The 72089-nt window shown below is 37.5% G+C and overlaps 1 protein-coding gene and 1 pseudogene across 1 annotated transcript; both read left to right on the top strand.

Annotated features, from left to right (window-relative positions):
- The first annotated feature begins 15665 nt into the window (after window positions 1-15665).
- LOC142433534 (developmental pluripotency-associated protein 4 pseudogene) lies at window positions 15666-42603 on the top strand (annotated as a pseudogene).
- An 8896-nt stretch (window positions 42604-51499) lies between these two features.
- Window positions 51500-52420, top strand: LOC142433533 (NADH-cytochrome b5 reductase 2-like). The gene has a single exon (XM_075538401.1). It carries the CDS (start codon window positions 51500-51502, stop codon window positions 52418-52420), a length of 921 nt encoding a protein of 306 aa, XP_075394516.1.
- The last annotated feature ends 19669 nt before the right edge of the window (window positions 52421-72089 follow it).

The raw sequence follows: 72089 nt of genomic DNA, 5'->3' as shown, positions 1-72089 counted from the left end.
TTGATGTAAGGTGATTAAGGAACATAGTCTTTGAGGTTCCACCAATCTCTGTCTGATAAATCAGCCTGCTTTCTTTTAAGATATTGTCTCTATAAATGTCTCCAAATGATTGGGTGGGAGTATGCAAATAAGATATTATTGATGAGTTTTAGTTACTACCCTCCTGGCTATAAGAATGAGCCATATTGGTGTGGCGAGAGAAATTCTACAACCATTGAAAGTGCAGCACGTTTGAGATTTCTGACTAAAGTGGTAGAAACTGATATTAGAGGAACCAAAGGCCAAGGCAAGGATAAAGAAGAGATCAGCAGCACTCAGTCTATATGAGATGGCCAGGTGGAGAACTGGGTTGGCTTCCTGACACACAGAGACAAAACCCAAGTGACCACTGGGATAAGGATGGGAGAAGGACTTGGCTATTAGCTGAAGATAGGTGGACCAATGACTTGCTGCTTTGGTAACTTATTTACTTTCCTAATAAGCCCCATAATTGTGAGTATTGTCCATGAGTTCTCTGTTGCTATTGCAATAAATTATCAAACTATTGAATTAAAGAAGTAGAATACGGTGGAAGGAACTGTGGGTGTCAGAACAAGGTAAAGACAGGTGGAGAGTGGAGGGATGCATGAATTTGGCCTCGTGGCAATAAGGAAGGCAGAGGAGGTCAGATATGGCTCCTTCTGAAATTAATATATTGGACTAATTGTTTCCATGTTTTTTTGTTGTTTCATCACTCTTCTTTTCTCCAAAGACAGAGAGACTTACAGTTGCACCTAGAATAGCTGCTCACAAGCTTTTAACACCCCAGTTACTACTCACAAAGTAGGTTGTAGAACACAACATTTGTAAACTTTATTATGCCAATTTATCACAATGTCTTCCAAGACTGACTCTGCGTTTCAAGGTCCAATGACTAATTCCCTCAAAGTGTGTGGCTATATCTGAGAATTTACAGAACTTTATCCAAATGTGGACTACTACATTCATCAAGGTATTTGTAGCAAAGATAAATGCACTTGTCAAATATGCTCTGTGTATTCCCAATCTGCACCACCCCCCCACTCACACCTGTGCAGACTGTATGTCTATCTACACACCTACTCATAGATCACAGTTATTACAGGGTTGTGTATAAAACAGTATTTACCACTATTGCCTTTAATGTTTCAAATTTCCCGGTCTCCATCATTTTTCCTCAACCTCTACCTTATTGCATATTGATTTCTTTATCCAAGTTAACACTAGTCTACCCTCTATCTAGTGACTTCCTCTTCTTTGAGACCTACCATATTGTAGCTATCAAAGAAAGTTTCTTTTAGGGGAAATACCTTTTTCTTGAATTTTTACAATCGTGTTCTTCAACAATATTTGTGCCTTTTGAATTCCAAATTTTACTCAGTAAAATGTCCTCTATGTACATACATATTATGAGTCATTTTACAGATTCATCTTTACCCTTTAATGTTGCATACTAATCCATTGTTTGTATATACCAACATTTATTTATTTGTTCTTCCACTAATTGGCATATATATTGTTTCCATGTTTTGATCATGTGAATAGTGGCGTGATGAGTATGGGTATACATATATCTATTCTTGCCATGAGTCTTATTAAGATACTATCTTAATTTGGCTGTCAAAATAGAGAGAATATTGTGTTCTGTGGTGATTTTTAGCTAAAAATTCCCCTTTTTTCCTCTTCGAGTTTTATACATATTACTCCATTGCTCTGGCCTGCATGTATTCTTCTAAAAGATATCATAGTCTTATTGGTTCTTAATTATAAATAAATCCCCCTTTTCCCAAGCTGTGGTCAGTCTACTTTCATTGTTCTTAGTTTTGTCAGTTTTTATTGTGTTATGACATGGTGATTTTCCTTTGGTGTTTATCCAGTTTGGGGATTATGTCCCCACCTTTCTAATTGCCAACCAAATGACTCCTTTGTGCAGACAACTATCTCAATTGAATACTGCTGCTGAAAGTTCAAAATGACTGCATTGCACGACAGCAGTTGAAAATTCACCCATTTGTCTTCCCTATGACCCCTTTTGTAATCTCTTTTTTCTTGATGCACTTGATGCACTTCTGTTTCCTTTTTGCTAAGACATATGGTTTCAGGATTATCATCTGTGTCTGTTTGCTGTGATCTCTCATGTCTGTAATTGTGGAAAGTCTGTGTAGCACATCTACCTAGAATGAAAAATTGCTGTCTCTGGTTTGATTTTTCTAGTTTTCTTGCCTTTCCAGACAATTTAGAAGATTTTTTAAAATTTCTATACAAAAATATGAGATTTTGATATTATATTTGTAGATGAATTTTTAAGGTTGCTATTTCAACAATATTAAATCATCCTAAACATGAATATAGGATGCCCTTGCATTTAATTTTATCTTCCTTAAATCCTTCATATGTGTAGTGTAGTGTTAGTGTATAAGTCTACTCTTTCATGCTAAATTTATTCCTAAATATTTCATTATTTTATGCTATTTTAATGGTTTTGATGTGTATTTTGAGGCCCATTTATATATCATTATCTTCTCTAGCCATTTCCTGACCCATACATGTATTTTGATATAAATATATAACATAATTATTTCCTGTCAAAGATCTTTTAATAATTTTACGTCTAAAAATAATTTTTAATGTCCATATCCCTAGACTCTTAGCAAAGTCACAAACTTTTACTTAGAATAAATGTTAGCAATTGGTTAAAGAACACAAAGCATATTGTAAAAAGGAATTAATTTCATCATGAGTGAGAAATAATATTTTCATGTGTTTTTTCTTCTTTAATTACTTGAAAATCAAGCTCTTGGTCTATTTCCGTTTCTTTCAATAAAGGCTATCAATTTTTCTTATTTCTTTATAATTGTTCTTTCCTGAATCTAATATAGTAAGTAATTGCAGTATATATTGCAAATACACTGTTAATTCTTAAGGAAAACTATTTCCACACATATCACAGGGAATTTCTAAGATATAATGAATATGACTAAATATAACCTGTTTAAGTAGTAGGTATGGTCTTTGAAATATATGTACTTACATAATTAGAAGAAGAATAGCATCTTGTGGTGAAAGTAAAAGCCAAGCTAATTCTTTCAGTGTTCAGTAGTTAATTCTGATGAAAATAATTTCTAAGTGATTATGATCATATCAAACAATATTTTAAAACACCCTAATTGTTTCATATTGATTTATCCCATTAATCTCTTCTATTTTTCCTGTTATGTTTAAGTCAGAAATTAATTTTATTTGTCCTACAGTGTAGATACAGAACATTTTTTAATACTCATAGGAAAACAAACTAATTAAAATATGAAAAAGAAATTATTTATTCAGCTTTGATGAAAAAACTTCTAAAGTTTTTGCTCCTCCTCCCCTGCTTAAGCTGAATATTTCTCCATATTTGTCAAAGATTTGGGATAGTTTTTTCTAACTTTGATCATCATGTTGTTGTCTGTGAATTTATTTGAACATGTCATTTGATTTTCTTAAAAATTATGAATGGTCATAGTGACAATCTGCTTAATTATTGGATACAATGGTGAAAATTTATGCTATTCATCTGAATAAACAAATTTAAGTGTCAATGATAAAATGAGTTTATGTTTTGGCTGCTTTAAACTATTATATCCATATTTATCATAAAAGAAAGAAAAATAAATGAAAAGTAGTGTTATGTTTTGGATTAAAGGCCTCCATATTCGAGATGCATAATTATCTTATCATTGTTTTCAAGGTACTATTTTTGGAAGCTAATAGGATTGACTAAATGCTACTCTCCCACATATTGCACAAAAAAGGTTCAGTGATTTGATCTATAAAATTTGTTCTGTTTTTAAGCAAAACTTTTGAAAATGATGCATATTATTGTTTGAATCCAAATTAATGCACCTAAATTAGAAGTAAACTATGTTTCTACTTCTCTTTAACATAAATTATCAATATTTCTGAACATAAAATTTCTTTTTAAAAAGCCCCTGTAATTCCAAGTGCCTATCATACTGAGGTTCATTATAGCAGTGCTCACACCTTTCAGTACTAGGATTTTCCAATTTTAAGAAATTGTCTCTAAAAAACCCAAAATACTGCAATTACAGGGAAAAGTTGCGATATATCAAAAGTTATGTTTTATTTTACACATTACTGCGCATGAAATATATTTTCCTTTGTATATTAAACCTATTGTGAGCCATTGACAAAATACTAAGATTTTTCAGTGGGGAATAACATAAAATGAATTTTTACATTTATTAGATTACTTTCTAGCCCATGTAATCATTCATTCTTAAGACTGATTTGTATAGCATAAACTTACTAATGACTGCCTGCATTAGGACAGTGTCCAAATTATGTAGCTTCAATAGTGTTTTATTTCTTTATGTTATTAACCATTTTAGTCTTTAAAAAAATAAGTTACATAACTGAGTGGTGAATGCTTGTTTTTTTTTAAACACTTTATAAATGGACTGAAACATAGCAAAAAGATCTACAGGGAAGATACAGCATTAGGGTTTTAATTTAGCCAAGTTGCAAATTATAGCACATAATGTGTTACACAAATTATACATAATTTGGTTAATTACTAAATTAGTCACAATTTACAAACTTTGTTTATATATATATTCATGAGCTGATGCAGACCCAGAAAATAAGTTAATATAAAAATGAGTTAATATAAAAACTGATTCAAAATGTGGTTGACCTTGGCTAAACAAATACCTTCTGTAAATTTATGAACAACTTATACTATGATACATAATACACCATAGTCAAATATATATTTGGAAAATTTTTATGTTTTGATATTTGAAAAAGTGGTTAAATAGTCTAATATATGAATAGCCATACAAATTAATTCAGATAATTTGGAAGTGCTTTGGAGTAATAATCTCTTCAATGTCATACTTTGATACTTAGCACTGGGATGTCAACCTCAATTTTTCTATACGCATCCTGTGATTCTGTCAACCATTGAATTCTGTCAACATATCCTACTCTCTGTCTAGTTCTAGACCCACAACATTAAAAGAAATAAAGGAAATTTCTTTCTTTAGGTACTATATATTCTAGTGGAGAACACATACGTGCAAATAAATCCATAAGATAAGAAACTTCATATGTTGAGGGCTTTGTGGAAAATAGAACACAATATGGATTAGATGGACTGTTGGGGAATGTGAAACACTGCATTAGTTCGTGACATTTCAGTTAAAATATTTCTGAAGAGTTGCATTTGAGTTTACCACTGACCGATGCAAAGAAATCAGTTATGTAAAGCTTTGAGGGAATAGTGTTGCAAGCTGCAAGATTAGAAAGTGTAAAATTCTATAAGTACTTAAAGAAACACCTTGAGTGTGGAAGTTTGTTTGTTTTTTTTGTTTTGTTTTATTTTCAACTAAAGCAAGAAAATAGACAAGGCAGAAGGCATAGCCAGAGGACAAGTCCTGTGTGCAGGGCATGGTACGGATCATAACCCATTGGGCAGTGTTAAGAAGGGGCAGTGATATGATCTAATTAAACTTTAACAAAGATAAGTCTGGCTTTCATGTCGTGAACATCCTTAGTAGTGAAAGTGCAGATATAGGAAAGCAATTTCAATCAATAAGCTAAAAGATTTTGTGAGGGAAATATTTTAGAGGGAAAATATAATTCTGTTTTAGATATTAAGCTTGTGATGCCTATTAGATAAAAGTGGTATAAAATCCATAGTACAAGAAGTTGTCAGGAGAAAACATGAAGCAAAAGAAATATATTTTATAATTCAAGAAGAAAATTTAAGTAGAACAAAGGGCAGGGACCTGATTCACGTGCAAGGCTTTTGCTAGCTTCTCTTTGAAATATCTTATTCTGTGAGGAGATGTAGGAAAATGGAGAATAGTTGGAGGAATATCTAGAATAAAGTTATTAGTGGTTATATTATCAATATCATTAGTAGTAATGTTATGCATTAATATATGTGCTTATATAATTGATGCAGTAGAGAGAAATGTTGATTCTAAGAAACAGGAGTGAGTGAAGGAACATACTTTTTGAGAAGATAATGGGGTTTGGAATGCAGAAAAAAGTGAAGGGGCTAGTTTAGATAGGAGAAGGGAATCATAATCTATCATGTTAGAAGAGAATATAGAGTGTGTGAGATAGGGAAAATTAGTCAAATTGATGATATTAAGCTTAAAGTCTTTCTAATCTGATTGTATCCATTTTTCTATGAAGGACATATCAAGGTCATTACACTTAGATGTCCTTTTCTGAGAGGAAATTCAAGACACAAAATAATTAAATTGATTACTTTGAAAGATACAAATTTATTATTTATGGAAACATGGTAGTTTTTGGTCAATGTTTATTATCCACTTTAAAAGGAAAGTTATACATTTTACAGTGATGCCAATTAACATAACATTGTGATTTTTTAATGCAATGTCTTTTGATGTACGCATGGAACAGAAAGTTACAATGGTCTACAGTTTACTCATGCTACTTATTTAGAGCATAAGCATAATTTTGAGTAGTTCGGGTGGCATAGAAGGAAAGATCATTGGCTTTTAGAAAATCAAGAATTGGAGAAGAACATTAATATAAAAGAGTGCACTCCAACAAATTTGAAAACCTATATCAAATGGAGAAATTTCTAGAAACTTGCTACCTATAAAAATTAAACCTCAGCAATCCCATAACAAAGGAAGAAATAGGTAAAAAATACAACTAACAAAATTCCAGGGCCAGATAACTTCATGAAAGAATCCTACCAAGCATTCAAAGAAAACTTGACAACAATTTTACACAAATTATTCCACATTATAGAAAAAGTCAATAAACTTCCAAACTCATTTTATGAAGCAAGCATAGCCCTTATACCAAAACCAGTCAAAGATTCTACCAAGAAAAAAAAAACTATAGAACACTAATGCTCATGAATACAGATGCAAAAACTGTCAAGAAAATTATGCCCAGCATTTATCAAACAATTATACATCATGATCCAATGATGTTCATGCCAGGTTTGCAAGGATGGTTCCACATTAAAAAAATCAATATAATCAACCATTTAATCAAACCAAAAATAACCATATGTTCACATCAATCTGCACAGAAGTAATTAACAGGATCCAACGCTCATCCCTGATAAAACCTCCCACAAAGTAGGAATAGAAGTGGAATTTCTCAACACAATAATAAAACTATATATGAAAAACCCAAGGGAGTCCAGCAAGGTGTTGATCAGATAAGCAGTCTGCAGATCAGTGAGTGGGGAAATTTGAGGGCTGAGAAAGTGTTCTGAGGCTATTGGTTAAATCCTGTGACAGCTCAGAGCACTTCCCTGAACCAGAAGCTGAATTTCACCTTATCTCCTGCACCCACTTCAGAGTCCCAAGGACCCGGACCTACTGCAGGAACTGATTTTGCTCACACCATCTGGGCTGCTATGATCCCCTCTGCGGCTATCACCACTGGCCAACACGCCCTCATCACCAGTTCCCAAGCTTGCTAGTTGCTTAACAGAGGTTTTTGCAGCTGCACTTTGATACCCCAAATGGTGCGGGGCCTGTCTGCTTCCAAGTGATAGAGTTCTTCCCCGTGAGCTGAGTTCTCCTTTCTACCTTTTTCTTGTTATTCTCAGTGCTCCCCGACCGTCTGTGTTCAGAGTGATGAACTGCTCACTAAGCTGACAGATGTGGCTTTCACTTTTCCCTGCCTGCCCACCTGTCCACAGTGCCTCTTTCCAGAAATAGATCATCACCACCCCCACAATGGACAACAACCCAGTCACCTGCCTACACCTTAGCTGCCACACCCCAAGCTCACCAACCATCTAGCAGAAGCTCTTGCGGCTGTGGTATAATACCCCAAATGGTCCAGTTCTCCTCCGCATTTTGTGTTCAGAGTGGCAGAAATGCACACTAAGCTGACAGATGCTGCTGGGGCCTTTCCTCTCTCACCCTCAGTGTTTTTAGCCAGGAATAGACTATCCTAACCCCACCCCCACCCCTTACCCACCAAGCTACACACTCCCTTGCCTAGACCAGGACTTTCCCTCATGCTGTCCCCTGCACGGCTGTCAACAGGTCCTTACTAGAGTCTGGCACAGGCTGACCTCAGAGCCTGATGACCAAGAGGCCATCCAACCTGCCCTCCAACCAACAGATTCTCAATAAAGTAGAGTGAAATGGAAACCCCAGGAGGCAGAAGGTGAATAGCAACCCCCAGGGAAGTTGGCTACAGACAGCCTACAGAAGCATTCCTACCAACCTTTCCAGAGAGAGAGCCCATGTGGACGCCATTACAAGATGGCGCTGGACCGCGCCCTTATCTTCAGGGTTAGTGATAACAAGTTATGCCACGCATGCGCTCAGTCTGGACTTTGACGCAGGAGAGCTTTGTGCCTATCTGAGAGAGCCCCGTCACCCCGAAGCATATATAAGCCAGGGTTTTTAGCCTGCCCGGGGTCTTCCATAGCTGACCTCGGATCTAGAGGCAGCTCTCAATAAACTCCGCTTATCACGCTATCAGAAGGATCCTGGTCAATTTGTCTCGTCGTGTGTCGCGTTCATCCTCTTATCTTCCGCCGTGGGAGGGTCGCGCGTGACAGCTGGTGCCGAAAACCCGGGATTTCGAGTCCTTAACAAGGCGACGAGACGGTTGAGTGGAGACCCCCGAAAGGGAGGATTCAGAACTGATCAGCGCTGCGGAGAGGGTGAGTTCTGCAAGGCCACTGCTGTGTGAATGTTTATCCGTTACGGCTGCGGCGGCCTTGGCTGAGTGTGGGAGAGAGTGCTGCTTCTGCTTTCGGTTTAGACCGAGAAGAAAATCCTGTGCTTAAGTCCCGTGTAGATAAACGGGCGACATGGGAAATGTTCCAATAAAACAGATGGTTAAAACTTTGCAGCAAATCTTGCTAGCTCGTAAACTGAAGATATCAGAAGGCACGCTTAGCAAATTTGTGAGGGAAATAGACCAGATTGCACCATGGTTTCTAACAACGGGCTCTCTGACTGTCCCATGTTGGGACAAGTTGGGAAGAGACATTGATCGAGCAAAAGAAGAGGGACAGATAAGACCGGGCACGAGACCGGTCTGGAAACTAGTTAGAAGTTGCTTAGTGGACGAAGCTTGTGCAGAAGTGATACGTCAGGGGCAGCGTGAGTGGATTGACTTTCAAGACAGCATGTCAGAAGCAGGACAGGAACACACCCGAGGAAACAGGACGTCCGAAAAGGACGATCCGGGAATAGATCGATCTAAAAGGAAAAAACACAGGAGCTCAAAATTGGAGACAAATACGGAGTCAGATGAAACCTCCGTGACCGGCTCGGAATCAGAGACCGGAGAGGAAACGGAGACAAAACAGCCAAAAACAGGAGGGACCACAAGAGAGAGGGGGGCTGCCGCGCGGGCACGGCAGGAAGCCCCTACTGAGATTAAGCTTAAAGACAAATCCAAAGTGCCAGGAAGTATTTATCCCTGGAAGGAATTAGGGGCTTTGGGCCTTACCGAAAGTGATGAGGAGGAATTGGAGGAGGCGGCGGCTGCATATGACAGAGGGAGGTACGATGAGTTTGCTGCTATTAAGTCTATACCTCCGGCACCTCAGATACCTCCCCCCTATAGCTCAGGGGGACAAAATTATTCTCTTTTGACGCCGAAGAGCCAACGGATGCTTAGTCAGATGTTCCCGGTTTTTGAAAATGCCAACCAACAGCGATATCATGAACCTTTAGATTATAAAATTGTCAAGGAATTGGCCGAGGCAGTAAGATCTTACGGAGTCAATGCTAATTACACACAATCTTTAATAGATCGTGTCTGTGCGCATTGTATGACTCCTACTGACTGGTGTTCAGTCACCAAGGCGGTCCTAACCACAGGACAGTACCTAGAGTGGAAGTCTATGTGGATGGAAAACAGCATGACCCAAGCAAGACAAAATGCAGCCAGGGGCATGCCTCAGCAGGCTTGGACATATGAGATGCTAACAGGAAATGGTCAATGGGTAAACAATCAGACAGGTTACCCTATAGATGTATACCAACAAATTAATTTAGCCGCCGGAAAGGCCTGGAAAGCGCTGCCCAATAGGGGAGAAGTAAGAGGGAACCTTACAAAAATAATACAAGGCCCTACGGAGCCATTTTCAGATTTTGTGGCTAGAATGCTAGAAGCAGCAGGAAAAATTGTGGGGAGTGGTAAGAAACTGGCCTATACCCCATCCAGTAAATAGACAAGCCCCAGTTCTCCCAGTATTTTTTGCTCAAAAATGTGATAGATTGGGAGTCCCTTGTAGTCCTGCTGTGAGTAAAGTATCAAAATTTTATAATGTCACAAATTTTACTTTAGTTAATAGCTTATGTTTCCATATCGTAAAAAATTCTTCCAGTAATCAGTGCATAAATTTGAGAAAGATAAATGTTACAACATGGCTTGATCCTGAAGTTACCCCAGGGTCGACTGTCAAGGTAGAGGTCGATCAAGAAGGCGAGATGATTTTTAGTGGCTCGCCCCCAGCCCCGCAACTAGGCGAATGGTCGACACCAGCAACTCCGCCGGTGACGCGTGTCGAGACATATGTCTGGCAAGAAGAATTGCTAGCACCAGTAGAGACGGGCGAAGAACATGAGGAAAGAACTCGATGCAATGGTACTCTGGAAAGAGTGAGGGTATTCCCTCCCTGTCGTCCTAGAGAAAGATTTCCACCAGAGTTTGAAATCTGTGACCCAGGGGTACAGGATAAATTGTATTTATCTAAACTAAACCTCAATTTTTCCCCAAAATTATATAACAGCACCCAGAATGTGAGCAAGAATACATGGCCGTGGCATCAGTGGATTCTAAATAACAAATTAAATGCTGCCACTATTATGTCCCCTTTTGCTGGCTTGTTGGGAAGCGTCATACGTCTCAAAAGAGCTAATGTAGTTATTGTGGGAAATATGGCAAACGTTAGTGAAGGCTTGAGTTATAGCCATAATTATATTTATGATTATAATCCAGTTTGCGTAAAAAGTCCTTTTTTATTTTTAGTTTTTAATGATACATGTATTATAAATGATGTTGTTAGTTGCAATAGTAGTAAATGTAGATGTAAAATTAGAGAGTGTTGGTCTGGAAACCGAACGCATAATGCTATGGTCATTCGCATTCCCACCTTAGTTCCTATACCTGTGGAAGCGGATCCGAATCAATTCCCCATTACTACTCTATTGAGACATAAAAGAGATTTTGGCGTAACAGCTGCAATTGTTACAGCAATAGCGATATCAGCAACAGCGGCCGTAACTGCGGGTATCGCTATGGCCAATCAAGTGCAGACAGCTAAAGTTATAAATGAAGTTGTGGAAAAAACCGCGGATGCACTAATGGAAGCCCGCAATGCCCAAGCTCATTTAGCGGCGGGAATAATTCTGTTGAATCAAAAAACGGATTTATTGCAACAAGAAATTGAGCAACTTACCAGCTTGGTACAACTGAGCTGTGTATTATCAACACCTGCGGTTTGTGTCACCCCTATTGTATATAATGAATCAAGCAGCATTATTAAAAACATTTCAGATTTTTTGACAGGCCAATGGAGTGAAGAGCTGGAAGCGATACAGGACCAGATGTTGTTGAAGATTTTGAAATTGAATGGCACACGTACTAAGCCTATCACGCTTGGAGATTACACCTCTTGGTTGTCCTCTGCTTTTTCCTATTTCAAGGAGTGGGTGGGAACATTTTTTATTTTTGGGCTTAATCTGCTTCGGTGGCATAATTCTTCTCTGGATGATTTGCAAGCTCAAGCGCAATCAGGCTAGCGAAAAGCGTGTGATATTACAAGCCCTCATGGCTCTTGAAAAGGGCGAGCAGCCAGAGATTTGGCTTTCCCTCCTCAAGCGCTAGACCATGCGCAAGCTGAGTCCGCAGCCAAAGACGGGAAAGACCAGTGGGACATGGTACCAACCTAAGACAGGAGCCTGCCGCTAGAGGGCAGGAGTTCCGATGACGGGTAAGGACCAGGTGGCATGCTAGGTCACCTAAGACAGGCGGGATTCCAAAATCTTATTATATAAAAAGGGAGGAGATGTGGACGCCATTACAAGATGGCGCTGGACCGCGCCCTTATCTTCAGGGTTAGTGATAACAAGTTATGCCACGCATGCGCTCACTCTGGACTTTGACGCAGGAGAGCTTTGTGCCTATCTGAGAGAGCCCCGTCACCCCGAAGCATATATAAGCCAGGGTTTTTAGCCTGCCCGGGGTCTTCCATAGCTGACCTCGGATCTAGAGGCAGCTCTCAATAAACTCCGCTTATCACGCTATCAGAAGGATCCTGGTCAATTTGTCTCGTCGTGTGTCGCGTTCATCCTCTTATCTTCCGCCGTGGGAGGGTCGCGCGTGACAAGCCCAGGGCTCTCTTACTCCTGGGAAAATAGCACTGAGTTCCTCCAAAATGACACATAAACAACAATCTACCTCAACAGTCTCAACAAGAAAAAGAAGAAACAAAATCCAATGTCACTGGATGACCTGGACCTAATGTCATTCATAGCAGGAGCAGACATTGACCTGCTACAGAAGGAAACCTTCAGAATGCTGCTTAGAGTCATAAAGGATATTAGGGAAGCAATACACAGAAAGGATGAATTGCTAGAGGAGATAAAGGGCATACACCAAAGGGAAATACAATAATGAAGGGGCGAAATAACAAAAGCAAGTAGCAAATTCACACACTTCACCAACAGACTCAAAGAAGCACATTTGACCTAGAGGATAATCAGGCAGACTTCCAAAAAAAAGGTAAGACAATTCTCAAACAGGATAATAAGAAAAGCTGAAGAAAACTTGAGAGCCATGTCTGATGCTATAAAGATGAAAAGCATTAGAATAATTGGAAAATCAGAAATAGACACAACTAAGAAGACAATGGAAAAAATAGCGAGGAAATTCTTAGAGAAAAACTTCCTCAACTTAATGGATGAAAACTAGCCAACCATTCAGAAGGGTAAAAAACACAAGCTAGACTGAATCAAAAGAAGAATTTGCCACGGCATATAATAATTAAACTATACAACTTTGAGAAAATTATAAACAGCAGTTAGGGGAATAAAAGCAGTCACCTATCAGGCAACCAAATAAGACTATGCTCAGCCTGTCAGCGGACACTAGGAAGAAGAGGAGAGAGAGGAGTAACATATTTTGAAAATTGAAAGAAAATAACGCAAATCCAAGACTAGTCTTTCCAGCCAAATTATCTATCAAGATAGATGGAGAAGAAAGAGTCTACCCAAACAATGAAAAACTCAAAGAATATGTTTAAAGAAAACCAGACCTACAAAAAATACTTGCTGACCCAGTATGGCAGAAGAATGATACTCACCTAGCACAAATAAGAGACTGCAAAATAGAACAACTCCACCCAGAGTTCAGCAAATCAAAAACAGCACTCAAGATAGCATTGATTCCATGGTGAAAAGAAAGCTAGGATAAATCACAAACACACATGCACAATTCACTGATAAGAAAGGGAGGTAAGAATACACCCAACACAAAAGGTACAAGATGACATCAGAGTCCACAGATGGATGTAATAACCCTGAATATCAATGAACTGAACCCAGCCATTAAAAAACAGACTATCAGGCTGGTGTAGAAAACAATCTGCCGACCTGCTGCCTACAAGACACATCTCAATATTACAGGCAAAAATAGGCAGAGAATCGTACCTTGGACAAAAACATACCAAGCAAATGCCAACTCAAAATAAGCAGGGATTGCAATCCTAATCTCAGGCAAAATTGATATCAAGGTGCATGTCCTAAAAAGAGATAAAGAGGAGCACAATATAATGCTCAAGAAATGAGTAGAAAAAGAATCAGTGAGTATAATAAATATATACGCACCCAAGAGACCCATGAAATTCGGCAATCAAATGCTCCAAAAGATGAAAAGAGGAAATCACAGGTTTAACAATTATAGTAGGTGACTTTAATACACTACTCTCTGAGGAAGATAGATCACAGGGAATAAAGCTTAACAAGGAGCCCACAGATCTAAACTCTACACTTAGATGACTTGATGTGATATTTTCAGAACTCTCCACCCAAATTTTTAAAAAAAATGACATTCTTCTCAAGTCTACATGGCACCTACTCGAAGATGGACTATATACTGGGACAAAAGTCAAGTCTGTGTAAATCAAGCACATAGAGATCTCTCAGATCACTATGCCATAAGGCTGGAAATCAACAAAAAGACTATTAAGGAAACAAGGGAAAACAATTGAAGGATGAATAACTCTCTATTTCAAAAGGAGTGAGTTCTGCCCCTGATCAGAGGTGAATTAGGAATTTTTAGAAACAAAAGAGAATGAGAATATGAAGTACCCAAACCATTGGGACACAGTAAAGCCAGGTATAAGAGGAAGTTTGATAACAATTTATGCACACAGGAAAAGGGAAGAGAGACTGATTAATATGCTGGCACAAAACTTACAGCAATTAGAGCCACGTCAAAAGGACAACCCTACTACTATCAAAATAAAAGAAGTAATAGAAATCAGGGCTGAGATACATGAGCGGGAAAACAAGAAATCAATGGAAAAATAAATTCAACTAAAAGTTGGTTCTTAAAGGATTAACAGAATCGATACCCCAACCGCTGGCAAACCTAACCAAAGAAAGGAAAGAACAAAGTTCAACAGCCAGGATGTCCAACGAAATAGGGAACATTACAACAGACCTTAACAGAATGAAACGTATAATTACACAGCACTACGAGGGCCTGTGCTCCTATGAGTTCAACAACGTGGAAGACATGGATAACACTTGGAGAAACAATCCCTCCCTAGACTATCCCAAAATGGACGTCAAGAATAGCAACAGACCCTTAGCAATGGAAGAAATAGACAAGGTTATCAAAGGATTGACAACAAAATAATCCCACAGGAGAATTCTACCAAGCATTCAAGAGAGAACTGGCACCAATCCTACACAAACTCTTCCAGAACATAGAAAAAGACAGCAAAGTCCTGAATTCTTTCTATGAAGCTTGAATAACTCTGATACCTAAAGCAGGAAAGGATCCCACACGAATTGAGAACTAGAGACCAATATCCCTAATGAACATCGATGCAAAAATCATTATCAAAATACTGGCCAATAGATTTTGAAAAATACATAAAACAAATAATTTACCATGACCAAGTGGGATTCATTCTAGGGATTCGGGTATGGTTCAACATGTGAAAGACCATTGGTACTATTCACCGTGTTGACATGAAAACTTACAATAACAACATAATATTATCGAGAGATGCTGGAAAAGAATTCGACAACATCCAACACCAATTCCTGTTTAAGACACCCAAGAAGATAAGAATGGAAGGAAAATTCCTCATTATAACACAAGGTATATATGAAAAACAAACAGCCAACATGATAGTAAATGGAGAAAAAAAATCCCACAGATAAAGGAGACCGGACAAGGATGACCCTTGTCCCCACTGTTATTTAATATTGTACTGGAGGTCCTAGAAAACAGCATAAGGCAAAGGAAAGACATCAGAAGTATTTTTCTGGGGAAGGAAGAGGTAAAACTATCATTATTCCCAGATGATATGATTTTACATATGGAAAATCCCAAAACATCTCCAAGGGGAATGCTGGAAGTAATAGAGGATTATGACAGTGGTAGGATACAAGATTAACAAAGAGAAGTCTACCGGACTGCTAGACACATCGGACAAGACCACGGAAGAGGGGATCGAAAAGGTAATACGCTTCACGATAGTCAAGCACAACTTGAAATATCTGGGGATTTGCTGACCAAAAAAACAAATTATGTGTAAGAGGAAAACTACGGAACATTATTACAAGAAGCCAAGAGCAACCTCCACAAATGGAAGAATATCTCTGCTTTTGGATTTGAAGACTCAGCATATAAAAGATGTTAGGTCTGCCCAACGCACTATATAAGTTTAATGCTATCATCTTTCCTCAAAGAATTGGAAAACTGATTACCAACTTCATATGGGGAGGAAAGAAGTCCAGAATTATCAGAAAACTCCTCAAGAAGAAGGACAAGGTTGGAAGGCTTGCTTTACCTGACTTTAGCAACTATTATACAGCCACTGTGGTCAAAACGACATACTACAGATAAAATGACAGCTGCTCAGACCAATGGAAACAAACTGAAAACCCAGAAATAAAATAATCAGCATGCAGACAACTGATCTTTGATAAGGGCCCCAAAATATCAAATGGGAAACAAATGCTGTTAGAAAAACTGGGTATCTACCGGCAGAAAAGTAAAGCAACACCCTTAGCTCACTTCATACACAAGAGTAAACTCAAGGTGGATTACTGACCTTGCAGTAAAATGTCAAACTACTAGGGCCATTAATGAGGGAATTGTAAAAACCTTAGAACTTTGGAGCAGGGAATACATAGTCTATTGGAAATAGGGAAGGACACAAACAGAGAGGACCAGAAATGTAGGTGAAGGGAGATTTTCTGCCATGTAAAACCAAAAAAGTAGGTGAAGGGAGACATGGGACAGAGCAAGATATGACAAGCTAATAATTCATGAGGGAGGGGGGAGCGGGGAAGGAGGGGAAAACATGAAGACCTGATTCCAGGGGCTTAAGTGGAGAGCAAATATTTTGAGAATGAGGAGGGCAATGAATTTTCAAATGTGCTTTACACAATTTATGTATGTATGGACTATGATAAGGGTTGTATCAGCCCCTAATAAAAAATTAAATTTAAATTTAAAAAAAGATGGCGTCAAAAAAACCATGAGACAATAAACTTGTGGGGTTTTTGTTAAAACCACCACCATGAACAACAACAAAAAAGACTAATCTTGTTGCTGTTGCTATTAACTCTTTAATCTTCCTATATTAGTGGCAAAAAATGAGCCCCAATTTTTCTACCTGGGGGAACCGGCCAGTTATATGGTAAGCTGACTGATTTAATGAACCTTTATCAGCTTTCCATTATGAAGAGGGAAGAAATTTGTCATCATAAGGCTATGTACATAATCTGGACACAGATTTGTTTTACAGGCCTAAGCCTCCATATTTATTTAATTTTATTTTTAACTTTAAAAAAATTGTTAACTGATATTTTAATGTTTCTTTGGAAGATCAGTACATAAAATGTATGACAAGTTGTACATAATTGCTGTTTTTTGGGGTCAAATTGGTTGTATTTCTGATGTTTGGGGTTGAAAGGGGATGTGATGGTGGGCAGTGTGACCATTTTGGTGCCATGGTTGAGCATGTCCTCAGAAATTGACTAAGCTCGGTATCCACAGCCAAGGGAAGACAAGAGCTCTGCTCTGGCACTCCAGCCTGCTCCAGATTTCTGGTCTGTTCTTCATCTCTGTCCTACTCATTGATCTCTGGCCTACTCATAAAAACCATATTTAAATAAATAGAATATCTTAGCTATCATTGTGGTAACTTAAATAATAGCTTCTATAAGAAAGAATACAATTTCCCGAGAAGAATCCAATGAGAACCACCTTCATAAGTATAAAAAAAGAAGGGAAAGAAGATACATTAAATATTTATTTCCTCCATTCACTCCTTGCTAACAGTAAGTGTATAGGTACTACATTAATCTAACCAAGGCCATAGCATCTACGGGACAGCCCTCTCCTACAGCTAGTGGTTCAACTATTCTAGAGTCCTTATAACCACAACTTGGCTCTGCCAGTTTAGTTCTACAGTGCTATAAACTTGATGCTGTCTACAATCCCTGAGGATTTCACTATGACTTGCTGCTTTCCTTGAATTTCCTACACCTGTACATAGTTTTTCCATTAACCTTCTTCAAGTATGATACATTTTCTTGCTTACGAAGAATGTTTATAGTTCCTCATATTTACACAACTAAAAACTTACCTTATAAGTATTAAATAGGCAAATTGCACTTTTTCTTTATTGAGATATAGCATTCTGAAGTCTTACTAATACTCAGTACCTGGCAATTTTCCACAGTGGAGAGATTATGTGTGCAGAAGCAGAAAATCCAAAGCTGCTACTTATAAGAGTGTCTAACATGCAGGCCATACCTCAAATGCTAGTTAAACTTGGCCGGCATATTCTCAAGGTGCCTCCTGCATACTTACTCTGCTTACTCCTCATGGGTCACGCTTATTATCTAAACATTATTTCCCAATCCGTAGCTCCTTCACCACAGGAATAAAAAAGCAAAAGTAAATAGGGTTGACACCTGAGAATATCAAAGAAGGATGGAAGTTCTTTATTTTCTGGATTTTCAAATTTATCTAAATCACTATCATCCTCCAATGCATATAAGTTTATCCTGTGATAACTTTAGGTAATGATGCCAGTCTAACATTTGTAGTAAAATTTACTTAGCATTGCTTGAGTAATTGTGTTAATCCTATCTTTCATTATGATCTAAAATTTTTACGCAACTTTACAGTTTTAAAATTTCTCTCTTGTATGTAATTTAGAGAATAGTTCCCAAGGTGATATGAGAATTAATTAATCATCATATAAAATATTGTTTGGAAAGGAGGTTCTCCTAGGAACAGTATGAATCACTGATTCCCAAAGCACTAAGATGACAGAAGAGTTAATGTTATTTAAAATTATTTTCCTGAGGGTTATATAAAAACTGTCCATTACACACTAGGCCCTTAAGTATATGAATAATTTGAATGAGTTTGAATACTGACATATATACCATTATACCCATCATTCATGAGAATTTAATTTAGGATGTTGCTTTCTGTCCATTTTGTCATAGATAAATCCCTAGTCAAAATACATTTCTTATCTTAAAGATACATTTGATGTAACAATTATAATAAAGATCAGAAGTAGCCTGGGAAAATATTTTGCATTAGTATGAATTTTATTGACTAACTGTACTTCACAGCTTATCAACAACTTGCTTAACAAAATTGTTTCTTTGTTTGCAATTTAGAAGTAATCATATCACAGAAATAATATTGTACATAGTGATTAAGAGCCAAGAACAAATAAAATCTCATATTTAATCAAAAGGAAAGCTGAATTTTGGTAAATTTCTATGAAAATAAAGTAGAGAAACAAATAAATCATGGTGATTCATGAGTTAATTTTTAACATTTGATTTGACAACATAAATATCAATTATAAACTTTTTATTTTGTTTAAGTAATTGTATATAAAAGAGAACAAAACAACACCCAGGACTCCTCTCTTCATTGCATCACCCACCAGTCATACCAACTGAGGGGATCAAAACCACAAGTCAGAAAAAAGAAAAATGTAAAAGAGTAATTAATGAAAAGGGGAGGAATTTGAAGTGATTTGGGTTCTTAGGTACTAAGAGAGGGGGAAGGTGTACATATGTGAAAAGAAGCAATGAAGGTATATCTGAGATTAAGTTTATATATATCATTTTATTGTAATGTGTTTTATTTAATCATTTTATTGTACTTCATTTTTTGTAAAGCATCTTACTAATTCTGCCGATCTATTGAATACTGATAAAACCTGAATTAGATACAAAGAAAAAATCTGATTTTTTAAAAAACAGACTTTTTAAAACTCAAAATTTGTGTATGTTATATAATATACATCATAATTTGTTGAAAATTGCAATGAGATGTACTTTGGATCCCTTCAATGTAATGCTACCATGGTTGGTTAATAAAAATTTTAAAACAAAGTGTTAAACAAGACAAAATACACATGGAAACACATACACATCTAAGAAAGGGAGACTTATGAAACCCAGGGAGCCATCTAAAGGGAGACCAATGGAAATGGCAATTGAGATATATGTGAATGTAGGAAAAAAGGAATCCACGAAAGAGCACAATGGTCTTCCAAAAACACCAAACTATAATATGCTGTAAACTGAGACACATGACAATATCAATTCTTTAAATATAAGGCATTGGTTTATTTGTTTTTAAGAAAGAAAAACAAAACTAAACTGAAAAACATACATGGGAATCTAAAAGACTCGGAGACAAGTGAATTATAAAGGAGAAGCTCTGAAACTAAACACCTTTTCCAATAAATTTCTCGTTGTTGTTAAGTGCCTTCAAGTCAGTTATGATTCATAGCAACCCTACGTACAATAAAACAAAACCTTGCCTAGTCTGGTGCCATATTCACAAATGTTAAATTTGAATCCATTGTTGCAGGCACTGTGCCAATCCATCATATTGAATGATTAACTCTTTTTCAGCTGGTATGTATTCAAAATCAAATTTTGACTTTTGTGGACTTGTTTTCATTTTTTCAACTTCAAGCTGAACTTATATATGAGCAATGAATGGTCTGTTCATAGTCGGCCCCTGGCCATATTTACCTGCTGATGGAGTTTCTTTATTGCCTCTTCCAATAGATGTAGTCAATTTGACTTCTGTATATTCTACCTGGAGATATCCATGTGTGTAGTCACTATTAGTGTGGTCTAATAAAAGTATTTGTGATGAAGAAGTTTATTTTGTGACAATATCTTAGGACTTAATGAACTGAAATTGACTGGTATTGGACATTTGGAATCAAGCAAACATATGGCTTACTATACTGGGAATGATAAATTCAAGAGGATGGCATAGCATTTACTATAAAAAGGACATTTCCAGATTTATCTTAAAGAAAAATATCTGGGATAGGATAACATCTATCTACATACAAAGAAATCCAATAAAAACTATTATTCAAATGTATACACCAACCTAAAATTGAAGAATTCTGCCAATATCATCTGCCCTCAGCTTTCCCAAGGGACAGCCTCTCCTATGCTCCATTCCCTCCTTCCTGAACTGCCCTGGGAGACTTCATCACTGCCTGAATGGCATGAAACCTGCCCTCTCTTCCCCAAGTTTTTATATATGACATATTTTCTTTCTAGATAGCCTGGGCCCTGAGCCTTGTCCACCCTTCAAGACCTTTTTGGCTCCCAAAGGAAATGCTCCATAACCTCTCTGGCACATTGGACTCCTTTGATTCTACACTGGACTGGCAATCCAAATAAAAGGATTCCTGGATGGTCCAAGCACCTGACTAGGCAGATATACTCCACACCTTGGCATACCTTGCTTGAAACTGCTCAACTGGTGCTCACCCTGTGCACGTTCAGCCCACATCCAAAGTCCACCTCAGTGCTTTCTCCTTTCTTAAGGAAGCACACCATAGTAGCCACAACATTTCTGGCAAAGCTTGTTTTTATTGTTCTTCTTAGGGAACATTGAGTCAATCCTAACCCACAATGACCCTATACACAACAGAATGAAATACACACGGTCCTGTGCCATCCATAAATTTGTTCCAATGTCTGAGCCCATTGCTACATCCATAATTTCAACTCCTTTTTTAAGGTCTCTCCTCTTTTTCTCTGCCCCTCGACTTTGCCAAGTATATGTCCTTCTCCAGGGACTGATCTCTCCTGACAATATGTCTAAAGTTTGTAAGGCAAAGTATTGCTATTCTTGCCTTTAATGAGCACTCTGGTCATACTTTTTTCAAGAATGGTTTGTCCTGATAGCAGTCAATAATACTTTCAATATTCTTCTCACACCACAATTCAAATTCATCAATTCTTCTTCAGTCTTCCTTATTCAATTTCCGCCTAATACATACATATGAGGCAATGGAAAAACACCATGGTTTGGGTTAAGCACAGTTTAGATCCCCCCCAAAATACAAAAGCATTTACTTCACCCCTTGTGTCTACAATAAAATATTGGACAATTGTATAATTTCTTTTTAATTAGTCTACACTTTCTTTCATTTTTATTTTATTGTATTTGCTCATTTTACTTAAATATATAAGAATGAACTTTATGTATTTTTCTCTGGCCGCTATTTCTTCCTTCAATTCTTTTTGTCTTTCCTCTTTCTCCTAATCTCTATCCTTTCCTTCTCTACTTGTTATGAAGTTTCTATTATTCTTCTCCCAAACCATTTCATAGAACTACCTACACCCACAGAGACCAAATGACTTGTCATCTCAACAGCTACTTCAAGTAGTGGAGTAAGCAGTAAAATATCAGTATACACACACACATGAAAAAGAGAGCAAAGAAAAAACAGATACAAGTGAACTATATGCAGACCTTAAAGAAAATCACTGTAATTGAACAGACTATGAAATGATCTGAAATATAATTCAGAAACAACATGACTGGGTAAATTCAGCTGTTAGAGAAAGAGTCTGAGAGAATAGAGAGAAGAATAGAAAAACTAGAAATCTTACATACAAAATCCAAATACAAACCCTTAAAATTAATACTAAGAACAGAATTATACAAAACTATAAAATACCAGTGTAAAATTAGGACTTTTCCTTTATATACACTATATACACAGAAAAGTAATACAAAATACACAGAACACATGGGACTATGATTCTTCTTGCCTTATCACAAACATGCTGGTAAATACCTTTGCATTTTCTTCTCTATCCTCCATGAGCAAACACAAACATGTGCTTCACAGAGAAGTGGTGCATTAGGCTGCGTTGACCAGATGAGCAAATCCAAGGACACTCATCTATGAGTAAGAAAGAGCTTTATATCAAGAGGTCAATATTTATCCAGAAAAAAATCCCAGGCAATTCAAGCTCAAGTCCAAATGTCAAATTTTAGTCCATAAGTCCAATACTACACCATAAGGCCCTCCTCAGACTCATGAAGCCACATGTAATGTAGCTGAAAACAGAAACATCTCCTGTATGCAAAGTCCCCAGGCTCTGGCAGCTCTCCAAGCGACTAGACAGAAGGAGATGAAGACAGAGAGAGGGGGAGAGGTTAGGAAGAGGTCACATCTACAAGAAGGCAACATCAGGCTGTAACCTGATTGAGAGGCCAGATTCCACCCACACATTACAAGTTGACATAAAATTATGTAACTATCACAGGCATTTTGGCAATACCATTTTCTTTCTTTTTTTAACATTTTATTAGGGGCTCATACAACTCTTATCACAATCCATACATATACATACATCAATTGTATAAAGCATATCCCTACATTCTTTGCCTTAATCATTCTCAAAGCATTTGCTCTCCACTTCAGCCCTCTGCATCAGGTCATCTTTTTTTCCCCTCCCTCCTCGCTCCCCCCTCCCTCATGAGCCCTTGATAATTTATAGATTGTTATTTTGTCATATCTTGTTCTATCCGGAGTCTCCCTTCACCCCCTTCTCTGCCATCCATCTCCCAGGAAGGTCACATGTGGATCCTTGTAATCAGTTCCCCCTTTCCAACCCACTCACCCTCCACTCTCCCAGCATCGCCCCTCACACCCTTGGTCCCGAAGGTATCATTCACCCTGGATTCCCTGTGCCTCCAGCCCTCATATGTACCAGTGTACAGCCTCTGCCCTATCCAGCCCTGCAAGGTAGAATTCGGATCATGGTAGTTGGGGGGAGGAAGCATCCAGGATCTGGGGGAAAGCTGTGTTCTTCACTGGTACTACATCGCACCCTGACTGACCCATCTTCTCTCCTAAACCCCTCTGTGAAGGAATCTCCAGTGGCCGACAAATTGGCTTTGGGTCTCCACTCTGCACTCCCCCCTTCATTCACTATGGTATATGTATATGTATGTGTGTGTATGTATATATATATATATATATATATATATTTGCATGATGCCTAATACCTGGTTCCTTTGGTACCTCGTGATCGCACTGGCTGGTGTGCTTCATGCATGTGGGCTTTGTTGCTTCTGAGCTAGATGGCCGCTTGTTCACCTTCAAGCCTTTAAGACCCCAGACACTATCTCTTTTGATAGCCAGGCACCATCAGCTTTCTTCGCCACATTTGCTTATGCACCCATTTGTCTTCGGCGATCATATCATAGAGATGTGCAGCAAATGATATGATTTTTTGTTCGTTGATGCCTGATAACTGATCCCTTCGGGACCACGTGATCATACAGGCTGGTGTGTTCTTCCATGTGGGCTTTGTTGCTTTTGAGCTACATGGCCACTTGTTTATCTTCAAGCCTTTAAGACCCCAGACACTATCTCTTTTGATAGCCCGGGTACCATCGTCTTTCTTCACGACATTTACTTGTTCACCCGCTTTGGTTTCAGCAGTTGTGTCGGAGGGTGAGCATCGTAGAGTGCCAATTTAATAAAAGAAAGTATTCATGCATTGAGGGAGGGCAATACCATTTTCAAAAGACAAAAGTTCATATGAATTTTAACAAAAGGGTATCTCTAAAATATGTTACTATCTCTTCTTTTAACATATTTGTAAACTTATAAACATCTAGAAAGACTAGATGTTTAAATAAGGACTTGTTTGTCCACTACATACAGAGTAGTGTGAATAAACTGCGCACACATAACAGAGTTTATATCCAAGAGTGTCTTCTCAATTGATTTTCAGAGGTCGTCACTGTACACCAAAAGTCGATTTAGTAAACTAAAACAGTTTGGACATTTTATGCTCAGCTTTAGAGAGATGACTTGTGGATTACAGATGCATATATTTGCCAACTGGATTGATGGAGATGAGGTGGAGGGATTCTAGATCATAATATTTATTTAAAGGACATTTTCAGATTCTCGTCCTTGTTACAGATGTGCAGTTGATTCAATACTGCTGTGTGTATAGTGGACAGACCTAAGTCGTTATTGGAAAGACCTAAAAATAGTCCTCCTAGATGTTTAGAAGCACACAATCTGTTAAGACAGGATGTAAAGTAAAACAATTTACATACTTTTTTTGGTTGTAATTCATAGGAATTGTTGCATTTAGGGCATGTAATTGTTTGTTTTGATGTCTGGGAGGCAATACACTGGGTAGTAGGGGCAGGGGTGGAGAGGTGGGAAAGGAGATGTAGAGGGAAGTTCTCTATGCCAAGATTTTGAACAATTCATATTGTCTACACATGGTTTTGTATGTGTATTTAGTTAATATTGCTGTGTATTAAAGGATAAATAAATCCTAACACACAAAATATGTTCAAAATAGAGGTAATAAAACAATCTCTTAGAAGAACGATCTTCGGTGGGGTGCTCTTTTAGTCCTCTTAGAGCTGGTTATTTTCTACTCAATCATTGCAGGTGGTGGAAAGAGATGAGGAAGGGCAGAGGGAAAGAATGTTGGCTAGTGTCTGCACATCTAGGAAACCGTGGAAAACGTATATAATCATAAATGTGCTTATTCAGGAGAATGTTTATTACTTTACAGCATCTAAGCTTTTTAGATGCCTTGAGATGAAATGTATGATAAAAAAGTAGTCCCAGTGAGTTAACCAATCTGTAAACATATTTGGACATAGAATTTTTAAACCACTTTTGAGCAGTATACACCAAGATTGGTTAGGTTGGTGGCAGAAGGGCAGCAGGATGTACAAGGGAAGGAATGTATGAAAGTATGTGTCTGAATTTGCATTTTGATGATAACCATTGATGTATGTGTACATCACTTGACTGTACTATATAAGTATATTAAATTCAGTGGAAACACCTTGGTTTTATTTTAATAGTTTAAAATATGATAATCCTCTTAGAAGCATTATACTTATTGTTCTCTTGTTTTATGATTCATTTTAAAATGAGCATTAAGGGAGTGCAGTATTTTAATTATAATTCTGCCCATAACCTTTGTAGAGGTCTGTTGACCATTTTTCTGTTTTACGAATTATTTTTCCTCCCAAGGGGATGTTTTAGTTTCTTTTTCTGACATAAAAGCATTTATATTATATTCCTTCTTGGCAAAATGCTCATGGTTTTGAAACTTTGCACTGGTAAATATTCATGATGTGTTGAAAAAAACACATGGATTCAATCTGTGTGACCTAAACTGTCTAAACTCGTGTATTCAGCCATTTACATATATACATAGGTTGCAGAAAGACATGCCAAACTGGATCAAATCATCAAAATGACTCTGGATGCCTTGTGTGTTCCTTGCTTTTTTTCTCTTTGCTTTTCAGTTTTCTTTAATGCACAAAAATGCTGGAAGAGGGAGAGAAAAAGTGATTTTTAAAACTTGCATAGAGACCATATTTCCTGTAGAATAAAGTTAGCTTCTGAAAATAAAAAAATAAATTAATTAATTAATAACACTGTAATAGAGTTGAAGAAAGAAATCCTAAATTAGTGAGCTCAAAGACAAATCATTTAACTCTAATCTATGAGTAGAAAAATAGAAAAAGCAACAAAAAAGCAAAGGAGTTTGAAGAATATCTAAAACTATATGGCACGCTATCAAGAGGAATAATCTACGTCTCACTGGGATTCCAGAACAAGACACAAGCAAAAAAAAAAAAAAACGGTAAAGAAAATAGTGCTATAACTACTGGAAGAACAAATTCCTAACTTCATAAAATAAGATAACAATATTTAAGAAGCTGAGAGAAACCTAAACAGGATAAATCCCCAGTAGAATAGTAGTATGGTGTATTGTAATCAAATTCTCCACTATGAAGAATAAGAGGAGAATTCTGAGACCTTGAGACTAAACAACAGTCACACACAAAGGAAAATCAATACAATTTCGCTTGATTCTTTATCAGAAACCATGTAGGCAATATAATATAGTGAACTATATTAAGTCTTGAAAGAAAAAAAACACATTAAAACCAACAACCAAGAATCTTATGACCAGCAAAATTATCACTCAACTGTGAAGGAAGAGAGTGCTCCCAGACATTAAGAGAATATACCCAGTAATTAAAAGAATTTGAAAACAAAAAAACAAGGACAAGCAAACAAAATATTAAAGTTATGAGACAAACCTGAAATCAACATAAAAGACAGCTCAACGCAAAAGCCAAAACACTCAAAGCAGGATCAAAAACAGCAAAGATACATAAGAAAGCTAAAGAACTAATAACACTGTAGTCATAAAATCACAAAATCAAAATGACAGGAATAAACTCACACCTATCAATTATGACATTAACTGCTATTGGATTATATGCACCAGTCAAGAGACAGAGAGTATCAGACTCAATAAAAAAAAACACTATGTAGCTACCAAGAAACACATATCTCATATACACACAATTATCATCTACAATCAAATGCTACATAAAAATATACCATGTGAATAGTAATATAAAGGAGATGTGGTCCTTCCCAACACGATTGCTGAAGACCAAATGGGTGCACAGCAAATGTGATGAAGAAAGCTGATGGTTCCCAGCTATCAAAAGGTATAGTATCTAGAGTCTTAAAGGCTTGAAGATAAACAAGCTGAGAAGCAACAAAGTCCATATGGAAGAAACACAGCAGCCTGTGTGATCATGAGGTATTGATGGAATCAGGTATCAGATGTCAAAGACCAAAACAAAATATCATATCGATGTGAAAGATGGGTAAGGCAGAGTGGAGACCCAAAACCCATCTGTAGACAAATGGACATCCCCTTACAGAAGGGTCTCAAGGAAGAGATGAGCCAGTCAATGTGCAGTATAGCACCAATGAAACATACAACTTCGCTCTAGTTCTTTAATAACCCCCCCACTATCAAGACCCCAATTTTACCTTTACAAATCTGGCTAGACGAGAGCATGTACACTGTTACAGATCAAAGCTCACAACACAGGGAATCCATGACAGATAAACCTCTCAGGACCAATAATGAGAGTAGCGATACTAAGTGGGTAAGGGGGAAGTGGGGGAATAAAGGAGGAACCAATCACATTGATCGACATATAACCCCCTCCCAGGGGGATGGACAACAGAAAAGTAGGTGATGGGAAACAGCAGGCAGTGTAAGACATGGGAAAATATATATAAATTATCAAGGGTTCATGAGGGAGGAAATTAGCTGATACCAAGGGCTCAAGTAGAAAGCAAATGTTTTGAAAATGATGATGTCAACAAATGTACAAATGTGCTTGACACAATGGATGGATGGAGAGTTTGTGATAAAAGCTGTAAGAGCCCCCAATAAAATGATTTTAAAAAAGGAGATGTATCAACATTAATCTCAAATAAAATAGGCTACAATGCAAAAAAAATCATGACAGAGAAATAAAGGACACTACCCAATGATTAAAGGAATAGTAGAGTATGTACATATAATCATATTAAGCATATATGCTCCCAATGAAAGACCCTTGAAATATATCAGTCAAACTCCCACGGAACCGAACAGAGAAATAGTATGATGATAACAGTGTTATTGTTGTTAGGTGCCATCGATAAGGCTCTAACCCATAGCGACCCTACACAACACAATAAATATTTGAGGTCCTATGTCATGCTCACAATTGTTCCCATGCATGAGCCCATTGATGCAGCCACTGGGCTCCTCAGGGGTCTTCCTCGTTTTCACTTCCCTCTCCTTTATCAAACATGATCTCCTTCTCCAGGGATTGGTCTCCACTGACAATATGTCCAAAATATGTAAGACAAAGTCTTTGCATCTTTGCCTCTTACGAACACTATGGCCTTACTTTATCCACATCTTTTTGTCCTTTTCACATGATTTTTCTCCAGCATCACAATAGAAATGCATCTCATTTTCTACTTCCTTGCTTATGCAGTGCCCAACATTCACACGCATATGATGCAATGGAGAAATCCATGGCGTGGGTCAACTGCATTTTAGTCCTCATAGTAACTTCCTGACTCTTCAGTACTCTAAAGAGGTCTTGTGCAGCAGGCTGACCTAATGAAATACATTGTTGGATCTCTTGAGGGCTGGTTCCATGAGTATTGAACGTGTATTTAAGCAAGATGAAATCCTTAACCACTTCAATTTTTTTCCGCATGGATCATGATGTTACCTTTGGTCCAGTTGTGAGGATTTTGGTCTTCCTTACATTGAGTTGCAGTCCATACTGAAGGCTACAATCCTTAATGCTCATCAGCAAGTGCTTCAGTTCCTCCACACTTTCTGCAAGAATTTGTATGCCGCCCATATACAGCTTCTCTAAGGATTTGCTCAGAATATAAATTGAATAAGTATGGTCAGAAGATACAACCCTGATGCACACATTCCTTGATTTTAAACCATGCATTATGCTCTTGTTCTGTTCACACGATTGCCTATTGATCGAGGTACAAGTTCTGAAGGAGCACAATGAAGTGTTCTGAAATTTCCATACTTCATAATGCTATCCACAGTATAACAATGACATCCACAGTCCTTCTCAATCCCCATGACTATTACAGATTAAATCCATTGTGTTCGCATTAAGTAATTTTCTTCTTACTTTGTCTTTAATTTGGATGCTGTACTGAAGCCTGTTCTGCATACTAGCAGCATGTAGGCTTCCACTGACAAATGAGTGTTTGCTATGTATGAGCATTTGGCTGACAATGGAACACGGGTACAAGAATTCCACCACTGAACCATCACACCCCATAAAGACCTATTAGAATGAATAAAAAGTTAAAATGTTAAAATAACCCCCAAAAAAACACTGACAACTGGCAAGGATGTGGAACAACAACAGAAACTCTTATTTATTGCTGATGAGAATGCAAAATGATAGTTACTTTCAAAGACATTTGGGCAGTTTCTCACAAAACTAAACACATACCCTACTAATATGATCACTCTACTAGGTTTGTACCCAAATGACCTTAAATATTTATGTACACATAAAAAGCATGCACATGATTTTTCTACTAGCTTCAATCATAATTCGCAAACATTGCAAGTAACTCAGATGCCCTTTAATAAGGTAATGGATTAAAAACAATAGAAATAAACCTGTGATAAATCTATACTACTATTAAGGAAGAAAAAATGTGGAGAAAGCTTGAGTACATATTGCTAAGTGAAGGAAATCAGGCTGAAAGAGCTAGATTTGTATGATACAAACTATGTGACATTCTTTAAGGGCAAAACTATACAGAATGTTAAGAAAAAGAAGAATCAGCATGTGTGTGTGGCAGTGTGGGGTGGGAGTTAGGAATGATTAAGTGAAATCATGACATTTTAAAGTCAATTAAACTGCTCTGTATACTATAATGTTGGATGCATGACAAGCATTTGTCAAAGCCCAAAGAACTGTACAACCCAAAGAATAAACCTTAATGCAAACTATGGGTGTTAATAAATAATTATGCCTCACTCTAATTCAAGATATTAATAATAGGATAAACTGTTGGTGGGGGGGTGATGGATATCCCTACACAAGTTATATGTAGATACAAAATAACCATAAAATCCAAAGTATAAATAAATCACATAAAAATTCACAATATGTTGAAGTGTTCATTCTCTAAGATTTCTATTCTCATAATCTTCTGAAAACAAAATAGAAGTAATTGCCTTTTTCATAATTTAATAGAGAAAAAGAGAGGTGGGGCCTCTACCTTTATACTGTTTCTACCGAAACACAAATATGCAGTATATGCACTGTAACGTAACCCACATATAATCAATCCACATTTATAGACACAAATGAGGTAGTTAATATTATTCATATTTTATAAATGAGGACATTGATTCATTAAAAAGTTAAATAAGTTATCTGACATTAGACAGTTTTAAATGGCAAATCTAATATTCAAATATTGTCAATCTGAACTCATACTCGGCATACAAATTGTTATATCTTTTTTCTGGATACACACAACTCATTCCTTTTTTGTTTTTTTGAAGTGATATTTTCTAACAGATCCATTCTGTCACTTCTCATTGTTACCATAAAAGCCTGGAGTTTCTGGATCTGGTATTAGTGTGCAGAGTTTTATATATTTTTGGGAACTTTGTCAGAAATTCTAGAATGATTTAAAAATGTATGAACATGAAGTGAGATCGGCGAAGTTGGAAAACAAAAGAACTATACATTTAAAGGAATACAAGAGGACACACACACAAAAAAAAAACTGGATGTGATGTGAGATGAATAGTGAATTTGGAGTTTGTTCCACGAGGTCAGACTGTTCATCTAGTTTTCTATTTATAGTAGATTGTGTAACAGTGTGAGACAATTGAGGCCTGATTTGTGGCAGACGGGACTGTTTTTGCCACCACAATAACGCACCTGCTCACACAACCATCTCAGTGTGTGAGTTTTGGCAAAAAACAGCACGTCTCTCTTGCTCAATGCACCTTACTCACCTGACCTCAGTCAGTGTGACATCTCTTTATTTTCAGGAATGCAGAAGGACATAAAAGGACAGCAATTTGATGACTTAGAAAAGGCTAAGAAAAAATGAGGAAGTGCTGTCAGCCATACAAACAGATGAATTTGAAAAATGTTTCCAATAATAAAATCACTGACTCAAAAAATTCATTAAGTATAATGGAGAGTACGTTGAAGATGATAATGTTGTTCTGTAAAAAAATTTTAAATATACAGCTTTGAGGAAAAAAATCCCAGGTTTTTATGGGTACCTCATTGTACATCTCCAAAGAATGAAAAAATAATTTTATATTTTACTTATCATAAAATATACATCTATTGGTTAAAAATATTGATTTAATGTAAAGGCATTTGGATATGTAATTTTTCCCAAAATAGCATATATTTCAGAGATGTGGATGAAAGAAAAGACCTTTTAGATGATCTTAGTAATATATATAGTTTTTAGTATCTTAGTTTAGGTGAGTTTTTGTATTTTGTGTATTCCTACAAAACCTGATTCAATCTGTTGAACTTTTCTGCATTGTTTTCACAAGTCCAAATCACACATAACATGATTAGATGATAACATGATGCTCACAAAGCCATCTCAAGACATATTTTTCTGGGAACAGCCTATCAAAACTGCTTGTTAAGCAGGCTTTTACCTGAGGGTTTATTGTAAATAAGAGTGAAAAATAATGGTATATGTAAACACCTTTCATAAATAGCTAATCATTATCCTGAATCTACTTGACTACAAAGAAAAGACCTTTTGGAAACAGTTTTTGACATTCTGTATCTACCTGACCACAAATAAAATTATTTCCTGTATGGCATACAGTTACATCAACACAAAGATAACACATATAGGGGCTAATGTAGCTCAAGAAAAATAATTCTGGCTTTAGCATTAGATTATCCATATTATGTCAAGTTCAAAGCTTCAAATTTTAGAGTACAAATATGAGGAAAATAATTCATGAGCCATCCTGGGAGTGGGTGGAGATTAACTGCTTTTTAAAGAGAATAGTGCTATTTAAATATAAGATTTTTGTTTTGCTGAGTTTGTTTTACAAATATAAAGGCAGACTGAATTGATCTAGTGTCAAAGCCAAGTGCTGATATTAAGAGTCCCTTTGCTTTTCCTAATGCCCATGACTCTCTTTAAATTTATAGGAAAAACTGTTCAAAGCATGTTGTTGTGAAATATCACCAGAATCAGTAGTCTGTCTAGGAAATTCATATATTAGGACTATTATAGTACCTTTCAAGTAGTAATCACAAGTTTCTATTGTTTTCATGTTTGATATTATTTATTCCTATGTTAACATCTAATTACACTTTAAATATTATTAATACTATTGAAGTAGCCTGAAATATGATTTCATATCATTGGAGAAATGGAGTTTTGAGGGGGGTTCCTGCCCATAGAACTATACATTTTATAACAATTGGCTCTACAAAAGGCCTCAAAATAACTTGTCATTAAAATGCTTCTACGATAACATTAATACCTATTAGCACAGTTAAAAATTAGTAAATTTTAAAGTAAAATTTCAGTGCCTGGGAATATGAAGGTAAATAAGATGATTTTTCTGCCATGTAAAATATGAAAATATATCAAAGAATACTAGCAAGTAATCAGAAATCTAAACTAGTTCATTTAGAGAAATGTGTAGCATGTCCTTGTAGCACTGTGGTTAAGCACTCTGCTGTTAGCTAAATGTTGGCAATTTGAAACCTTCAATTTGAACCCCATTGGAGTAAACTGTGTCAATCTGATTCTACGGTCTTAAAGACAACGGTCCAGTTTTGCTGTTTCATAGCATCAGTAGGAGTTGGAACTGACCTGACAGCAATATACTTTTTTAATATAAATGCATAATGAAGAATATTCCAGAAAATCAAGCTTCGAACCATCAGGTCAAGTTTAACTCATGGTGACCTTTTAGGGCAGAATAGAACTGCCTCAGGTTTTTCAGACTGCAACTGTTTGCTGGAGTAGAAAGCCTCATGTTTCTTCTGCAGAGCAGCTGGTGGTTTCAGAGTGATGATCTTGTGGTTAGCAGCCCAATAGGTAACACAATAGCCACCAAGGTTCCTTCAAAAAAGAAATTTTTGAATCAAAAATAATAGTCCATGGGACTTTCGATAACTTTGCCAGCACCAACATACAATCATATCAGTTTTTCTTCTGTCTTCCTTATTCAGTGTTCAACTTTCACATGTGTATGAGGCAATTGAAAATTCCTAAGCTTGGGTCATGTGCACCTTAGTCCTCAGAGACACCTTCCTGCATTTCAACATTATAAAGAGGTGTTGTGGAGCAAATTTACCCAATGAATTGTGTCTTTTGATCTCTTGACCCTAGCTTTGATGAGAATTGATTGTGAATACAAGCAAGGCAAAATCCTTTACAATTCCAATCTTTACTCCATTTGTCCTTACGTTACCTATTGTTTCCATGGTGAGAATTTGAGTCTTTTTACATTGAGATGTAATCCATACTGAGGGCTACTATTCCTGAACTCCATCAGCAAGCGCTCACTTTCAGCAGGCATGATCATGTCACCTGCATATCGTGAGTTGTTAATAAGCTTCACTTCAATTCTGATGCCACATTCTTCTTCATATAATCCAGCTCCTCTGATGCTTTGCTCAGAATACAGATTTAATAAATACAAGTATGATGAGAATATGAAACTTTGATATAACCTGTTCTTAATTTTTAAAAATGCTGTATGCCTTTGTTCTATTTGCCCCAATGTCTCTTAATTAATTCTGGAATTGCTATTTTCTCAAAGCTCTCATTAGTTTATTATGGTCTCTACAGGCAAATCAAATAAACATATTTCTGATATTCTCTACTTTGTGCCAAGATCCATCTAAGATCAGAAATGATGTATCTTGTTCCACATCCTGTTTTGAATCTGGTCTAAACCTCTCACAGCTCCCTGTCAATATACTGCTACAACTGCTGTTGGATGATCTTCAGCAAAACTTTACTTGCATGTGATATTAAAAATATTGTTCTATAATTTTAGCATTCTGTTGATCACTTCTCTTTGGAATAGGTACAAATATGGGTATCTTCCAGTCAATTGGTCAATAAGCTGTCTTTCACATTTGCTTGCATAGACTTGTGTTTCTAGTGCTTCTTGAAAAATTTAATTTGGTATTCCATCAATTACTCTAAGCTTATTTTTGGCTATTGCCTTCAATGCAACTTGAATTTCTTATTCCAGTATCATTAGTTCTTGCTCATATGTTTCTTCATGTAAGGATGAAATGTCAAAAGGTTATTTTGGGTACAGTAACTCTATGTATTCTTTATACCTTCCTTGGTTTCTTCCTGGATCATTTAATATTTTTACCCACACATCCTTTCAATATTACAAATCAAAGCTTGAAAAATTCCAAGAAATTCTAGGTTAATATATGGTGAACATGTTCTAGTTTTGGGTTTTCTAATTCTAGGACTGTATACATCTCATTATAATATTTTACTTTGTCTTCTCAAGATGCCCTTTAAATGTTTTGGTTCAACTCTTTGACTTTATAATTTTTTTCATCTGCCTTAGCTAGTCTAAAATCAAGAGCAAGTTTCAGAGTGCCTTCTGACATCAAACTTAATATCTTCTTTCTTGTCTTTTTAATGACCTTTTGCTTTGTTTATGAATGTTTTTTATGTCCTCCCAAGCTGATAAATTCTTCTGTCATTACTGTTCAATGCATCAAATCTGTTCTTGAGACTATCTCTAAATTCATGTGGAATGGACTTAAGATATTATATTGGTTAATGTACTTGTTTTAATTCTCTTCAGCTTCAAACTGTACATATGACCAATTGATGATTTTTTCCACAGACAGTCTCTGGATTGTTTTTAGCTATTGATATTGAGCTTCATCATCTCTTCCCAAAAAATGTAGTTCTTTTTCTTTCTGTGTATTTCACTTGGAAATGTCCAAGATTATAGTTGTTGTTTGTATTATTTTAAAAGTTGCTGCTATAACAAGGCAACGGTTTTGCAAAATTTTATCTCATGTGATGTCCAGTTTTGTTTCTACCACAAAGACCATTATTTTCTAAGTACTGTTCCTTCATCTTCATTTCTAATTTTTGCAATAAAATTGACAATAATTGTTAAAGTATCTTGATTGCATATTTGATCACTCTCTGACTCAAGATATTGGTATCATTCTTCAATTTTTTATCACTTTTATGGTTTGTTCATAAATATGAATAATGTTTGCATTGACTGTATTTCCTTTAATCCATATAGAGAGAATCCTGTCACAGATGATATTACACTTCAATATAGACCTTGGGAATATCCCTTTGGAATATGAATGAAACATCATTACTCTAGGCTGCATCATTCGTGACATATTAAACTCCATGATTTTTAAAAATTCACTATAGTTAATATAAGTCCCTTTCAACTAACTGATGCATAGGATATTTATCTGTGCATTTTTTCTCCATTTTAATCAGTATTCTTTTGCAAAATTATATGGTCAAAACTTTCAGTAATGGCAGCCAGATATCATCCAGTTTTTTTTCTATTTGTGTAGGGAAGGAGGCAGTTGTTCATGTAGATCATTAGTCACACATCCACTTTCTTCTACCTATTTCTCATTCTTCTTCCTTTGTTGCTGCAAGTAAAGAGTGGACATATTTTTGTAATTTGGATGACCATTTTTAATCTTTTAAAGACCCAAGCAGTTTGTAACAAACAGGCCCATGAGCTTCACCTAACTGAACCAGCAAAACTCACAGTTTCAGTCTGCAGCCACCACTGAAGAAGCAAGAATTTCTTCAATAACCAGCAGCCTCGCCAAGAAGCTTCCAGGTAAGGAAAAGGCACCCTGATCTCAATTATCATATGCATTGGCACAACTTCTAGATCGGGTACCCTGAAACTTGAGAAAAAGTTGGTTTCCAGGAACTCCGTCTAGGATTGGGAACCACCCTCTCAATTAATCCCCACACCCCACGAGCTCCTTAATTGGCAGAGGGTGCCAACTCAACCCGTAGCTCTATCCTACCAGTTTATACCTCTGTTTTTCTTTTCTTTGCCTCCTGTTGCTTTTTCTTTCCATTGTTTTCATTCTTTACTACATATCTTTTCATTTTACCCTCTCTGTCTTCTTTTTTGTTTCTTGTTATTTTACTAAAATGTGCTGATTTTTACTATTTTCTTTACTCCTATCTTTACCCCATCCCTAATTTTGCATATTGCAGTTTCTTTTCTCTTTCCTTTGTTTTTAGTTTTCAATTATCATTTATTTTTGTTGCTAAAATATTTTCCATGATTTTGTTGCCCTGTTTTCTCCTACTTGTTTTTATTCCTATACTTTTTTTATTGTTTTTTGAATCTTTGTTTTCTTGTCCCATCAAATAAAATATATTAAATGTGACCATATGTCCCAGCCACACCTGAATTTCCTGGAGCCTCACCACCTTACTGAATAAGAAGTGGCATTGGAGTTATCTGAAAATAATTTAAAAGAACAGTATTCAATACTTGAGATAGATTAAGAGAAATATCAAGAAAGCTGCAGCTAAAAATGAAAAAAAAGAAACCAAAAATAAAAATTTACAAAAAAGAAAATAGAACTCCAGAAAAATGATACTAAGATTTCAGAAGTAGGTACTACATTGGAAGGGCAAAGGAGTAAAATTAAATTAATTTCAGAATGAATTTAGATAATACATTGAAAAGGCAAACCAAAAGAAAACCAAACTAACTGTCATTGAGTCAATGCTAATTCATAGCAACCCCCTGTGGGTTTCTGAGACTGTAACTGTTTTTGGAAGTAGAAAGCCCAGTCTTTCTCCCATGGAGTTACTGATGGTTTTGAACTGCTGACCATGCAGATTACAATCTAATTTGTAACTACTACACTATGAGCGCTGCATTGAAAAGGTAAAGGAGCAAAATTAATGAAATGCTTAAATAGGGAAAATTAGGAGAAAGAATGAAAATGCAAAGAAAGTCTAAGTATTGTATAGGAAACCATCAAAAGGAATAACGTACATGTGATAGGAATTCCAGAATAGAAAGGGACAAATGGGGAAAAAAAATCATAGAGAATGTTTTTTTAAATACTTTTATTGAGGGCTCTTACATCTCTTATAACAATTCATGCATTCATTCAGTGTGTTCAGCACATTTGCCGCCATCATCATTTTCAAAGCATTTTCTTCCCACTTGAGCCCTTGATATCAGCTCCCCATTTCTTCCCCCTCCCTCCCCCGCCCGCCCTACCTCACGATCTCTTGATAAGTTATAGATTATTTTTTCCATATCTTACATCGTCCTCTGTCACCCATCCCCCACTTTTCCATTATTTTTCCCCCTTGGAGGGAGTTCTAGGTTGATCCATTGATCGATTCCCTCTTCCTCCTCCTCCCCTCCCATAATCCTCCTGGTAGCTCTAATCTCCATGTTGGCCCTGAGGGGTTTATATATCCTGGATTCCCTCTGTTTTGGGCTCTAATCTGTAGCAGTGTGCATGCTCTGGTCTAATCTGATTTGTAAGGTAGAATTGCGGTCATGATAGTGGGGTGAAGGAAGCACCATAGAAATAGATCATCAGTGCTATATTGCCCCCTGACTGATTCATCTCTTCCCTGTGACCCCTCTGTAGGGGGATGTACAATTGTCTATAGATGGGCATTGGGTATCCACTCCATGCCCCCTCCCCATTCACCTTGAGTATGGTTTTACTCTTGGTCTTAGATGTGTGGTACCTGATTCCATTGACAACTCATGATCACACAGGCTGTTGCGCTTCTTCCATGTGGGCTTTGTTGCTTCTCAGCTAGATGGCTGCTTGTTTATCTTCAAGCCTTTAAGACCCTAGACACTATATCTTTTGATAGCCAGAGACCGTCAGTTTTCTTCACTACATTTGCTTATGAACCCATTTTGTCTTCAGCGATTATGTGGGGAAGGTGAGCATCACAGAATGCTGGATTATTAGAAAAAGTGTCCTTGGGTTAAGGGAGTACTTGAGTCGATGTCCAATGTCCATCTGCAACCTTAATTCTTAACATATGGATATGAGTACATAGTTCTACTCCCCTCTCAAATTACATATATATTTACATATGTATATGCCTGTATTTAGGCCTCTATAGATGCCCTTTGCCTCCTGGTTCTTTCTTCTATTTCCTTATTCCTTTCCTCTGTTCGACCATCATGTTCAGGCTTCATTTGTGTTTAGTAATCAATTCCTCGCTGCTACATTGCCCTTGATTAAGCCCCACTAGGCATCTTACGACATTCCTTCCATTGATTTTTGTTCACTTGTTGTTCCCTTGTCCCTGTGTTGGTTTCCCAGTGCCCTCCCTGCCTTCCTTTCTCCCACCTCCCCTTCTCCTGTATCCCCCCAGAACCATTGGTCCTGTTCTTTTCATCTCTGAATTATTTATCATGCCTATCTTATCTAGATAGACATGCAGATACATTATTAAGTGTGAAAACCAGTCAGGGTCAAATAAAAGAACAAAGGTAGTAACAACCAACAAAACAATAACAACAGCCAAAAAAACCCCAAAATAACAAAAACAAAAAGAAAGTCACTGACAAAAATAAATAAGTCTATAAATAGTTTAAGGTCTGTTTGTTGACCTTTATGAGTGTTTTCCATCCGAGTCTGATGGGGTGCCACATCCTGTCTCCAAAGTCTATTTTTGGTTATCTCCAGGGGTTTCATCACTCTGCTCCCCCAGCTGCTCTGCTGCATGCCCTCAGTGCCTTACCCCAGAATGATAGGGCCATTTCGTGCACTATTCCCACCTTGCCTCTCCAGTGCTGTCCCCACAGTGCCATGGTTCAGGGAGGGATGCCGTGTCCCGTGGTGTGGTCAGCCCTACTGTCCTGTTGTGTCCTCTCTTCCCTCCACATCCCTTCGCGTTTCTCCTGTGTGCTCTAATCCAACATGTCCCTTTCACTATGCTGTAGCCCCAGTGCTGTCCTCTGAAGAGCATTCTTCTGAGGGGGGAAGTAGGGATGTCCACATAGTTGGGAATGGGGCAGGCCCCTACGGACCTCTCTATTGGTTCCCTCATACATGTCAGTATGTTGTATTCACGTCTTGGTGCATTAGGTTGAAACCTGGTCTCTCTCTTTCTCTACTGTGGAAATATAAACATACTCTCCCCTTGTGTGGGTTTGTGCCCTACTAGTCTGCTACCCATGTATTTTTTTTCTCTTTATTTACCCCTCCTGTTTAGTTGGCTGCCATATGTATGCATGGATTGGGTTTGGCCCCTGCCATAGTTCCTGGACCTCACCCCATGGATATATATATATAAAGTAGTTTTTCCCCTATGTCCCGTTGTTGTTGTCTTTTAAGTTTACCTCAGTGGACTCATTTGTACTTGTCCTTTTTTGCTCTACTTACTTTGCTGAACATAATTTACTGAAGTTCTTCCCATGCAGCAATGTGCTTTATGGATTCATCGCTGCTTTTTAGGCATGCATAGCACTCTACTGTATGTATTACCACACTTGTTTGATCCATTTGTCCATTGATGGGAATTTTCCTTGTTTTCAAGTCCTTGCGATTGTGACCTGTGCCGTGACGAACACTGGAGCACAGGTGTCTGGCCGTGGTTTGTTGCTTTTCTTTTCTGGGTATGTGCCCAGTAGGAGGATTGTTTGGTTGTAGGGTAGCTCAATCTCCATCTGTTTTAGGTGTTGCCAAATTGGTCTCCATAATGGTTGTACATACCTATAGGTCCACCAGCAGTGGGCGAGAGTTCCTATCTCCCCACAGTATTTTCCAACACTTGTTACTTTCTGATTTTTTTAATTGAGCTACCTTTGAGGGTGTTAGGTGGTATTTCATGGTTGCTTTAATTTGAGTTTTTCCCTTAAGGGAATGATCGGGAACATTCTCTCATGTGTTCATTGGCCATTCAGATTTCTGCTCCTGTGAAACTTCTGTTCAGGTCCTTTTCCCACCTCCTTGGTGGGCAGTTAGTTTTTTTTTTCTTATTGTAAGCTTGCAAAGTATTGTAGATTTTAGTAATACGGCCTTTGTCTGATGTGTCACTGCTAAAAATATTTTCCCAATCTATGAACTCTCTTATTACTCTCTTGGTGAATTCTTTCTATGTACACAGGTGATTTACTTCAGTATATCCCACTTGTCAATTTGTGACTCCTCTGTATTTGCATCTTTCCCAATTTTCCATAGCCTATGTATTCCCTATGCTGAAGTTCTCAGGTTTGTCCCAATTCCCGCATTAATGGCCCTAATAGTTTGGGGTTTTACCCCAAGGTCTGTGATCCACCTTGAGTTTATTCTTGTTCATGGAGTGAGGTAAGGGTCTTGTTTCATTTTTCTGCAGGTAGATATTCATTTTTTCCAGCACCACTTAGTGAAGAGGGCATCTACTTCCCATTTGATTGGGGGGGGGGAATTATCAAGAATCAGTTGCCTGTATGCTGATGTTTCTATTTCTGGGTTTTCAGCTCTTTTTCATTGGTCTGATTATCTGTTGTTATACCAGTATAATACTGTTTTGGCCACTGTGGTTGTATAATATATGCTAAAGTCAGGTAGAACAAGCCCTCCCACTGTGCCCTTTTTCTTGAGGAATTCTCTGCTAATTCTGGGCTTCTCTCTCCATGTGAAGTTGGTCATCAATTTTTCCAATTCTTTGAAGAAGGATGATGGTATTCATATTGGTATAGTATTAAATTCATATAGTGCCTTGGGAAGAACAGACATCTTTACTATATTGAGTCTTCCAATCCATGAACATGGGATATTCTTCCATTTATTGAGGTCATCCTTGGTTTCTTGTGATAGTGTTCTGTAGTTTTCCTGGTACAAATATTTTGGGTTTTTTAAAGTCAGGTGTATCCCTAGATATTTCGATTGTGCTTGGCTATTGTAAAGGCAATGGTATGAGATAGATATATATGTATATCTGAAACAAAAGTTGCCAACCAAATTTCATATATCTATAAATTATGATGTAAATATGATGATAAAGATATGGCATTTCCAGGAAAAAATTAAGGGACTTTGTATAAACTGGAACACTATAAGATATAACTAACCAGGGTTCTTTTGACAGAGAATCAATAATTGGAGATAACAACCTGAGATTAATGTACATAACAACATCACCCTGAAGTCAGGCCCGATATGTTGTTGTTATTAAGTATTATCAACAAAATACTAACTTGAGAGAACACCTTGGTAGAGCACATTCAAGATCTTGTCCAAAGTAGTGGAAACCAACAGGACATGATACATCAGAAATTGGCACCGAGACTCAGAAAAGCAGTGGTGAGGCTATGGATTATGTCCTCCTCTGACCTGAGATTATGGAACAGTGGGACAGTCTCAAGGAGGTCAGCTTCCTGGAACTTGAAGCCAAAAGCCAAGGGAACACATGACTCAGAGGCTGAGATAATAGAGCGACTTGGCTGCTCATTAAGGAAACCAATGACTATTGTTTTCTGATCCTGAATGGTGGCAACCTGTTAACTTTCCTAATAAACCCCCTTAACGTGGAACTCCACAGAGAAACTGGCAGAAGAGTGTGTCACTCTCAGCTTTGAACCAGTGTCAGAACCTGAACAACTACTGTGGGCTACTAATGAACCAAGCACATCATCAACTGTACAGTACAGTGTGTCTCAAGTGACTAAAACAAATGACTATAAAAGAAAAATTTTCCCAAAAGATATTTCGCAAAATGATGACAGCTTGAAACCTCAAAAGAAGATTCTAATTCCTCCATTACCATCTAAACTACCACCAGTTCACCTGGTTCATTGAGACATACTGCGGGCCTGGTGCCATCAATTAAAACTGAGCACCACAGGCCAGAAACTAGATGCATAAAAGCAACTGTGTGAATGTCCTTGCCCAAGTCAAGTTCAGAATTTTCCTGCCACAGCAAAGGAAGCCAAGATCCAGACATGGCTAAAAAAATCAAATGTGGCCAAGGGGAAAACACCTCCACCGAATGGTTCTCAGAAAAAGAGTATGTGTACTGAAGAGACTGACCCTCCTGAAGCAGCTCCTTCCTCTGAAGAAGGGGTGCCTGCCTTTGAATCTGTTCTCCAGCAGGACGTCAATACAGTTGACAATACGGTAAGACCGGTTACAAGCTCTTCCCATGAGGCTGTGTTGGCCTCTGGGTCAAGAACTGCAGGCAAAGCTGGGAAGGTAGGGGTGGAAGAATCACCGCAAGAGATTTATGCTGTTAGGTGGTTTGTAGTACAAGGGAAATGTTTTTCTGCAAACAAAAGTGGTTGGGTTTGGTTGCAGTTTCATGCTGGACAAACCTGGGTCCCTGAAAACCCAGGGAGAATGAGTGCTCACTTCTTGATACCTGCCATCAGTTTTCAACCTCCGCATATAGAAGACAATCTGTTGTGTCCCAAATGTGTCCAGAGGAACAAGATGTTAAAGGAAAACCTCCAAAGTGAGTGGAGTACCTGGGGAAAGGACACTTTCAAAATTGCAATTGATAATTTACATAATATTCCTCTGGGTTTCAGTCTACGGCCTTCCATGTTCCAACTTGTGGTGTGCACAGACTGACAGGTGTGGGTGTCACTTTCTGCAATCTGGACTGTGAAGTCAACCCTCTCGGCCCCAGTTTTGCTTGAAGCTTCTTGAGTTGAGATACAGAAGACACTGATGTTTAAAATTGTTGCAACATTACAAATTACCATACATCCCAGCTAAAAAACGAACAAATATTTCAAAGTCCACCAATTCCCACATTTCCGTGCCCTTCTGAATTATAAATGGCTTAAGCTGAGCTTCGGTGGAAAGTTCTGATAAGCGTTGTGCCTGAATCACTAAAGACAAGATCACTAAATTTGCTTTTGTGCTGTTTTCCTTGCCTGAACATTGATTTTAGGAGCTGTTCCTTTCTAAATGCAAGTTTAATGACTTCCAGTTGTTGAATATTTAAGACAAAGGAAAAACAATCATTCTCAAAGATACGTAATATTCTTAATATAGAAAACATTTTCCAAAAATATATACAATTTGGCTCTAGTATCAGTGTTTTAACCTTTGATATCATTGGTAGCCATTTTCTGGCTTTCTGGTCTTCAAAAAGTTTAAAGATAACTTTCCAACTATAAGCACAATGTACTGAAGTTATAGTTGCTGTTGTGTACTTGATCATTTGTATGCTGGGGACAAGATATGTGAATTATTAGCTGATATACGTAACTTATAAGGATTAAAACAAAAGCATGAATGTCTTTCATTTTTAGAAACCCCAAAAAACCCACCCAAAAACCAAAGTTCCAACTCTCAGTGATGTGTGTACAACAGAAGTTAACATCGTGTGGTCCTGCACCATTCTTAAAGTTGTTGTTAAATTTGAATTCATTATTGTAGTCACTATGTCAATCTATCTCCTTAAGGGTGATCTTCGTTTTTGCTGATATTCTACTTTTACCAAGAGTGGTATCTTTAATATGGACTTGTCTCCTGGAGAAAAGAAAAGAGCAAAGGAAAAAGAACAAAAAGATGCAAAAATACACAGAAATCCTATAAGAACATGGCAAAGATATATCATTCAATATTGGTAATAACAATGAACACTTTTTGAGTAAATGATCCAATTAAAAGCAAATAGTATAAAATAAAAATAGTATTGGCAGAAAGTATAAAAAACTGATCAAACTCTATAATTGTTTACAAAAGACACATCATAGAAACAAAGACACATATAAATTGAACGTATAACAATAAGCAGAAAATATTCCATCTCAAAGATAACCAAGTAGAATTCAGCAAACAAGATAAACAATCAAAGAAAAAAGCAAAAGAATCTGTCTCAGGGTGATGTGGGATTCCATGAAATGAAACAATATTTGAATTATTGGGGTGCCTGACTAGGAAGAAATAAATAAACCTACAGTTAAAACAGTAAGGGAATTCTTGGAAGAAAAATTTCCCAGTATCACAAAGGAGGAAACAATAACCATTCAGGAAGCAGAAAGAACATAAGTTAGATTAACCCCACTCCCCCCTAAACACATCAAGACATACAGTAGTAAAATCATCCAATATCAAGGATAAGGAGAAAATCATGACAGCAGACAGATAGAAAAAAGCAGTCACATAAAAACGTAAGCAGATAAGAATAAGCTTAGACCTAATTGGAGCAACATATTCTGAAATTTGAAAGACAACAGCAATCCAAGAATGCTTCCTCCAGCACATCTCTCCATCAAAATTGAGGGAGATACTGAAGTTTTCTCAAATAAGGAAACATTTAGAGAATTAATTAAAAACAAAACTAGCATAATAAAAAATACTTTCCAGCTCTTTATGGGCAGATAGTCAACAACCACGGCAAACAAAAATGAAACCACCACATGGGGAACACCACCCAGAAACCAACAAACTTAAATGGTACCACAAATATTACTGATCCCTAGGAGAAAAAAGCAAACAAAAATAAACTCCTCACATACACACACCACCCTACAAAAGGGGAAGCAAGGAAAATAGGAAACACATATAGAATGAGAAGACAGCAACTAATCTACATTTAGATTCAATTACTTTTAACATTAACGTTTTAAGCACACCTATTAAAAGACAAAAAGTAACAGACTGGATTAGAAAACAAAATCCATTTATCTGCTGCCTTCAAGAGACACATCTCAAACTCACAGATGAAAATAGATTGAGAGTCAAGGGCTGGTGAAAAATCTAATAAGCTAATGGCAATTTAAAAAATACCAAAAAAGGGAGAGGTAGCAATATTAACCTCAGACAAAATGGGCCTCAAAGGAAATGGCATAACAACAGTTAAGAATGGGCATTGCCATTTCAGAGAACAGCACTGAAGCTACAGCTCAAGGAAAGGGTCATGTCTGATTAAAGCACACAGGAGCAAATGAAAAGGGAAGGAGACAGAAAGGAACAAATCTTGACCCACCAGGTCAGAAGCAAGATATTCCTGCTCAGAGCAGCATATGGAGGACTATAGGGTTGGTCCCAACATGGGACACAATGTCCATCACTAACCCATAGAGTTACCTGAGACAACACTGGAGACACATTGTAGGAATTGTGCCCGATCTGATCCCACCGAACCGGGGTAAAACACTAAGGCCATACAACAGAAGAGCTATGGGAGAAAAACAATGAAGTCCCCGGGGAATACAAAAAATAGATTTTGGGGCCATGGCGTGGCACGCCATTAGGCTCAACTGGAAAACAGCCCTAAAGGTCAACAAACCTAAAGGTCAACAATACAAAACTATTTATAAGCTTTTTGCCGTTGGTTTTTGGTTGTTGTTTTGTATTGCACTGTCTTGTTTTTATGCTTATTAATGTCTCTGTATGTCTATCTAGATAATATAGGTGGGATAAACAATCTAGAGGAGAAAACAATGGGACTGATGGTTCCTGGGGGACACAGGAGAGGGGGAGGTGGGGAAAAGGAATGGGAGTGTCAACAAACCTTGGGACAAGGGAACAACAAGTAATCTAAACTTGATGGCAAGGAAGGCATAGAGTGCCTGTTGGGGATGATCCAGGGCAGTGTAGCTGAGAGAAAATACTGAAATCCGAATGAAAGCCGAACATGATAGTGGGACAAGAGGAAAGTATAGGGAACTAGAGGAAAGAACTAGGTGGCAAAGAACATTTATAGAGGTCTAAATACAAGCATGTACAAATGTAAATATATTTATATATGATAGGGAAATAGATCTGTGTACATATATTTATTTGTTAAATATTAAGGCAGCAGTCAGACATTGGGCCTCCACTCAAGCACTGCCTCGATGCAAGAATACTTTGCTCTAATAACAAGGCATTCTGTGATGCTCACCTTCCTTGACATGAACACTGAAGACAAAATGGGTTCATAAGAAATGTGGTGAAGAAAGCTGATGGTGCTCAGTTATCAAAAGATAAAGGGCTTGAAGATAAGCAAGCAGCTATCTCGCTGAGAAGCAGCAAAGCCCACATGGAAGAAGCACAACAGCCTGTGTGATCATGAGGTGTAGATCGAATCAGGTGTAGGGCATCAAAAACCCAGAACAAAATATTATATCGATGTGAGGAAGAACACAGAGTGGAGACCCAAAGCCCATCTGTACACAATTGGACATTCCCTCATGGAAGAGTCACAAGGAACTTACAACTTTCCTCTAGTTCTTTAATACTTCCTCCACCCCAATATCATGATCCCAATTCTACCCTTACAAGTCGGCTAGACCAGAGCACATACACTGGTACAGATAAGGTCTTGCAATACAGGGAATCAAAGGGGCATAATCCCCTCAGGACAAATAATGAAAGTAGCGATGCCAGGAGGTTAAGGGTAAGGTGGTGTGAAGAAGCCTTCACAGGGGAATGGAGAACAGAATAGTGGGTGATAGGAGACAGGGAGCAGTGTAAGACATAAAAAATTATAAATTATCAAGCATTTATGAGGGAAGGTGGACTGGGGGAGGGGGAATTGAGCTGATACCAAGGGCTCAAGTAGAAAGAAAATGTTTTTAAAATGATGATGGCAATATATGTACAAATGTGCTTGATGCAATGGATGTATATATGAATTGTGATAAGAGCTGTGAGAGCCCCCAATAAAATGATTCAAATATATATCATCTTAAAATATATTTTGTTTTCATATATTGATTTTAAATCCTAAATCCTTGAATATATGCACTCCTATTTTCTACCTTTAACAAACAAGATTTTCACTCAGAAAAACAATGAGTATTACATTCTGCTTGAGGGATTAATAGATCAAGAACACATAAACCTAGTAAACATATATGCACACAACAAAACACCCCAGAAATTCAGCAACCAAATTCTCAAAGAGATGAAAAGAGAAATCATTGGATCAACAATTATAGTAGCAGATTTCAATATACTGCTCACAAAGAAATATAGATCGACAGGAAAGGAACTCAATAAAAAAAACTGAGGAGCTGAACAGCACAATTGAACAATTTGAATTACATGATATTTTCAGAGCTCTCCAACCAACAACCAAAAAATATATACATTCTCCTCCAACAGATGACCAATATTCAAAAGTAGACAACATGCTGGGACACAAAACAAATTTGAGAAAATCCAAACAGATATAGGCCATTGGAACCACCTTCGCTGACCATAGCACAATAAATCTGAAAATAAACCATAGGAAGAACAAAAAAAGAAAAACACTTGGTTCGACTCAATAATACTTTTCACAAAAGACTAAATTTTAGCCCATCTGAGAGAGAAAATTAGGTAGAAACTAATGAGAATGACAATGCAAGATCCCGAAACCTAAGCAGCAAATCAGAGATCATTTTATTGCAATAAATGCACACACAAAAAAGATGAGAGAATTATCATTAGAATATTGACACCACCCCTCTAACGATTTTAACAGATCCAACAGTATAATCCTTCCAATAGTAAAATAAAAGTAATCATAAAAATTATACCATAAAAAATGAACCAGAAACAGGAAAACAATGGAAAAAATCAACAAAGCAAAAAGTTGGTTCTGTGAAAGTATTGATGAAATCAACAAACTGCAAGCAACCTTAACAAAGGAAAAGAAAGAGAAAATGCCTATAATTAGGGATGAATCAGGGGAATTCACAATGGACCTTAGTGAAATAAAAAGATTAAATATGCAGTACTATGAAACATGCTATTAAAAAAAACAATTATTTGGAGAACATGGACAAATATCAGGAAAATCACTCTCCCCAAATTAGTGCATAGAGACAAAAAGAACTTGAACAAGCCCATAGCAAAGAAAAAATAGTTAAGTTCTAAAGCCCAACTGAAAAAAATGCCCCAGTCCAGATGGCTTTGCAGGATAATTCTACCAACCATTCACAGAAGAGCTTATATCAATCCTACATAACCTCTTCCAGAAGATAGAAAGGGACAGAAAACCTCCAAACTCATTCTATGTAGCCAGTGTAACCCTGATATCAAAACCAGGCAAAAGACTCCACAAGGATAGAAAATTCCAGACTTATATATCTCCTGAACATAGATGTAACCATCCCCCCCAAAATCTTCACCAATAGGATCCAACAATATATCAAAAATATAGTATATCGTGGTGAAGTGAAATTCATACTATGGATGCAGGGATGGTCCAACATTAAAAAAAATTAATATAATCCACCACAGTGAAAGAGGACATGAAACATACGATCATATCAATTGATGCAGAAAAAGCATTTGAGAATATCCTACATCCATTCATACAAAAGACTCTTAAGAAAATAAGATTAAAAGGGAAAATCTTCAACACAATAAAAGTTATATATGAAAAACTCATAGCCAATATTACACTCAATTGAGATAAGTTAAAAACATTTTCAGTTGATAAGGGAATCCAACCAAGATTCCCATTATCCACACTGGTATTCAACATTGTGTTGGTAGTCCTACCCAATACCATAAGACAATGGCAAGATATCAAGGGTGTATGACTGTGTTAAGAAGAAGTAAAGTTTCTCTATTTTCAGATAATATGATTTTATACAATGAGAATATAAGGAGGTCCACAATAAGATTGCTGAAAAAAATAGAGGAGTTTAATGCACAAGTTTTAGGATATGAAATTAACAAGCAGAAATCAATTGAATTGCTATGGTGGGAATAGAGAAAAAGATATTAAGGAATCACTAACATTCAAAATAGCCATTCAAAAACTAAAATATCTAGGAAAAAATTTAACCAACACAAAACTAAAGATGTTTACAATGAAAACTACAGAATATTACTACAAGAGACTAAAAGGGATCTACACATGTGGAAGCATATTCCCTGTTCATGGATAGGAACACTCAATATTGTGAAAATGTCAACACTAACAAAAACAGTATAAAAAATCAATGCAACACATATACAAATTCCAGCATCATTCTTCAAAGAAATAAAAAAAAAACAACTCAGTATCAACTTCATATGGAAAAGGAAGAAGCTAAGGTCAGGTAAATAACTCCTCAAGAAGAACAAAGAAAGTGGTCTTGCACTGCCCGACCAAAAAACTTACTGTACAGCCACAGTTGTCAAAACAGCCTGGTACTGGTATAATGATAGACATAAAGACCAACGGTTCAGGACAGAAAACTCAGAAATTTAAAAATCCACATACAATTGATTGTTGACAAAATCCTCAAAATCATAAAATGGGACCCATGCCCCATTCACAAATGGTGTTGGGAAAGCTGGATATCCACTTGCAGAAGAATGAAACAAGAACCTCATCTGACTTCAAGCACACAAACAAACTCAAGGTACATTAAGGATCTAAATGAAAAACATAAAGCTATCGAGATCATCATTGAGAAAATTAGGACAAAACTAGGAGCCCTCGTGCAGGGAATACAAAGGCTATCATAAATAAGAAAGGAAATTCACTCCATGGAAGATAAAATAGATGAAAAGGACCTATTAAAAATAAAACACTTGTATACATTGAAAGACTTCACCAAAACAGTAAAAACATAACTCACAGACTGGGAAAATATATTTAGTAGTTATATAACAGACAAAAGGACTGGTTACTAAAATCGACAGTATTTTACAAGCTTACAACAGGAAAAAATAGCCTTCTGATAAGGTAGGCTAAGGACCTGAAGAAACTATTCACAAAGGATGACACTCGAATGGCTAATAAAGATGTGAGGAAATGCTCCGGATCATTAGCTATCTGGGAAATGCAAGTCAAAACTACCATGAGAAACCACCAAAGGCCCATAGCTGTAGCTCCCCACACACCAAAAAAAAAAAAAAAAAAAGACAGAAAGAAAGAGCAAGAAAACTGAGAATAACAAATGTTGGAGGGGATGTGTGGTAATAGGAACTTTTATCCACTGCGGGTGGACTCATAAATATGTACAGCCACTATGGAAGGAAATATGGCCATGCGTAAAACAGATGGCAATTGAAATACCATTTGATCCAGCAATACCATTACTGGGCACATCCCCAAAAGAAATAAAAATTAGATCACTAACAGATGTTTGCTCCCCCACGTTCATGGCAGCACAAGTCACAATTGCAAGAAGCTGGAAACAGAATAAATTCTAATCAGTAGGAGAGTGGATTAAAAAATACTGGTATATACAGACATATTATGCATCCCTAAAAGGCAACGAAGAGATCATGGTGAGTGAATTTAGTTAAGCATAAAGGACAAATACTGTGTGAGTCCACTGCGGTGGGACAAAGCAGAAAAATGGGCACAAACTCAAGCTTATAGGGCATCCCGTCTTCTGCCTGGGGACCAGACACCCTGGTAAAGAGCCAGACCAGTGCAAATGAGCCACATATTATCTGCTCCAGTTAAGTATAGTGTAGGTCACTTGGCTGCACAGCTGGAATCAAATGGTCGGGGGAGATTTGGCATTGCTGTCCGCTGAATGGTTACCATGTGGCTCTGGAGTGAGGGCCCCTGGAGAGAGAAGCAACCCTTTCAGAGGGGTGAGGCTTACTGATGGGAGGCCCAGCACAGAAGAGGGAACTGTCACGTTCGGGGGAACATAGGTGCATGTGTGTTGAGTGGAGAGGAGGGAGGGCTGACTTCCAGGTGGGGGGAGAAGAAATTGAAGATGATTGAACATTAGGCGGGGAGTGTCTTTAGTGGAGTGCAGTGAGTGGACAAAATTGAACTAGGGAGTCTGGGAATATCCCAGGAAGCTAGGTCAGGTGTGTGGAACTCTGGGACACTGAATCCTGGATCTTCAGGTACATGGCATGCTTCAAAGGCTGCATCAGTTAGACCCCATATGGGAACTTCATTGGGTGATTTGGATTCTACATCAGATACACTTGTAACCTGAGGTCTTACACTGTCAAATACATGGTGTCTGAGGAAGAAGACAGATTTACCAAGAGTGGTGTATTGTTTGGTGGCCAAACAAGGTCTTGCTACATCAATGCCCTGTAGGCTTTATTAAGATATGCATTATTCCAGTAATCCTCAACAGCCATGCTGTTATACCTTGCTTATGATTGTCCATATTAGGGTGTATCTCAGATGTACGTTCCAATGGCTGATCACCATCTTGAAGGTGTGTTATTTGTTTCTCTGTTTTTCCATAATAAAACCCAGGGATGTTGAGCCTATAGAAAAAGCAAATATAGGGAAAGACCCTTAAACATCGGTAGGAAACATCCAACTCAAGAGGAAAATGGGGACTCAGAGGGCCTAGCGCCCCGACGGGCGCCCCCGAGGCCGAGGACGCCGCAGAATTCAGCGCGGCGTGAGGCTGGTCAGCGGGACAGACAGACGGACAGGGCCCACGCCTCCGAGTGAGCGAGAGAGAGCGCCGGGGCTCGCTGCTGCGGAGGAGCGGCGTGGAGAGCTTGGCCCTCCTGACCGCCAGGCGGAGCTGCCGGGCAGCACCCACGTGTCCACCGACCCGAGCGGGCGACGCGCTCCGGGCTCCTGGGCCAGGCCCTGCCCGACGACGGCATGTTTGGCTGCGCCTTCCCATTCCGGGACCTGTCCCTGCTCCTGGCCATCACTGTCATTGGGCTGACGGTGGTCATGGTGGCCCTGAAGACCAGGAACTCAAGAAGAAAGCTGATCACCTTGCAGGATCCTGAAACCAAATACCCTCTGCCCTTGATTGAGAAAGAGGAAATCAGCCACAATACCCGGAGGTTTCGCTTCGGACTGCCCTCGGCGGACCACATCTTAGGGCTGCCTATAGGGAACCATGTTCATCTCTTGGCCCAAATTAATGATGATCTGGTGATCAGGCCTTACACCCCAGTTTCCAGTGATGATAATCGAGGCTTTGTGGACTTCATTATAAAGATCTACTTCAAAAATGTACACCCCCAGTATCCTGAAGGGGGGAAGATGACCCAATACTTGGAGAACATGGATATAGGGGACACTGTCCTTTTCAGAGGGCCAACTGGGTGCCTGTTCTACCACGGTCTAGGGAGGCTTGCAATCAGACAAGACAAAAAAAGTGAGCCTGAAAGAAAACTTGTCAGTCACCTGGGAATGATTCCTGGGGGCACAGGGATTACACCCATGCTGCAGCTCATCCGCCACATCACCAAGAACCCCAAGGACAAGACCAAGATGTCCCTCCTCTTTGCCAACCAGTCAGAGGAAGATATCTTGTTGAGAAAGGAGCTTGAAGACATTGCCATAACATACTCAGATCAGTTCAAGCTGTGGTACACCCTGGACAGGCCTCCCATCGGCTGGAAGTACAGCATTGGCTTTATTACTGCCGACATGATCAAGGATCACCTGCCTCCTCCTGGGAAGTCCACGCTCATCTTGGTCTGCGGCCCACCCGCCCTGATCCAGATCGCTGCTCACCCTAACCTGGAGAAACTGGGTTATCCCAAGGACATGATTTTCACCTACTAATACACCCCATGCTTTTAACAAATTGCTTGGCCCCTTTTATCTGCTTCAAAGTGAGTTCTGTATACCATGTGGAACTGTGGTGTTTACAAAAGGACCACTTAACATAACCTCGCACATGCACAATGCTACCCCTCCCTCTTTTGTGTGTGGTCCTAAGAAGGAGGGCTCAAGGGCTGGGGACAAAGTGGCTTCTGTGGACTCCTTCCTTGGGGAGGCCTGAAGGAGAGTAACTTTTTCAGGGGTTCATGAAATAAACAGGTACGAAGCAAAAAAAAAAAAAGAAAAAGCAAATATAATAATGGTTTCGGGGACAGGGGGGGATATACAGCATTAGGGAAGATAAGAGGGAGATGATGTCAAGAGTCCAGGAAGGAAAAGTGTGTTTGGAGACTGATTATAGAAGCAATTATACAATTCTGTCTGTTGTGATTGAACTATGGAATGAAATGATGTATGTAATAACTCTCAAGCAACAACAAATTAAAGAAAAAAATCAAAACATAGATCCAGGAATGGGTTTGGGGCTTACACTAAATCTTAACTCCAACTTGAGAACAATTTGTTCTTACAGCATGGCCCTGTATGATACTCGCCATCAGGAAGGGGAACGGAGAAGATAAAAGTACAATAGTAAGTATGGCAATGAATTTACATGGTGCACAGCTATCAGATAAAATAGTGTCTGGAGTAGTAAAGGATTGTCTCCAAACAAACAGCCATGTGACTTAGATCCCAAATTTCACATGGAAGAATCACACCATCACCAGTCACCGAAGGTTTTGAATCCATATAATCTGAAGCCAAAAAAGGGATCAGTATCAGAGCCTAAATTGTGTGATTTTAGTATTAACGCCTTTGTCTGATGTGTCATTCCCAAAGATGTTTTCCCAGTCGGTGGACTCTCTTATCACTCTCTTGGTGAACTCTTTCGATGCACACAGGTGTCTTATTTTCAGTATATCCCACTTGTCTATTTGTGACTCCTCTGAATTTGAATCCTTCCCTATTTCTGATAGCCTATGTATTCCCTGTGCCAAGGTTCTCAGGTTTGTCCCAATTCCCTCATTAATGGCCCTAATTTTGGGGGTTCTGTCTCAAGGTCTGTGATCCACCGTGAGCTTATTCTTGTGCATGGAGTGAGGTAAGGGTCTTGCTTCATTTTTCTGCAGGTAGATATCTATTTTTTCTGCAGGTAGATATCCATTTATTGAAGATCGCATCTGCTTCCCATTCAATATTTTTGGGCCCTTATCAAAGATCACTTGCCTGTATGCTGATGCTTTTATTTCTGGGTCTTTAGCTCTTTTCCATTGGTCTGAATATCTGTCATCATGCCAGTACCACACTGTTTTGACTATGGTGGCCATATTGTATGTGCTAAAATCAGGTAGAGCAAGCCTTCCCACTTTGTCCTTCTTCTTGAGGAGTTCTCTGCTAATTCTGGTCTTCTTCCCCCACCATATGAAGTTGGCAATCTGTTTTTCTATTTCTTTGAAGAAGGATGGCGGTATTCATATCAGGATAGCATTGAACTTGCATAGTGCTTTGGGCCGAAGTGACATCTTTAATATATCCAGTCTGCCAATTCACAAGCATGGGATATTCTTCCATTTGTTAAGGTCACTCTTGATTTCTTGAAGTAGTGTTTTATAATATTCCTCAAACTAATCTTTTGTTTTATTAGTCAGTTATATCCCTAGGTATTTCCATTTGTGCTTGGCTATTATAAAGGGTACTAGTTTTTTAATCATCTCTTCTGTGGTCTTGTCTGATGTGTAGAGCAGTCAAATAGACTTCTGTTTGTTGATTTTTGTATCCTTCCACTCTGCCATATTCCTCTATTGCTTCCAACACTCTGATTGTGGATTTTAAGGGATTGTCAATATATAGAATCATATCATCTGCGAATAATAATAATTTCACCTCTTCCTTCCCCAACTGAATACCTTTAATATTTTTTCCTTTTCTTATGTTGTTAGCTAGGACCTCCAGTACAATGTTAAATAGGAGTGTGGACAAGGGTCATCCTTGTCTGGTCCCCTTTTTCAATGGAATTGTTTTCATCTTTTCTCCATTAACTACCACATTAGCTGTTGGTTTTTCATATATGACTTGTATACTACTGAGGAATTTTCCTTCTATTCCTATCTTCTTAAGCGTCTTTAACAGGAATGCATGTTGGATGTTGTCAAATGTGTTTTCCACGTCTATAAATATTATCATGTGTTTCTTATCATTTTTCCTGCCAATGTGGTGAAAAATGCTGATGGTGTTTTGTGTGTTGAATCATCCCTTCATTCCTGGTATGAATCCCACTTGGTCATGGTGAATTAATTTTTAATGTGCTCTTGTATTCTATTGGCCAGTATTTTGTTAAGGAGTTTTGCATCGATGTTCATTAGGGATATTGGTCTGTAGTTGTAGGGGAGAACCCCCTGCTGCTCTGTGTGTGTAAGAGAACCGAAGTGAATTCTCCAGCTGGTTGCCAAGCCAATAAATGCGGGTTAGACCTCCCCCAATTGGGCCTTCAGTGTTGCCCTAGGCAGAGGGGAGTGGCCTGGAGCCCCGCTAGTGGCTTGTGACAGGAAAGAGTGTGAAAGGGGAGGAAAAGGGAGAGAAAGGATGACACAGACTGGAGCACTAATGCCAAGCTAACTGAAACCCACTCACTCACACACAAAACTGACATGCACAGAGGAAGCAAAAGTGAAAACAGTTCAAAAGAAAATACAAAAAAAAGAAAACAACTAAAAAAGAGAACTAAATCTGCTGAGGCTGTGGTAGGAAATAGAGAAGAGCTGGAAGAAGAGGAGAAAAGAAGAAACCATGAAAGAAGAACACAAAGAAATAAAAAGAGAAGGAAAATGGAAGGAGAAGGAGCAAGAGTTTTAATAATAGTTAAAGAAATAGCTTGACCCCATGCTGTGCTGTGTGTAGCACTGACATGTCCTGTGTGCAGCACTGTCTTAGGCGTCAGGCTGCTCACTGGGAGGACAGTTTCCCTAGGCAGAGTGTAGGGGTTTGGGAAGCAGCAGTAGCATGTGAAAGGAATGAGAGGGAGCAGAGCGAATCATAAAAGGACAGCGAAAAGCTAAGAGAACAAATACAGAAAGATGAAAGAAAGAATAAAGAGAAAGAAGGGGCAAAAATCCCAACTGTGTTCACTAATATTGGCGGTGATGGTAAAGAGGGAGGAGAGAGAGAAGGAGGAAATACAGCATAAAGAGATAGGTGATCCCTGGTTGCTTGAATGTGGGGCCAGAGGGGTTTCGACCCTGCACCACAATGTCAAGTTGGTGTGTCCTTTTAATGCCAGGACCCAGTGGTGCTGGGCAGAATTTCCCTAGTTGATGAGATCGCCTTAGAGGTCTAATGAAGGTTTCCTCAGCAGCGAAGCGCATTGTAGGTGTTTGTCCCAGCTGCCTTGTGTGGTGGACAGCACTCCCACGGAGGGCAGGCTGGAGTTCCTCCTGCTATTTGGGCTGATTTGCCCTAAGCGGAGGGTAGTGACCTGGAAACCAGTAATGAAATATGATAGTAGAGAGTGAAAGAGAAAAGGAGAAAGAAGGAAAGAGAAAAAAAAGGAGGGAAAATGAAGAAAGCGAGAAAAAACCCCAACACGAACCTGAGCTCCATGAAACTGAGTGCGGTGCAAAAGATAGAAGGGCTAGTGAATAGAGTAAGAAGAAATAGAGTAGTAGGTAAGGACATAAGTGAGACTAGATCACCTGTCCGTGAGGCTGGAGGAATTCCAACTCTTCCTCAAGGTAGCGAGGTGTTGTGTCTGTAGATTCTTTTGATGAAGTCTTTTTTTTTTTTAAAAAACAAAACATTTTATTAGGGGCTCATATAACTCTTATCACAATCCATACATATACATACATCAATTGTATAAAGCACATCCGTACATTCTTTGCCCTAATCATTTTCAAGGCATTTGCTCTCCACTTAAGCCCTTTGCATCAGGTCCTCTTTTTTCCCCCTCCCTTCTCACTCCCCCCTCCCTCATGAGCCCTTGATAATTTATAGATTGTTATTTTGTCATATCTTGCCCTATCCGGAGTCTCCCTTCCCCCGCTTCTCTGCCGTCCATCTCCCAGGGAGGAGGTCACATGTGGATCCTTGTAATCAGTTCCCCCTTTCCAACCCACTCACCCTCCACTCTCCCAGCATCGCCCCTCACACCCCTGGTTCTGAAGGTATCATCCACCCTGGATTCCCTGTGCCTCCAGTTCCCATATGCACCAGTGTACAACCTCTGCCCTGTCCAATCCTGCAAGGTAGAATTCGGATCATGGTAGTTGGGGGGAGGAAGCATCCAGGATCTGAGGGAAAGCTGTGTTCTTCATCGGTACTACATCGCACCCTGACTGACCCATCTCCTCTCCTAAACCCCTCTATGAGGGGATCTCCAGTGGCTGACAAATGGGCTTTGGGTCTCCACTCTGCACTTCCCCCTTGCAAATATATATATGAGGATGGGGAAATAGATCTATGTGTCTATATTTATAGGTTTAGTATTAAGTTGGCGGAAGGACCTTGGGCCTCTACTCAAGCACTCCCTCAATGCATGAATACTTTCTTTTATTAAATTGGCACTCTACGATGCTCACCCTCCCAACACAATTGCTGAAGCCAAAGTGGGTGAACAAGTAAAGGTGGTGAAGAAAGCTGATGATGCCTGGCTATCAAAAGAGATAGTGTCTGGGGTCTTAAAGGCTTGAAGATAAACAAGTGGCCATCTAGGTCAGAAGCAACAAAGCCCACATGGAAGAACACACCAGCCTGTGTGATCGCGTGGTCCCGAATAGTTCAGTTATCAGGCATCAAAGAACAAAAAATCATATCATTGCCTGCACACCTCCATGATATGATTGCCGAAGACAAACGGGTGTGTAAGCAAATGTGGCGAAGAAAGCTGATGGTGCCCAGCTATCGAAAGAGATAGTGTCTGGGGTCTTAAAGGCTTGAAGGTGAACAAGCGGCCATCTAGCTCAGAAGCAATAAAGCCCACATGGAAGAAGCACACCAGCCTGTGCGATCACGAGGTGCCAAAGGGACCAGGTATAAGGCATCATTGATGAAGTTTTTTAATGTGCATAAATGTCATAATATTAGTAGATTCCAGATATGTATTTTCTCTTCTACACTGTGGATATTTTTCATTCTGTTTGATAGTGTGTTTGTAACTTGTATTAGGGTCCTTACATTTGTTCCCCTTTTTTCATTGATGGTGTTTAGAATAGTGTGATTTATATTTAGTTCTTTGATCTAGCTTGGTTTTTGTATGTGATGTGAGCTATGGGTCTTGTTTTGCAAGTGAAGAAACAGTTTTTCTAGCACCATGTGTTGAAATAGCTTTTTCTTGCCTAATTAATATGTTTTATTTCTTTATAAAAAATTAGGAGTATATAGGTTATTGGTTTTATTTCTGGGTTTTCAATTCTAATTTTTTGGTCTTCATATCTATTGTTGCACAGGATGTTTTGATTACCATGATTATATAATAGATTTTAAAGTCAGAGCGTGAACATCCTCCGACTTTGCTTTACTTATTTATTACTGGAAATTAATACATATATCATATCATTCAATAGTTCAATCACATCAAGTAGAATTGTACAATTGCTACCACAATCAGTTTCCAGATATTCTTTTTCTACATGAACTTCTTGATGTCATTTCCCATTTACCCCCCTCCTTCCACTACTGTACTCATTGCCACGGAAACCCTTATTCTATTTGCTGCCCCTATAGGTTCATCAATCCTGGGTTTCATATACTGAAAAACAGGAACACACTTCACACTACTTCAAGAGGGTGACTTCCATTGACATAACACCTTTAATAAATACACTAATATGAACAAATAAAAAACAAACCAAACAATACAAACCAAAATTATGGAAACTTGATCAGGTCCAGCCTGTAGCAAATGGGGGATCAACTGACAAGGTTTGAATAGTTCAGATTTATGCCTTTGACATTCTATACACCTGTCTCACAAGCATTGTGTTTAGTGAACACTTTTCTCCCATCCCTCAAATTTATATAGTGGGAGTTCTCTGGAGGTTATTTCCTATTTAATTCCACAAATGAATCTTGGCCTCCTGCTGCCATCCATCACCTTCTGCACTGGATTCTCACAATTTAGGCTTTGACACTAATCTCGCTTTCAATTTTGGATCATATGGATACCAGTCCTTCGGTGATTGGTGATGGTGTGCTTCTTCCATGTGGACATAGTTGACGTCTCACTCACATGTTTGCTTGCTTAGAGACAAGCCTTTATGACCCCAGAAACTTTTATATGATAGCAGGGCACCATATAAATTATTGACCATGTTTAACTATAGCACCAGTATCTTCAATGTTCCATTCCTGGGGCTAGGATTGAGCAGGGCCATGCTGTAAGAACTAATTGTTGTTAAGTTTGAGCTAAGATTTAGTGGGAGCCAAAAACCCATTTCTGGATCTATGCATTTTTCTTTTTATTTGTTATTGCTTGGGAGTTGATACATATGTCATATGCATGGTTCAATCATGTCAGGCAGAATGGTACAATTGCTTCCATAATTAGTCTCCAAGCATACTTTTCCTTCCTGTACTCCTTGACATCCTTTCCCTTTTTCTAACTTTTATATCCCCACCCTTCCTGTAGACCTTCCCGTTCTTTTTGGGGGAGGGGGCAGGGGCTACAGTTAGGAGCCTTAAGAAGGTTCTCATGGTGGTTTTGACTTGCATTTCCTGGATGGCTAGTGATTGGGAGCATTTTCTCAACGTGTTTATTAGCCATTAGTGTCATCCTCTGTGAAACATCTGTTTAGGTTGTTTGTCCACCTTCTCATCAGGCTATTCTTTTTTTTTTTCTTGTTGTAAGGGCAAATGTCCCGAGTCCTGCTTCCAAGTTCCCTGGCTAGGTCGGCCTGCTTTGGTACGGGGGAGGGGAGTCTACCAGAATCTGAGGGAGTAGTTGAAGATGGGCGTTCGACTGTGAAGAGGGGAGGAGACCTCAGAAGGGCTGTGTTGTGTTCTCCATGGGCAAGAACCCGACGGGGAGATCTGAATAGGATCCCACCGTGCTGTGAATCTAGCCCCTGTGTCTACATTCCCAGACTTGGCCTCCTTACCGTTTGCTCTCTGAGACACAGCAGGAGCATACTAAGCAGTGAACTCTATTTTAACACTGTCTTTCAGAGTGTTTTAATAGTGTTAATTTATCCTAGATTTCTTTCCTTTCTATATAAAGCTAGTGAATGAATTTTCCATTTCCTTGAAGAATTGTGGTAGGATCTCAATCAAATTGGATTGAATTTGTACAGCATTTTTAGAAATACTGAAGTTTTCACAATGTTCAGTATCCACATCTAGATATATGGTAACTCATTCCATTTGTGTGAATTTCTTTTTAAAGGACTATTTTACAGTTTACCTTATATGTCTTTTGTTTCTCTGGTAAAACTTATTCTTACATAGTTTATCTTTTTTATAGTTGTAAATAGTGTTCTATTGCTATCTCTCTTGGTATCACCATCCTTAATATACAAGAATCCACTTGACTTCTATATATTGGTCTTATATCTGATATTCTGCCAAAGTTTTCAATTAGTTCAAAAAATTGTTTCATTGAATCTTTGGGGTTTTCTATATATAGGATTATGTTGTCTGAAAATATGAATATTTTTATTTCTTCTGGGCCTATATGGATACTTTTAATATCTTTTGGATGTCTTATGGCTCAAACTAAAATTTCTAAGAATATATTAAATAAAAGTTGTGATGAAGGACAACTTTGTTTCGTTTCTATTAGAAGAGGAAATTATTTCCTTTTTAAAAAGTATTTCATATTTTCTACATTAAGTGAGACGCAAGCTATTGGTTTCAGATATAAGGCTTTTATTATGTCAAGAAATTTCTATTCTATACCTATTTTGTTGAGCGTTTTTTATCAGGAGTAGATGTTAAATTTTATAAATTGCTTTTCTGCATTCCTTGATTTAACTGTATGGTTCTTATCTCTTATTTTATGTATGTGATTAATTATAGTGATTGTTTACAAATATTAAACCATCTTTGCATATTTAGTATGAATCCTACTTGATTGTGATGTATTATTTCTGATACTTAGCTGAATTCTTTTTGTTGGAATTTTATTGAGGACCTTGTCATCTATATTCATTTTAGATATTGTTCTGTAATTTTTCATTTTAATGGTTGTGCCTGCATTAGTTATCAGACTTCTAGTTGCTTTATAAATTGAGCTTGGCAGTATGTTGTCCATTTGTGTATTGTGGAATAGTTTATGTAAAAATTCATACTATGTCCTCCATAAATGTTCAATAGAATCCCCCACTGAAAGCTTCTGGACCCAGACTTTTATGTTGGGAGATTTTGTATGACTACATCTATTTCTTCTCATGTTATAGGTTTGTTGAGATTTTCTACAACATCCTGTGGTAACTTAGTAAATGATGAATTTCTAAAAATTCATTCATTTCTTCTACAATTTCAAATTTTATGGAACACAAGTTGTTATAGTACCACGTGATTTTATGTTTTAATCTCATTTGGTTCTGTTGTACTATCATCCATTTCATTCAATATTCATAGAATTTGCTTTTTTATTATTCTTTTACTTTGATTTGCTGTGGTTTATCAATTTTGCTACTCTTTTCCAAGAACCAACTTCTTGTCTTATTGATTTTTATACAGTTTTTAAAAGTCTGATTAATTTATTTCTGCACTAATATGTATTATTTCTGTTCTTCTAGTATCTGGTGGTTAGTTTTGCTGATACCCTCCCCCCCCCCAATTTTTGTAGTTGATGTGTTCAAATATTTGTTTTCATGCTTTCTGCTTTTACTGCTATAAACTGCTCTTTGAGTATTGCTTTTACTGTGTCCCAAAGGTTTTCATATGTTGTATTTGGTTCTCATTTGTTTCAAGGAATTTTTTAATTGTGATTTTTATTTCTTCAATTACCTACTGTTTCTTTAGTGAGTCGTGGTTTAAACACTTTTTAATTGATGTGTAGTATTCCATTTTAAACCATAGCTTCTTTATCCATTCATCTATTGATGAAAATTTGAGCAGCATTTTGATATTGTCAACTATACTGCTATAAGCATGAGGGGACACATGCCTGTTCTTGTTCTTTTTCATGCTTCATGGATGCATATGCTCAATGGAGATACAGAGATTGCTGGGTCCTAAGGTGTTTCTATTCCTAATGGTTTCAGATAGTTCCATATTCCTGTCCATAATATCTGTACGTGTTTGCAGTCCTACCGTGTTTGAGAGTTCCAATCTCTCCACATCCTCTCAAGCAATTATTATTCTGCATGTTTGGCTTTGTTTTTTAATTTTGCTATCATTCTGGATATGAGGTGGTATCTCATTTTCTCCTGAATTGCTTCTGGTCATGAGCATTTCCTGATGAGTTTGTGATCTGAATGCTGTGGTAGTTACATCATCCGTTGTCAATTTGAGATTTAAGAGTGAAGGGGTGGAATTTAGCTTGTCAATCAGGTTGTAGTTTGATGACCACGTTTGGAGGCGCTGAGGAGATAAATAGCTCCATGGATGTGAGACACACATTTACTCCCTGTGAGATCTTCCTGTGGACAAGACACTAGGAGCCATGTGGAGACCCTTGCTAGTGCTGAGATGCTTCCACTGCCACTGGAGCCACAAGAATTTCCACCCACTGACCTGTGATCTTCCTGAATTTGGCGTCATTGCATGTGTGGTGAGTCTGAAGAGGAATTTATAGATTGGTATTGGACATATCGGCTAATATTGGACTTATGGACTTGTTCTGGACTAGGCTAGGATGTTTTCTCAACATTCAATTGCTCTTGTATATAAAGCTCTTTCTTATACACATATGAGTGTCTAGGAACTTGTTTCTCTAGTCAACCAAAATTAACACAAATATCTTCTCTTGCAAGTTCTCTGTTCATATCTTTCCCCACTTTTTAGTTGGATTATTTGTTTCTTCTCTTTGAGATGCTTCAGAATTTTATACATTTTAGTGATGAGCCTCTTCTCTGTTGTGCCTTTGCAAAGTATTTTTTTTCCCATTCTGTGGGTTCTCATTTTACTCTTGTGATGAAATCTCTGATACATGCATCTTAATTTTAATAAGTCCCAGTTATCTAATTTGCCTTCCACTGTGTACATTACCCTAATTATTATGCTTGGTAGTCTGTGTATACCCTGCAATATTGTCCTTAAATTTGTCCCAACTTACTCATTGATGATTCTTATAGCTTTGAGCTTTACAATTAGGTCTCCAATTTATTTTATTATTACTAATATACTTTTTTTAGCATGAGGTGAAGTGTGGTTTTTATTTAATCTATATCTGCAGATGTAAATCCAGTTTTTCCAGCACCAGTTTTGAAAAGGGTCTCTTTCCCATTTAATATTTTTATCTTTTGTCTAAAATTAATTGCCTATAGGTGGATGCTTTCATATCTATGTTTTCTATTCTGTTCCATTGGTCTATGTATATGCCATTGTACCAACACCAAGTTGTTTTGACTACGGTGGCTGTGTTTGAAGGAAAGTAGTTGGAGGCTTCCTAGCTTGTTCTTCTTATTGAGGTATTCTTTGGGTATCCTCATCTCTTCCCTCTCCATTTGAAGGTGGTTATTAGATTTTACATTACTTTACATAATGCAGTTGGTATTAGGATTGGAATTGCATTGTATTGTAGATTTCTTTAGGTATTATTGACATTTTCACTAAGTTAAGTCTACTTGTGAATGAGCATGTAATATTCTTCATTTGTTTAGATCACTTCTGATTTTTTCCCCGATTTCTTATAGTGGTGTTCTTCAGAGTTCTTTGCATAGGTTTTTGTCTCTTTTATTATGTTGATTCCTAAGTATTTCATCATTTGTGTGTCTATTTTAAATGGTGCCATTTCTTGTTTTGTTGTTGTTGTTCCTTCGTCCAATGAGCTCTTTGTATCCAGGAATCCAACTGATTTCTCCTTGTTAATATTGTTACATGCCACTTGACCAAATTCCTCAATTGTTGTGTGAATCTAGGTAGACTAGAGAAACAAATCCAGGAGACTCATATTTGTATAAGAAGGAGCAATTTGTATACAAGAGCAATTGAATCTTGAGGAAACATCCCAGTTCAGTCCAGATCAAGCCCATAAGTCAGACAGTAGCCCCTATATCCAATACCAATCTATAAAGTTCTATTCAGACTCATGAAACACATGTAATGACGCCGAATGCGGGAAGACCACAGGCCAGTGGGTGGAAAGTCTTGAAACTTTAGTGGCAGTAGAAGGATCTGAACACTGGTAGGGGTCTCTTTGTGGCTCCTTCAGCTCCAGGGCTCTAGAGTAGCTCCATGTTTCTGGTCCACAAGAAATGAGATCATCAAGCTGCAACCTGATTGACAGGCTAAACTCCACCACTTCACTCTTCTTTAAGTCTCAAATTGACAACAGATTATGTAACTACCACAATTATTTCAAAGAATATTTGCATAGAGTCTTCGAGGTTCTCTAAATATAGAATCATGTTAACTGTACATACTAAGAGTTTCACTTCTTTTCCCATTTCAAACAGGAAGACCATGATTTCTTCCTGTTGTCTAATGATTCTGACTGAAACTCTCATCACAATGTTGATTAAGAGTGGAGATAAAGGGCACCCTAGTCTAGTTCACTTTCTCGGAGAGAATGTTTTTAGGTTTTCCCCATTAAGCGTGATGTTGGCCATTTTGTTTCTATATGGCTTTTATTATCAATCTTATTTATTGAGATTTTTTTAAGCAATGAGTATTGAATATTTTCAAATGCATTTTCTGCATCTATTTATAGGATCATGTGGTTCTTATTGTTTGTTTTATTTATGTGGTTGCTTATATTGATTATTTTTCTGATGTTGAAATATTCTTACATCCCTGATATGTGTGTGTATTTTGATATGTGTTGAATTCTGTTGGCCAGAATTTTGTAGAAAACTATTTTGTCTGTGTTCATGAGAGATATTGGTTTGTAGTTTCTGTCTTTTTGGGGTCTTTTTCTGGTTTTGGTATTATAGATATGCTCATTTCATAGAATCAATTAAGAAGTCTGTTGTCACTTTCTATGTTTTGGACTATGTTGTGTAGAATTAGTGATAGCTCTTTGCTAAAGACTTTATAGAGTTCTTCTGTGAAGTTATCCCATCCTGAGCTTTTCTTAGTAGGGCATTTCTATTCCTTATTTTGTTTGGGTCCTGTAAAATTATTCTACTTCTGTCTTTGGGTAGATGGTGTATGTCTACGTTTTTTTCCCATTTATTCTAGGTTTTCAAACTTGATGGAATATAGTACCTGTTTTATTAGCTGTTATTATATTGATTTTGGCTCAAAGTAACCCTATATGTCAGAATATAAACACTCCATGGGGTTTCCTTGGATGGAATCTCTAACAAACATCACTGGTGGCACAGTCCTTCAGTTCCGTGCCTGGAACGGAAAGGGTGGAGGTTTTAAATTCACCCATAACTCCGTGGGAAATATAGGTGTCCACTTATTTATGTTAATATTTAGCATCTCAGAAACCATGTGAGCAGTTATACTGTGTCCGAAATCCATCTGTAGCATATCTGGTCAGATTAAGTTTCTGGCATATCTCCTGGCCATAGGCAAGGCAATTGAAGAGTTTTATTGCCAGACAAATACTATTGTAAACTTGATTATAGAGGGTCGAATGAAGGAATAATATGGTACTTGGCCAGTGACCTCTCTCTTGACCCTAGCTAAATTTGCTCTAATCTTAAATATTTATGCTTTTTTTCATGACAGAAATTTCTTCTCCGGCTTATAAAATATCGTTAGTGGTCTTTTCTTGCTTGCTTTTAAATTTTTATCTTTATATTATTATTATTTTCTTTCTGTTTCATTTGTTTTTTACTGTTTACATTAAATTTCCATTTCTGAAACACAGGAGTGATTGCATATGACATCCCCTTACCAATGGGTCACAACGAAGGGATGAGTCAACCAGGGCACAGTATAGCACAAATGAAACACACAATATTCCCCTGTGTTTTTTTTCAGGTTTCTTAACCCCCATTATCATGACCCCAGTCCTGCCTTTCAGTTCTGGCTAGACCGGAGCATGTAAACTGGTACAAATAAGAGCTCATGACACACAGAATGCAGGTCAGATAAACCCTCAGGAACAGAAATGGGAGTAGCAATGCCAGTAGGGTAGAGGAGAGTTGGGAGGAAAAGGGGAGGAAGGGGGAAGCAATTGCAATGATTGACTTATAACAAACACACACACATACAAGTGGATGAACAACAGAAACGTGGGTAAAGGGAGATAGCAGTAGGTGTAAGATCTGAAAATAATTATAATTTATCAAGTGGTCACCAGGGTGGGAGTAGGGGAGAGAGGGAAAAAATAGGAGCTTATACCAAGGGTTCCAATAAAAAGTAAATGTTTAGAAAATGATGATGGCAATAGATGTACAAATATGCTTGACACAATTGAGGTATGTATTGTTATAAGAGCTATAAGTGCCTCTAATAAAATGATCTTTAAAATTAAAAATGTATGTTACGTTTCTGTTTGGAATAAAGGTTTTTTCCTTGTTATGCGAATGAAGACATACCTGAATGGTATACATCTGAAATCTAATTCCTTCTGACTGATGTCTTCCAAAGGCAAGCACAGGCACAACGCTATAGACACACCCACAACTCAAAGACTGTCGAGAAATGCCTGGTGTTGCCCAAATTTGAAAGACAATGAATGATCTCCCAGAATGGGGAGAATGTAGCTCAGCTCATACCCCCATTTTAGATTTTTGTCTTATAGGATTTGGGTAAAATAAATTCTCATTTTTTAAAACTACTCATTTGTGGCATTTTTGTTACATTGAATTAGGATGAAGTCCTATTCGCCCAAGTAAACTGAAAGGTTGGACACGGAGACGCAGAAGGAGATAAGGCTTAGCCGGGAGTGAGAAGTATAGTGTGGCTTTATCAAAGCGAGGGGAAAATCCGGATGAGTTCTGAGTTCCGCAACCCAATGAGTAAGGTCAGTGAAGTCGCAGCTTGTCCGGGAGGCAGTGGGAGATATATAGGGCTCGAGCTAAGGAAGTATACTTTGACAGAAGGAAGGGGGATTTTTTATCGCTTGCAGCTGCAGGGCGTTGAGTTAGGATGGTACCCGTGGGAAGTCATCTTGTTATTTGCAAACCTGCTCTCTGAAGTGCTGGGAAAATGATTCTACAAACCGGCCTGGGAAGATAAATTGCTTCCTGGGGTGCTGGAGAAGGGACTACACAAACCCAGCCTGGAGAGATAAGCTCTTTGGAGTGTTGGGACAGGAGTTGCATAGTTCAATAGGTCATCTATCCTTCCTGAGTGGCTGGGAGGCTGGGAAAGGGGGCTTTGAGGTCTCATCATCCTGAGGAGCCTGAGAGGAGGTGGGGGCTGCCCAGCCCCACCTGGCCCAGCCCAAACAAACTACTGAAGCCTCAAGCATTTTTACTTGCTTCTATAGTTCGGCTTGTGTTTAATTAATTTTGCTTTGCTGTTTTTCCTTAAAAATAAGAATTGATTCAATTATTATAAAAGTGATTTAAGAACAAAAATGTTAACTAAATGTTGTTCAAATTGGCTTGAGAAAATATTGAGCTTATTATTTCTTTATGGTTTATTTTAGCTGCTTTATAATCATCTTTGTTTGTTTGCAAATAGAAACTGAGACAAATTGTTAGTTTTTAATCTTAAACCAGAAAACAAAATTATTTGTTGAAAAGTAGCTAGAATAAAGCTTACTCTTTTGAGGCCTAGAAAAGAACACAGTGTACCAGTCCAGTTTGCTGTCACTGTCACAGTCACTGTCTACAGCACTGAGACTACTGACAATCAAGCTAGGAAAAAAGAATTTAATATTTGTAAGCCAGTTTTCTGAGAAAAAAAATGCAAAGTTGTTGAAATTCTTTCCCCAAGCCCAAGTCTCTCCACCTCCTTTTTATTTCTTACTGTATAAACATTCCTCCATTGTTTGTTCAGGGAGACGTTTGAGAAACTAAGCCCCTTCTTTGTTTCAACAATGAAAATTATGAAACTGTCTTTCCCCCACAAAAGCTTGTCTCAATGTATTTTGCTCACTGTAGTGGTAAGCTGAAACTCACTGACTCTTAGTGACCCCTAGCTGAGTTTTTGAAACTGTAACTGTTTATGAGAGTCTTTCTCTAGAGGAGCTGTCAGTGAACTGCCAAACGTGTCAAGCACATCCCAATGCATAACCACTACACCATCAAGGCTCTTACTTCATGTAGACAGAGAATCCTGTTTATGGTAACAAGAAGATCAAGTAAATTATGCAGTTAATTTTATAATTTTCCACTATTGTTTTACTAAGATTTGAATTACTCTATAATACCTTTTCATTTCAAGTTCAAAAATTATTTAATCATTTCTTCTATGTAGTCCATAGCTGATGAATTCTTAGCTGATCTTGTTTTTTTTAATATTTGTTTTTTAAAAAAATCTGTGTCTTCGTTTGTCCTTGTTATTTGGGATAATAACTTTGTCACATACAGACAAATCTGGGTAATTTTTTTTCTTTTAACACACTGCACATATCTCATTTTATTCTAGTCTATAAGGTTTTTTTAATCTTGAAGTTTACTTTGATTCAGATGAGTATTTATGGATTATATCATAATTTTTTATATTGACTAGATTATTAACCCTCTCAAAAGCTTCCCTGAATCTATCTTTTTCCCTATTACCATCTACTGAGAATTATTTTCCCCTTCACCAAAGTTAATACCTATTTACTGTGTACCCTATTGCTCAACTTTCCATTCCTCAACTTCCCATTCCTGGTAATTATCAAAATCTCTTTATTTTTGTGTGAAAACTTTTTCTTGGTGTTATGTATTAGAGTAGTATCCTATAATATTTGTCTTTTTATGGTTGACTAAGTGTTGGTGGCAAAGGAGTTACACGTTGGACTTCAAATCACAAAGCCATCAGTTTAAACCACCAGGCACTGTGAGACAATGGTGAGATTTTTCTACTCCTATCAAGAGTTAAAATCTTGGAAACTCACAGGGGTAGTTCTACCTTGTCCTATGAATTCACTATAAGTCATTCATTCAGCATAATGTTATCCAATTCCATTAAGGTTTCATGATTCCTTATGAGATATTAGTTGTTAAACTAACTGAAGAGAGCCTTCATGTTTCACCCCTGCTGCTTTAAAGATTCTCTCTCTGTTTTTTGAAAATTTGATCATAATGTTCTCTTTATTGTGGATGTCTTTGAGTTGATTATATTTGTAGCTCCTTGAATATGAACAATCATGAATCATCATATAATGAAAATTTTCAGACATTACTTTTTGAGATATCCTTTCTACACCATATTCTCCCCCCTCCTATAAACCCTATTGTGATAGTTACACAATCTGGTGTCAATTTGAGGATTAAGAGTGTAGGGGTGGAGTACAGCCTGTCAATCCGGAGATAGCCAATGAGACCTCTGTGTGACCATGGCCTTCCCTTGAGAATTCTGAGAACTGCTATGTTTTCTTCCTTGGAGGCAGTAGACAACTATTTCTCCCTGCTCACTTCCTTGAAAACTCTTTCCTCACTTCCTGCAAGACATTCCTGAGAAGAAGCCATATGGAACCTACCTGATGCAGCCCTGGGAACTGGAGGAGCCACGTGGAGACTCCTGCCAGTGCTGAGGTACTTTTACCGCCACTGACTTTGCACTCATTAGCCTGTGATCTTCCTGCGTTCAGTGTCACTGCATGTGTTTTGTGAGTCTTAGAATGTTATCGGACATATGGACTTGATCTGGACTGGGCTGGGATGTTTTCTCAATATTCAACTGCTCTTGTATATACAACTCTTTATTATACACATATCAGGGTCTATGAATTTGATTTTTTAATCTACCCAGACTGACACACCTATTATACATATATTGGTATACTTTATGGTGTTCCATAGGATTGTTGAGCATACCAGAAAAAATTTCCGTCTTACATTGTCCAAATATGTGGTCAAGGTGCTTTAATACTTATTGACAATTGGAATGCAAACTTTTAAACAAAGATAAAGGAACAGTAGTTAGAAAATAAGTCCAAGTGATAGAAACAAAGCTGGATATCATTTGATAGAATTTTGCAAGGCCATCAAGTTCATCTCAAATATATTTTTTCAACAACACAATGGTGACTACACATGTTGACTTTGCCAAACTGAATACAGAAATAAAATTGACTCTATATGTTTGAAGTTATGATAGAGAAACTCAATATCATCAATTGAAATAAGACTAGGAGTTGACTGTAGAAGAGATCATCAATGGCTCATATGCAAGTTCCATTTGAAGTTGAAGAAAATGAAAAAATGGCTCACTCAAGCAAAAATATGACCTTGATTATATACCACATTAATTTTGAGAACATCTCAAGAATAGAGTTGAATTCATTGAACATTTATGACAGAGGACCTGATGAGCTGTGGGATGACATCACAAAAACATCATATATGAATCAAAAGGTCATTACAAACAATAAATAAGGACTATATCAAAGTAGATGTCAGAAGAGACTCTAACATACTCTTGGTAACAGAGTAGTTAAAGAAAATGAAAGAAATCATGTTAAAGAACTGAACAGAAAATTTAAGAGACACTAGGTATTATGATGAAACAACAAACACCTGGTGTTAGAAAACCAAAGTAAAGGGCATAATACATATCAATCTGAAATAATTGAAGAAAGAGTTGCAATATTACAAGACTGTATGAGCAAAATATTGAAAGATACAGGATACATCAAAAGAACATGAAAGGAACACACAAAGTTCCTATAGTAAAAAGAACTAGTTGATAGTCAACAATTTGATCAATGTACTAAAGGAAGAAGTTCAAGCTGAACTGATGGTATTAGCTAAAAACAAGGCTCTAGGAATGACCAGAACAAATGAAATGCTTCAAAAAGCTGATAAATCAATGTAAACACTCACATGTCTATTCCAAGATATTCCAATTGCCAGGAAGTGATCCATATTTGTATCCATTTCAAAGAAAGAAGGTCTCATAGAATGCGGAAACTTTAGAACAATACCATTAATATCACTTGCAGTTAAAATTTTGCTGAAGAGCATTAAACAAAAGTTGTAACACTATATTTACAGTAAGCTGTCAGAAATTCAAGCCAGTGTCAGAAGAAGACATAGAATAAGATACATCACTTATGATATCAGATGGACCTTGGCTCAAAGCAGAGAATACCAGAAAAACATTTTCTTGTGTCTTTTTCAATTATGCAAAGTAGTGTGGATCATAACCAAGTATGGGTAGCCTTGAGAAGAATCAGAATTCCAGAAAATTTAATTGAGCTTGGCCTCATCTTACTAACTAATAGGATTCTTTGTCTCTGAACATACCTCTTAATTTTGTATGTGTGTTTGCTCAAAAGACTGTTCAATCTCAATGAAAATTTTGTCATGTCCTCATATTTTATTAACACAATTGAGCTGTCTTTTTGTTTTCTGATTCTTTCTCTGTTTCCTCAAATCTTCTGTTGTATCAATTTAGTGAATTCATTTTAGTTACTATATTTTTTAAGTCCAGAATGTCTATTTAATTACACATTTTGGTGAAGTTAAGAATAAGTAAATAAACAAAGTCTTATTTATTTGTATTTGCCTACATGATACAAGAAACATTCAATAGATGAATGATTTACATCTATGATTCTACAGAACTCTCCAAAGTAGAAAACTCCATCAATTATCTTTAGTTGATTGTACTGTCTTCATGGACTACCACAATAATGAGGAGAATGATGGTAGGGCCACCTGATTATTAGTACCCTTTGAAATTTTATTTTGAATAAAAGAATCATATTTCCATTATTTCTAACTTTTGTTTCCAAGTTGAAGTTCATGGCATATTCAGAGTTGATTCAGATTGATGTAATCTTTCTTTCTTTTATTAATAAAAGCATCAACAGGTGTAGTATTCAAAATGTAAATAGATAAACAGTAAGTGACACTCTGTTCCCAATTGTCTATTAATACAGTCTTCCTTTCTGGAGGAAAGTACACTTACAGGTATCTAAAATGTATTCATCTAAAAATATGAAAACCTAGATGAATGAATAAACACATTAATAACCATACAATGAAATATCGTTCAGACATAAAGAGAAATGTGTGACCAAGTCACAATTAAAAATTAAGGAAAGATCTTAAATTACATTTCTAAGTGAAAGAAACCAATCTGCAAAGGCTAACAACTTTATTATTTCAATTATATAATTTATTGGAAAAGATAAAATTATAAAAATAGTAAAAATATTGGTGGCTTCAGGGATTTGGGGAGATCAATAGGATGCACAGATGGAGTATTGGAACTTTTAGAGTTGGAAAATGTTTTGTATGGTAATGTAATGGCCAATACATGATTTGCATTTGTCAAAAATCATATTACTTTATAGTACAAAGTGTATGAGAATTGAAAGTTTTAAATGGTAAGAGATTAGGAAATGACAAGGAAGTATGATGACTGTAATAAAAGAACTTAGCTATGCTGGCAATGTCAGAAACAACCTCGTGGAAGGACATTAAGTAAAGTTGGTGATCTAAATACATTTCAAAAATAATAG

Source organism: Tenrec ecaudatus, chromosome X, assembly GCF_050624435.1.
Source record: "Tenrec ecaudatus isolate mTenEca1 chromosome X, mTenEca1.hap1, whole genome shotgun sequence".
Classification (NCBI taxonomy): domain Eukaryota; kingdom Metazoa; phylum Chordata; class Mammalia; order Afrosoricida; family Tenrecidae; genus Tenrec; species Tenrec ecaudatus.
This window is presented reverse-complemented; position numbering and strand designations above follow the sequence as displayed.

Bases quoted from the DNA above. Each gene is read 5' to 3' on its own strand.
- LOC142433533 (XM_075538401.1), top strand. From the start codon at position 51,500: ATGTTTGGCTGCGCCTTCCCATTCCGGGACCTGTCCCTGCTCCTGGCC.